The sequence below is a fragment of the Panulirus ornatus genome, chromosome 11, assembly GCF_036320965.1.
Source record: "Panulirus ornatus isolate Po-2019 chromosome 11, ASM3632096v1, whole genome shotgun sequence".
Classification (NCBI taxonomy): domain Eukaryota; kingdom Metazoa; phylum Arthropoda; class Malacostraca; order Decapoda; family Palinuridae; genus Panulirus; species Panulirus ornatus.
Window position 1 is genome coordinate 2,178,352 of NC_092234.1, and position 66,213 is coordinate 2,244,564.

A 66,213-nucleotide genomic window follows, 5' to 3' on the forward strand; every position below is an offset into this window, starting at 1 on the left:
TCTCTCTCTCTCTCTCACACACACATCTAACATACCTACCTACAAAACTCTCTCATTCATCATGGTAAAAAAAGAAAAACGCTATCGTGAGGACGGGTGGGTTAGCCCCAGGAGCACGACGGCACGATCCGTGAAGACGACGCCGGTACGACCCTTAATGACGACTGTATGGCGATCCTTGGTATGATGGTCTGGGTCTTCAACTAACCCCTTGAGTCATGTCAAAGGTCATGTTCGTACTATGTCGTTCAGGGTTCATACCATGGTTCACACACATGACGGGTTCATACCATGGTTCACACACATGACGGGTTCATACCATGGTTCACACACATGACGGGTTCATACCATGGTTCACACACATGACGGGTTCATACCATGGTTCACACACATGACGGGTTCATACCATGGTTCACACACAAGACGGGATCGTACCATGGTTCACACACATGACGGGTTCATACCATGGTTCACACACATGACGGGTTCATACCATGGTTCACACACATGACGGGTTCATACCATGGTTCACACACATGACGGGTTCATACCATGGTTCACACACAAGACGGGATCGTACCATGGTTCACACACATGACGGGTTCATACCATGGTTCACACACATGACGGGTTCATACCATGGTTCACACACATGACGGGTTCATACCATGGTTCACACACATGACGGGGTCGTACCATGGTTTACACACACACACACAACATCATTTCGCTGTGGGTGAACTTTGTAGGAGACACACACACAACATCCAGATGAAGGGCAGGTCCACAAGGGCAGAGTGTGGTCGTCACGTTGATAAGGCTGGCAGCTGGAGGGGCGAGGCAACATCCTCTCTACCAATGGTTCCAAGAAAGTGTTGCAAGAGGATCCTCCACATGGCGCTCTTACTCATTCTATTCATTCGAAAACAAATACGAACACCTTCTTCCGTCAGTGATGACATCGGTCTATCAGATAACAACATAAAGGTAGGATAGCTTCACGTGCACAGAACTTTCCTGCGTTACATGAGCGGCGGTGGAGCAGGTGGAAGGAGGGCAAGTTAGCGGGGTGCCACAGGACACCGGCTGAGACGAACAGCTCAGGAGAAATGTGTTGGTTCACACAACCACAGCGGTCTGGGAGGTGAGCATGGCTGCTGCACCCACACCACCAGGGGTCGTCTTCATCATCCACATACAAGTAACATGTTCTAAAATGATTTCAGCACAATAATCAACGAGAAACTCAATAAAAAAGCAATTATGGAAAAACGAAAACAAATATCCAGTAACTATCATTTTCTGGCTGTGAGTACAATTAACAAGGTAAATAATATATATATAATATGAAGACACTGGTAATACTACAATCTGACTCCACGGTGAAGTGTAAGATGTTGCAAGTCTTCATTAGCGACCATTGTTGTCACTGTGATACACAGTGTGTCCCAACGTCAACAAAAACACGTGTGCCACATGTGCTAGCAAGTACCATGTCCTCACACCAGGACTGTCAACACCATGAGACACGTCAACATGACACACACACACACTACTCTCCTACATACATACATACATACATACCCAGCCAACATCACCGGCTTTTACTGAGGCGATCCACTACAATACTTCACGTCAACTGTACTTGACTCATGTTTATATTGTTCATTTTCCAACACACTAGCCAGGTATGGCAGGTGTACCCAGAGTGTATGTAGTACATGAACGGCTTGTGGCGCCTGACACGGCACCCGTTCGCACCTCAACACTACAAATACAGATTTACCAAGCAGTCATGTCCCCTGTGCTGAGACGCCCTCCCACACAACCTCCCACCAACCACATACACTACAACACTCATCCAACAAAGGTAAAATACACAGAATCATAAATACATTTTTCTTGTGTATGCATCCATCATGCAGTAGTTCATTTATAGATTTTTCGTTGATTTTCCCTTGAACAAAGTTGCCTTGCAAACAATTCGTGTGAAATGCTCGGCCGTCCCAGGGGTTCCGAGGTTGTCCAGGCAGGTAGGTCGACCTGCTGACCTAACCCTTAAGGCTCAGGTCACAGGTCAGACCACTATACCTATAGGTCATACCGTCTGGCCCATACTGTCGTATGAGAACAGTGAAGGTGGTGAACAGTACGCGGCTGACATGACCGACATCAAAACATAACATTACCATAATGATACACATCGAGTCACACTGTAAATTATTACAGTCTCCCTCAAATATATCTTTTTAACTAGTAACAGGTAATTAAAAAGTATGGAATCAAATAATAAAAACGTCGAGTAACATGGTAAAAATACTTAACATCATCAATTATTATTTACCCATTTATTTGCCAACATAAATTGTCAGACAGGTTCATTATTTATGGATTGATAACTTCACACCTCCAGTCCTGCGAGCATCACAATCAAACATTATTCCTGCAGCGCTGCACCGTCGCTTGTAATCACTGCTCTCGTACAATCACCAGATCCTAGCACTGATGTGACACACAGTCAAGGGTGATGTTCACATCACAAAATCCAGTTGACCAGCGTCCGTCCCGCTGTGCTACACAAATCAGAACACTTTCCACACGGCAGTACTTCACGCCATGACGACTGGAGACCGTGCTGTGCCCCACACACTAACCCTACCTCTAGTTAAGCCGCGCTGGGGAGAATCATAAGACGAGGATGTGTACCGTGCGTTGCCGCCTGAGGCAACACCATCATGTACAGTACCACCAACCGGAGAGAGAGAGAGAGAGAGAGAGAGAGAGAGAGAGAGAGAGAGAGAGAGAGAGAGAGAGAGGGGGGGGGGGGCAGGCTCGCTGTGCTGCCATACCTACAGTGTGTGAGGCACGAGGGGCGAGGAGCCGTCGGGTGGAGCACTCGACGGGGTGATGGTTGGGAGATGAGGCACGCCATCACCCCACTCCCCACCCTCCTACTCCCAACTCCTGAGGAAGAGGAGGACGTCCCTGGCTGTGTCAGGTGGTCTCCTCCAGGCGGCACCCAGCACCTGCTCAGTCCCCGCCTGTGAACGATGCTGGGGACGAACACGTCACAATCTACTCAGTCGCGACGGTCGATCATCAGGAAGTGGTTGGTGCACGAGGCATATACGTGGACGAGACTAAGGCTACAGGATTACCATGTCCTGAGATACGACTGCCTGGAAAAAAGGATGATCTCACGCTTTGAGCACGACTAGACGACCCTTCAGTATGATACAGTGACCTCTGACCTGCCTATCAAGAGTTAGGTTAGGCGAGGCCATCATACCTAGGGGCAGTATGGTATGGTCATGCTCAAGGGTCGTCACGCCCGCCCGGTACGAATCAACCCACTGTGCTCATAGGAATACATTCAGAATATTCAAACTACGTGATTCACTGTGGTGGTGGTGATGGAGAGGGCGCTGCCAGGGAGACACAGGACAGGGGCTGGGAGGTAGACAACGAGGGTGACACTCCCTGGTAGTCACCCTGGCCAGGATGTGACATTTAACACTACCACCAGATAACCTCTGGTCCTCTAGCCTCAACGCCCACTTACCATGACTTACCAACTCCTCACACTACAGTGGCCACGCCCTACCCGCTGCACCCACCATGTATCATCATATCACATCACCTCTCACACTCTTATCTACAATTACGACCACAGGAAAAATTTGGTAAACAAATATTGCCTCCCTGTTATCCTGGAGGATCCTTACGTACACCCCTGCACAGACCACCCCACCTTCAGCCTTGAGCGGGGGGGGGGGGTGTTAAGTCATGATCTGTCCCTTGCTGAGGTTTACCCAAGTCTTGTATTCATCGGTAATGACGTGTGTGACTGTCGGCGCGACACAGGAGTGGCCACGCCTTGCAACAGCCTCCAACACCAGACACCAACCATCAACATGCACATATTATGTATCATAATGCTAGACGAGTGTATAAAGGAATATGAAACGTCAGATGATTAATAATATTGAAATAATACACCGGTTGAACAGAAACACAGCTGAAGAACGGAGTGTTGTAAGATGAAACTCGCGAGGAAGTGTTAGAGTCCCTGTGTACAGACACAGAGCCACTCCCTCCCATCATTTATCTGACACCGGCCCCCTTAACATAACACACACTGTCAACACTTGAGAGACAGAGAACACGAATAATACAGAAAGGAATAAGTTAACTGGTGGAAATGGTTCACGGGAACTTTTTCAACAAAATGAGTAACGAGTGAGCCACCAACGATAAGGACCTGACAGCCCGAGGAAAGTATGACTCACATTACATGACTGAAGATGACATCACCAACGTACAAACATTAGCAAAACCTTAACAGACCTGCGAGGTCACTGCATGCAGCCAGCAGGACCTGCGAGGTCACTGCATGTAGCCAGCAGGACCTGCGAGGTCACTGCATGCAGTCAGCAGGACCTGTGAGGTCACTGCATGCAGTCAGCAGGACCTGTGAGGTCACTGCATGCAGCCAGCAGGACCTGTGAGGTCACTGCATGCAGCCAGCAGGACCTGTGAGGTCACTGCATGCAGCCAGCAGGACCTGCGAGGTCACTGCATGTAGCCAGCAGGACCTGCGAGGTCACTGCATGCAGCCAGCAGGACCTGTGAGGTCACTGCATGCAGCCACCAGGACCTGCGAGGTCACTGCATGCAGCCAGCAGGACCTGTGAGGTCACTGCATGTAGCCAGCAGGACCTGCGAGGTCACTGCATGCAGCCAGCAGGACCTGCGAGGTCACTGCATGTAGCCAGCAGGACCTGTGAGGTCACTGCATGCAGCCAGCAGGACCTGCGAGGTCACTGCATGCAGCCAGAAAGACGTTGTAATTTCCAGACGTCATAATGTTTTTTTGTTTGTTTTCTTTTCTACAGCTAGGTCATCACAATATCCTTCTGGCCAGGGTCACATTATCCCAGGTCCCCTGTTGCATGCCCAAAGTACCATCGTCCCAGGATGGGACCCCTAGCACGTGCCCAGAACACCAGTGTCCCAGGCTGGGATAATTAGGACATTACGAGAGGCAGGAGGAAAGGTGAAGTGCTTGGAGCCACCTTCATTAGCACACCAACTCCAGGCTGGCTGGCTGGCCCGGCCTCCGCCTGCCCCTCTGGCCACACACTGATGATGATGCTAATAATGATGGTGACAACGGTGGTGGTGGTGGCGGCGGGGCGTGTGGTGGTGGTGGCGGCGGGGCGTGTGGTGGTGGCGGGGCGTGTGGTGGTGGTGGTGGCGGGGCGTGTGGTGGTGGTGGTGGAGAGTTGACGACTACTGCTGCAGCTGTGGTGAGGAGGGCGACTATGGTACAATGATGATTAATATAATACTATTGATCATGGCATCCAGAGATGCTGGTGGTGGTGTGCAGAACACAGCACAGTAAGAACCCCAGCTACAGCAATAACAACTGTAGCCTAGTTAGAGAGAGGCTCCAGGTACACACACACACACACACACACACACACACACACACACACACACACACACACACACACTATGCATGTGACTATACAACATGAACTGTTGACTACATTACGAGTGCACTTAACAAATGGGTATGTGGTCAGTAAGGTTCAGTAGGGTAAGGCAGGGTCAGCGATAATCCATCAACCCCTGCTCTCTGTAAGGTATTCCTCCCTCTCTCTCCATCAGAAAGGTCAAACCTTATGCAGATCTGACCTTAACATACTGTGCGTGACCTTGCCATGCTATGTACCAAATGTCGTAGGTCGTCATGGGGTTTGCAAGGGGTTAAAGGTCAAAAGTTTAGGGGTTTAATCAGTTACATCCAAGCATGAACTTAACAGAGCAAGAGGTTTGAGGTCAAAGGTCAAGGTCACAGTTAATCAGTTACAAGAGGGCATGGGGTTAAAGGTCAAGGGGTTAATTACTGACACCAGGGTAATTAAATAATTAGCTACGAGGACACGGGGTTTAAGGTCAAAGGTCAAGGTCACAGAGATAATTACGTAAGGGAGAGAACATTTGGGTTGACATTTGGATGGAATGAGTTATTATCATGGTCGAGATACGCTGGTCTGTGCGTCCTGCCACACATTGCCACACTAGGAAAAACTTTAAAACACGACGGCACGACCCTTCCAACACGACGGTACGACCCTTCCAACATGACGGTACCACCCTTCCAACACGACGGTACGACCCTTCCATCACGACGGTACGAAGCTTGGGTATAATGGTATGACCTTTCACCTGACCCTCAAGGCTCAGGTCAAAGGTCACGCTATGTACCCAAGAAAAAGCTACGTCGTGGGTCACAAGGGTGGTAACAGCACCGCGGCTACAAGTACGACTGCGTCGTTGTTCACGTCGTTGTTAACAGCGGGTTACGCGGCCCACCTCCACCCCGGCCGCTGCACGTGATAATCCTGCACTCCAGTGTGCACACCATGCACATCCCTGACCAGGAGACCTACCTGCCGTTGCTGTATTATCTCAGGTGAAGAAGTACGTAGTGTGGTCTGGTAGCGTGGCGCCCAACACACTAACTCCTGCACAACCATCTAACAGAAAATAAATATCTAAATACTAGGACGCATTACTAGTGTCTGCGGCCGGGCATCCCACAGTCGCCCTCACCACACATCGTGGCACGTTCAGCCAGGAAGGTGCTGTGTTCGCGGTACAGGACATACGTCTCCTTGGACGGTCACCGAACAACCAACTTGCACGGCAGAAAGTTTCCTGAGCTCAAGACCTTAATGATATGTAACTCATTAACAACACCTAATTAAATTCATTGTTCCTAGAGCCTAATTCATTATCGGTGAAAATAAGACCACCTCATTTAAAATGAAGTCCTTAGGGTGATCATATATATATATATATATATATATATATATATATATATATATATATATATATATATATATATATATATATATATATATATGGGTGAGCCTACAATATATAGGGATAAGGCAATATGGAGGAAGAGCAGTGACTGCAGATGGCGAGGCTGATGGATGGTGTGTGGGGCCGACCCAAAATAACTGCAAGAATGATTATTGGCGACACTGGCACCTGGGTACGTTTTAAAGTGTGAGGCGACACTGTGCCTCACATTAATTACTCAGGTCGGTCATCCAGAGGCAACAGCCGGGTGAAGAGGGCCAGGCAAGTGGGTGTTATGACGCCATTATGACGTATACGTCATGCAACCGTAAAGATCTTGCCTCCAACGCGACCACATGAACGCACACGCCACACCTGGGACGGACGCGTCATGCCTGCCCTTTGACCTCCGTACGTGGCTGGATGTGACCGAGACGTTGTGGCGATAACATACGTGACCTGACGGTGTGAAGATATGGTCACTGACAACTCTTGACCACCACGACCACAAGATCCTTACATGCGATGGTCTGGCATCTGACGTACGTTGCGTCCACCTGACGTCTCGTACCTTAGTCATAACAATAATGATAATAATAATAATAATAATAATAATAATAATAATAATAATAATAATAATAAATCTAGTATTTCCATTATTATCATTATCATTAGTATCACTAGTTTTAATAGCATTCTTATTCTTATCATCATCATTATTATTACCCTTATTAAACATCACCATTATGGCAATGACTATCATCATCATTATCATTCCACACATCCAGTCCTCACACACAGCCTTATCGTAGCAGATGACACAGGATACGAAAGGTTACTGAACATCCGGTATGTGTCCTGTGGTCATGTGACACCACACATGAACAATGTGTTCTTGTCGTGTGACACCACAAATGGCACAATGAACGATGTGTTCTGTGGTCATGTGACACCAAACAAGGCACACTGAATACTGCTTTTCTTCATTTTATTTCAAGTAGTAAGAGACATGACAAAAAGAAAACGTAGCGCAAGTGTGTATCTCTGATGTTAGTAATAACATCAGACTGGCATAATTCATCCAACAGTCACGAATAATTTGAACAGTTGTTATACGCAATCTGGACAAACGATCGCTTTGAACAATAACCTGAACTTTGCTCAGTCAAAAACACTTCAGGTAAGTGCAAACACTTTGGCCAACCATAAACATCTGATACAGTTAGAAACACACTTACAAACAGTACAGACAATCACAAACACTTTAAATAGATAAAACTTTTTACTCAGCAATCACAAACACGAAATATTTACAAACATACTGAAGTCAGAAACACCGAACACTTTCAACACAGACCTGACTACCTCAGACATTTACATACCCCACTACTTTAGGAATCTCCTGAGGCAGTGCAGAGGTCGACACATGGGCAAGGTTTCCCACAGTTCTCCGCCATTATTGCAGCGTTATCAGTGAACTTTTCCAGTGGTATCCGCACACAGATCTTCAGAAACACTGGAGCGAAATGATCAAGACACCACTGTGCCCGGGTTACACCCCTAGAGCCGGTCACAGCAGTGAGATCTGGGAAAACTTATCCTAAGGTAGTAACCATTTGTCGACCAGCCTCAATGGGAAGGATGAACAGCTGGGTTGGCTGTGAGCCAGCCGCTGCCCTGTCCAGGCAGGACTCGAACCAGGCACATATACAAGGCATATGTGTCTGTCTGCGAACTTCTACATGTACTTGTTTAACAGTGAAAACGTGTGTAAACCTCTTGAAGTATCCGTTTTGTGAATAAATTCAAGCCTCTCTCTCTCTCTCTCTCTCTCTCTCTCTCTCTCTCTCTCTCTCTCTCTCTCTCTCTCTGTGAGTGTGTGCTCGAGGTCTCGTACACAACGTGTTCTGTGCTCCAGCCCAGACGGCTTCCGCACAAGTCGTTTATTATTTATCTTTATGAAGCGTTTTCTTTTCCTGCCTGGAACCAGAAGCAGGTGCTGGTGTAACGCATGAACCCCATCCAGTACTCTGCTTTCCCAAACATGCCTGGAAAACCTCCACATGAACAATAAAACAGATTTTACCAACTTTATATTCTGCCGCGTTCCAATAATGTTCTCCGGTTCACACCAATAAAACCATGCAGGCAAACACTTACTCTTTTAAAAAGTGTGGAAAACGTAATACCTTGTAATCAGAAGGGATATGATGGCATATTACCAGGGAATACATCTAATGCAATTACTGATACTTCCAAAAAAAATTCCACTTTCCACCAGCCTAGTGATCTGGCCCTCCGCTCCGTCACAAACGGTATATACCCGCTGACACTATGTACCTAACATACATATAAAGATAACCACATGGACGCACGTATACACGATCAGCTTCCATAAACAAACAGGCATATATATATATATATATATATATAGAGAGAGAGAGAGAGAGAGAGAGAGAGAGAGAGAGAGAGAGAGAGAGAGAGAGAGAGAGAGAGAGAGAGAGAGAGAGAGAGAGCGAGCTGGTCGGGGTGTGGGGAGGGTTCCAGCACCCATGTCTGGATACTTAACTTCCATAATACTTACACTGAGGTCTTGAACGCCAGTATTGCCAACCTTCAACTTTACTTACACTAAAATCTTCAACGCCAACACTACATATCCAAGCCTACAACACTAAACACAGAGGAGAATCCATTATATGCTCAGCCCCATACAAGTGACTACTACACAAACCATACAATATATGCCTCAGATACTAGTACAGTAAAGCAGTGTACAAGGGACAGGCTAGACCTACAGCTACTAGTACAATAGAGTAGTGTACAAGGGTCAGGCCAGCCACAGACAGTATCGGGTCTTCCATCGTGCAAGACTTGCCGCTGGAAGATGCTTCAGCTATTCAAACCCAACTTTACTTAGGCCTTGACAAAAACCCGGGGAGAAGGGGGCGCCCTACCGTAAACCTGGCCTTCCACACAGACAGTCTGGCCTGAGTATTGATGGTGGCAACACAAGGCATTATTTACTCCTGGGCCAGGACCAGGCAACACCAGGGATGGAGGGGGCTTAAGTCAGACGCTAGCACCAGGGGAAGCTAGGCTGGCTGGGGAAAGGGTCTGAGCCACAGACAGGGAAGGTTTCTCTGGGACAACACGATGTGACTGGTGTAGCGGCAACAACCCAGACACATATACACTAAATAATGAATGATGAATACTGTGGGAAGTGAAAGAATCAAATGGGCAGCATCGAAAAGACACAATGAAAGCTTAACGATTCATTCTGACCAACAGAAACTGGATACGTTTAGCACCAGTTGTTATGACAATGTATGGAGTGGAAACCCCAGTAACGTAACCAAGATGAAAGCGACGAGGGAGGAAGATAATCACGTCGCGATAAGTATTAAGATAACACACCAGGAAAATCATCGTTACTGATGACGTGTGCAGCCGTCCGCGAGGTACACCTCCACCACAATTCAGGTCAGGTCAAAGCTCGTCGTATATTGCACAGTAAAGCACGGAAGTCTCTGTACCACAGAGTTGTCTGGAACACTGATGCACCGCGTTCATGTAAGTGTTGGAACCATGGTTACTTGACCAGGTCTCTGGGTGAAACACCTGCCACTGTTGGTCTACCTAATTACCTCGCAGTACACCGTGTTACTTCAAGTAGTACCCTACAAGTTACAACTCTCAGCCCCACGCTTTGTGAAGACGTGCACAACTACAACACACAACACCTTACACAAGGTAACAACTACCACACACAACACCTGACTGATGGTAACAATTGCTACACACAACACATTACAAATGGTAAGTTAACGTGACAACGTTACTCTCTCTGCTAAGGTCGTCCACGTATGGATGACAAATATTATAAATCATATTTATGTCATTAATTCCTGGGTTTTGCTCAAGACCAAACAAACACCTTCACTAAAATGGCACCGTCGACAAAACAATGACGTAAGTTTTAGCATTATCTACAAAAAATAAAGAAAAATATGTAAATGAAGGAGTAATATATCCTGTTGGTTCAAGAATGTTCTGGAGAATGGCAGCAGACACCACCCTGTCCGGCGGTGAGCACACACACACACACACACACACACACACACACACACACCATACCTGGTGATAATAACTAACAGCTTCTTGAACACAACGGTACATGACTTGAGCACGACCTTACGTAAGACCAGAACATCACACCCCAGAGTCGTACCGTCGTGCTCAGGATCCGATCGTCTTGTACCATCGTATTCAGTGAGGTGAGAGACGCCTCGTGTATTCTTCGTCGACTCTCAAGCTGGCTGAGCAGTTCCAGCTGTCTCATCACTTACAGCTGTCTTAATATCATATGGTAACACCCACCGACAGTTACCATACCGTCATGTGATAACACCTACAACCGACCTACCATCATATATCACCAGAGGTTTTTCCATGTGATAATATTTAAATCCCTCCCATGATTACATCTAGAACCCCCCCCCCAAATATGTGGCGACACCTCTAACTATTTCCCCATCATCATACAGTAACACCGACAGGTGTCTTCCCATCATCTAATAACAAATCATATCATCATACCACTGATAAAAGCAGTTGCCTCCCCATCACGAAGCAACACATACTTCACAGGTGCTATCCTATCAAGGGGTAACACCTACAGCTGTCTTCCCATCATGGGATAACAGCTCCAAGTGTGTTCCCATCATGGGATAACAGCTCCAAGTGTCTTCCCATCATGGGATAACAGCTCCAAGTGTGTTCCCATCATGGGATAACAGTTCCAAGTGTTCCCATCATGGGATAACAGCTCCAAGTGTGTTCCCATCATGGAATAACAGCTCCAAGTGTGTTCCCATCATGGGATAACAGCTCCAAGTGTGTTCCCATCATGGGATAACAGCTCCAAGTGTGTTCCCATCATGGGATAACAGCTCCAAGTGTTCCCATCATGGAATAACAGCTCCAAGTGTTCCCATCATGGGATAACAGCTCCAAGTGTTCCCATCATGGGATAACAGCTCCAAGTGTGTTCCCATCATGGGATAACAGCTCCAAGTGTGTTCCCATCATGGGATAACAGCTCCAAGTGTGTTCCCATCATGGGATAACAGCTCCAAGTGTGTTCCCATCATGGGATAACAGCTCCAAGTGTTCCCATCATGGAATAACAGCTCCAAGTGTGTTCCCATCATGGAATAACAGCTCCAAGTGTTCCCATCATGGGATAACAGCTCCAAGTGTGTTCCCATCATGGGATAACAGCTCCAAGTGTGTTCCCATCATGGGATAACAGCTCCAAGTGTGTTCCCATCATGGGATAACAGCTCCAAGTGTTCCCATCATGGGATAACAGCTCCAAGTGTGTTCCCATCATGGAATAACAGCTCCAAGTGTTCCCATCATGGAATAACAGCTCCAAGTGTGTTCCCATCATGGGATAACAGCTCCAAGTGTGTTCCCATCATGGGATAACAGCTCCAAGTGTTCCCATCATGGGATAACAGCTCCAAGTGTTCCCATCATGGAATAACAGCTCCAAGTGTGTTCCCATCATGGGATAACAGCTCCAAGTGTGTTCCCATCATGGGATAACAGCTCTAGGTTTTGCCTGGTGGTATCCCAGACATGAGTGGCATGTCATCACTCTGGTTCATTTCCTGGTGGGGTAATCTTGCTCTCGCCGTCTCTCACACTAAACGCCTAACATCACTGTGAATGTTACGTCACTGGACTACCATACAGTCCACGACTCAACAAGTATTTCCATGCTCACTCCGCACATATGGATGAGACGCAACGAATGACCACTATAACTATGCAGTAGTTATATTACCTTATAACTATGCAGTAGTTATATTACCTTATAACTATGCAGTAGTTATATTATCTTATAATCATTAGCTTTTCTGTTTCATTGTCGAGGTTTCCATCGTTACTATTCTTTATTACTATATAATTCATTAATATCATTCTTACGTTTTACTGATTCACTACGACGCTCAGATTACGACCCTTAGTGTGATAATCTGGTCTTTTAACCTAAATGTAAAGCTAAGAGCCGGGTCAACATACGTAACTGTCGGGCGGAAAGGCAGGCCCGTCGTGCTCAAGGGTCGTCCCGTCGTGTACCATGGGGCAGGGTTGGGTGTGTGGGTTAGGTGGGATAGAAATGGGGCGCTTGTGAGGGGCGGGAGGGAAGGCAATGAGCTAGCGAGGGCTTGTGGTGTTGTGGTGCTCCCTCCACCACCACCTGGACGACATTAACACTCTCCACCACAATCCACTCCTCCCTCGCTATTCCCCGCCCCTCACTAAACATGTACCTACAAGTATATATATATATATATATATATATATATATATATATATATATATATATATATATATATATATATATATACACACACACACAAGAAAACCTCCAGACACAATATCCGGCATACATTCTTGCCTGTGGCCGTCGCACCCGCAAGCCTCGCCTCTACTGTTACCTCAACTCCTCCTCCACATACGGACATTGTACCGCCAAACCTTAACACAAGACTACCCGCCTCAGCACGACGGTTAGATATGATGGCTGTTCTATCATTACACGAGGGTGGTAGCGACTTGCTCACCGGCCCCTTCACACGTGCTCAAGCATCGTAGCAACGTGCTAAAGGATCGTACTGACGTGCTTAAAGGGCATACCGTTCGGCTTAAGGATCATAAAGTCATGCTCAAATGTCGAGAAGTCGTGCTTACGGATCACAACATCATGCTGGAGGGTATGTAGTGTAGTATCGTCGAGCTCATAGGTTAAACACGTATTCTTTCTTAATACATAACTTACATCATTAATAAATGATGTAGCTGTTTCAATGTACACAACAATGGCCTATTCATAAAGTTTCAAAGCACAATTATCCAGCACTGTCCACTGTTCTAAACCCAGGCCACCGAGGAACCACCAAACCCACGAGACATTTCTTACCACAAACTACCACGCCTCCACTAACTTTACCACCGAGACACGCCGGCGAAAACAGCAAAAATGAAAAAAGAGAAGATAAAGGAATATTTTCCTTTTCTTTTTAAAGCTGTAAGCTCCTGCCATGGACGAAAGTCCTCTTTATGGGCAAACCCTAATGAAATATGATAAATGGCTAAACAGACAAGAGTAATAGAGGATAGAGTAGATAATCCTATATACAGTGAAAGTAACTGGAGTACCCAAGCGTCACAATAAACATAACATAGAATAACCCGAATTGGAAAATTGAACTGTTCACCAAACTAATATGCGGCTTCATATAATTTCCCTCATCTTCCGACGTGCACCGACACACACACAAGCATGAAATTTACGTAAAAACAAGCATAAAGAAATGAAGAGTTCTTTACACAAAGAAAATATATGCAGACAAGAGCAATAACACAATCTGTACATCTATCGTTGGATGCATATCCGGCTGCAATGCACAAGACTCCGCCAAGAAATTCCAACAGCGGGCACCTTACCATACTAGACATTTCCAAGATCGTTTTTATCATACAGTGCCTCCATAAATTATCATTCACTAACTAAACAGTGTAAATGTCAATTCAATTTATCATTCAGTGTATCTTGCAGGTGCTTTCCTATATCATCATTTAACTAAACAGTGTTAATGTCAATTCCATTTATCATTCAGTATATCTTGCAGGTGCTTTCCTATATCATCATTCTGTAAATAAATCATTATTGTCTACTTAAAATACCATTCCTCAAGTCTACTGTGATTGTGCCTCCCTATTGCTTTTTTTAAATGTATTATAAAGATGTTCTACTAATCTATTATTCACAGAACGTACTACTTGTTCAAAGTACAATGAAAACTTTTCACTAAGTACACTGTATCAAGGGTAAAACACTCATGGAAGTGGACATGTCAAATGACGTGTTTCTAGCATGAGACGATGCACTTGAGGTAATAATTATGATTAATGATTCAGTAATGCGATCAGGATTAACATGATCGCTGGCACAATTCAAATCTTCCCATCTGAATGCAAGCAGTCTTTAAAGTTTATAAGATCGATTTTTTTGTTTATTTGTACCATATAACTAAACCATATCAAACTACCTTACAACTGTAGCTTTAAAATCAAACTGTTTAGGTGCTGAGAACTATGTGAATTAACATCTATGCCAATACTGTATGACAAATGTCAACCACATTGGCACACCCTAAGGAAAAGGTTACCATATAAAATATAAGAATCATACGGGCATAAAATCAAAGATACTGTAAAATGGTATTATATAAAGCGCACCAATGAAGAATGAGTTTGCAAACATTGTTGGTGGAGTCGTAACCTTTATTCTATGATTGATCACTAAAGACGTAAAGGGAAGGCCGGAAATCTACATTGCGAATGGCCATAAAAGTCTCCCAACCTCCATCCACAGGTTCACCATGACCCAACCACCTCCCCCGAATCCTCCGCTCAGTGCAAGCCAGTGACCGACTCTTCCTATGCTCCTCATCCAGCTGCAGGCCTTATCCTCCCTACTCGCATACAACTCATAGTATTTACTTGGCTTTGACGGTTCCCTGGGGGCGGTTGGTGATGCCAGAGGAAGAGGAGGAGGGAGAGCGGTTGTGATTCAGAGCGCCCGGCATAACAGAAGATGCCTCTCAACCCTCCCCTCATCGCACCACACCCTCCCTCCCCAGGCCACAGACAACACGGAACCCTTCACACCAACAAAATCTGACAACTTTCGTAGCATGAAATAACTCAGATCTTCATAAGCGATATCTGAATATTTTTTAATAAATTATGCTTTTCTCCGAAAAAAGGGTTTGGAATCGGAAATAATGTGGAGCTTATGGGCAGGTTCCTAAAATGACAAAAATAATGTCTGCGGTCAATAATTATAATGAATAAAGTGTAATCTTACATGTATTGAGCAACACACTTGGCGATATGTGGTCTGAGAATTGATATTTTGTGAATAATGAAACATTCCTGGTATATTTGTTTTTAAAAGCATTGATATACATTCTTGGCTGGAGAATAACTAACATATATCACTATAACTAAAACTATCATCATCCAATATTCCGGCTCATGAAATCTCAGGCATAGCGACTGGAGCCATTATAAACGGATTTTTGAAGGCAATACAGACAGAGCCAACACAGAAAAACTTGACGCGGGACGATGTGAAGCGTGTGAGAGGTTCTCATGACTGTGAGGAGCGAGGTGTGGCCTTGACCCTCAGCCAAGCGGGGTCTTCTTCTCACTAGTGCTGCTGCTGCTGCTGGCTGGGTTGCCCACACCCTCCTTCTAAGTCTGCATGCTCTACCTTACCTTCTCACGAGTCTCCTACTATTAACGCCATCAAGTTACTTTCAAACATCACCAATGGTGACTCTATCAACAACAATGATTTCAAGTGTCAGCAAACATCATGCATGACAATATAAAACACTATAGCTCTTCACTAATATCAATTTCACTATAAATATATCTTATCAAAGCCAACTATATCACGAACAAATATTACTTCATTAAGATCTTGATTACGCCAATAATATCCTAATAATTTCAGATATAAAAAAATAACATTTGCCTCGTCCTGATAATCACTGTATTAACAGTAGTTTAGTTAAAGCGAGTCTACTTTACTTTAAAATAACCTAAAAAAGTACTTGACCAACACCGAGTTCGTTGTGTCACTGAACAAACTTCATCAAAACTCGCCTGTAACACTACTTAACACTGACGCCTTCACAAACAATAACTTCACCGACAACAACAACTTTAATGTCGAACTTCATGGCCATCGCCTGATCTAGAGTGTAGGTGGTAAGGCAACACATGAGTGGTCTCCACGTGATATTAGAAGCCAGAACTGATCTATCTGAAACTGAATCCGTTTTAACTTCTAACATTTACATATCTTAAATATCGTTGTGGAAAGGATCACTGGAATGTACCTAAGAAGCATCAATCAATAATAATCAAAAGTAAAGTAAAGAGTTTTGATGAAGACACCAACCATGGCATGAGCAGCAGGCAGAACATCGAAGGAAAGTGGAGTGGTAGCGGAGGCAGAGAGATCGCTGTTATTGCAAAAGTTTCTAAAGTCCTAAAAGGTGCTTTAGAATGTATTGGAAAGACCAAACATGATTTTGGAAATGTCTCAAGAAAAACTGTAAAAAAAAAAAAATCCTATGTAGAATCTGGAGAGAATGTGCAAATTCCACGGGAATTATACCAACACAAATATTATGCTCTTCAAGTGAAACCTGAAAATGACCTCTACTGTATTAACATATATGAACTATTGTATTCTAGCGATTAAGTAATAAGAGTAATCATATATATACTGTGTTCACTTGCAATACATCGCGTGTTACCACACTTCACCTACACGAGGTTACTTAGCTAGTGAAAAGTCACTATGGCGAGGCTGCATCACTGGGCATACATTTTCCTCAAGGAACTTCTCACTCCCAAAGAGTCCACCTTTTCCCTGCTACTGGAAGTGGCGCAGTAACTGCACGAGCTCCTGGAAAGAGGTCCCTCTTACAAAGGGGTACTAGGACAATTACGAACAAAGATATGTCATAGAAGATATAAACTTATGCTTAGCAGAAAAGGAATAGCATTATCTTCCACCATGTAGTCATACGACAACGGAAGAAATCTACGGTGTAGTATAACGTAACAGGAAACAAATCACCAGACTGTTTTGACATGCTAAAATCACGTTAGATAATTTACCGATCTGAACTCACTCACGTAACTCTTTAATCCAGCAACATTGGGACCTGGTCATTACCGGACAAAAGAAAAATCCGAAAAACAGAAATTGACCCCTAAATCATTCACATTTAACGATCCGATCTCATGGTACTCATATGATCTCATGGTACTCATACAAAGTCTTTACAGAAGTATCCTTAACTATTCCTTTTTTCCGTAACTCCAACTTTTCAAGCATAGATAATGATTTATGCTTCCGCTAATTAGGATTAGCACCATCTTCTGCACCTCTTGGTCTCTTGGATGACACCCTGAAGAGCTAAAATACAGCTGAACATAACCGATCAACAGGACTGTTAATTAGCTGGGCTACATTGTAAACAGATGTTTGGCTCTTAGCGCTGCTAACAGCATCACCATAGAGGCAGCTCTACAAACAAGTATGCAATGGCGGCAGATTAAAAACGTGTAGGACCACGTCGCGCCGGATTAGAGAAGTACAACCTGTACTGATACAGACACTATAATCTTTACACTATTCACTGATATGTTTAGGATACAGACACTATAATTCTTGCACCGTTCACGAAAATTTCAAGTTCTGATTCATGCAAAGTCACAGCAAAAAGAATATTCAATCCTTTAAGACTATCATATTCATTACATGTATCACAGTTTTAACATTAAATCATAACGGAATTAAACCAAAATGGAGCTGTAGATGAATGTACTTGCATTCTTAAAGCCTAATTACTCCACATTAGTTATATTGTACAAAAAAAAAAGGTAAATATGACTATTGGTACATACAACTTTAATCCTTCCCAAATCTTTCGCAATATATAGATTTTGCCACACCTTTCAGTATTCATAGCACTCATAAAGAAGCATATGTGCAAGGAAGGTGTTTAAAACCACGTACATGGGAGCGATAAGCTTCACCGGAAGTATTTCTCTCCACAACAAGCAACTCTCAGTTTAAAACTCATCTCTACTCCTCTGCAGCGACTTACCTTCTATGATATTTATTATAGATATGCATCCGTATGCCTCACAGTTCGGTGATTAACACAGAAGTACATACCTATTTCCTACGCATCTAATAATAAATGGGTATGTTTGAAAGAATTGTGGTTCCAACAATGTTGTATGGTTGCGAGGCGTGGGCTATGAAGTTGTGGGGAGGAGGGTGGATGTGTTGGAAATGAGATGTTTGAGGACAATATGTGGTGTGAGGTGGTTTGATCGAATAAGTAATGAGAGGGTAAGAGAGATGTGTGGTAATAAAAAGAGTGTGGTTAAGAGAGCAGAAGAGGGTGTTTTGAAATGGTTTTGGTCACATGGAGAGAATGAGTGAGGAAAGATCGACAAAGAGGATATATGTGTCAGAAGTGGAAGAGACGGGGACGAGGAGAAGTGGGAGACCAAATTGGAGGTGGAAAGATGGAGCCTGAACATGCAGGAAGGTGAAAGGGGGTGCAAGGAATAGAGTGAACTGGAACGATGTGGTATACCGGGGTCGACGTGCTGTCGATGGATTGAACCAGTGAAGCGTCTAGGGTAGACCAGTCGAGTGACGAGTATGGTACTTGTAGTACTGTATTCACTTACATAAGGTATCAACCAGAGATAAACTTTTGAATGATTTCAATGCTAATGCGGTAAATACACATTTTCATTATGTATGTAACAATAGTGCTTACATCAAGAATCAGAAATCACCTGAAAAACTGGTGTGCTGATTACAAGATACTGTACATAAACCCAGCTGTACAACAGTACTTTGAAAAATCTGATTAACATCATTTCTAAAAATATGGACGAAAAAATATGAGTTGATGCACACTGTACAATACTATGCACCCTGCCTGAAATGATAATGAATACAGACACACATGAGAAAGCAATATTTCCGTCTCCTCTAAGGAGGGGGTTTAAAAGGTACACAGTTCACGGTAAATAATCGCACAAAGGTTGAAAATGAATCCTCTAGAACCAATAATTTCTTCCTTGCAGTTTTTCATTTTCGTCTCCTTACTCGTCGTCTCTCTAAGCTTTGTGGAATCATAATGAAATATTGCTTAACATTTCTCTGCCCCTTGGGGTAAAATATCATCCTAAAATAAGGATTACATTTCACGTCCACTACTACTCTACGATTAGATTTCATTATTCTTCTGGTATGACAGGGCAAACCAATTCTTTAATATGATTATCAAACAAAAATAACAATGAAATAATGCACTGTATAATAATCTAGTCATTATAAAGCTTCATGCACAGATAAACAAAATCATCCTTGGTAATAACAAATACTTAAAAGCAAAAAAAGAAAAGAATTCAAAAACCAGACTTTATGCACATGAATAAAACCTGAACTGTATTTATCACCTTGAAATAATTTACCTCAAAATGAAAAATCAGACTTCTAATGCAGCTTACATTTCCTGAACTCGCAGCAATCAGAAAAAATAAGTAAAAAAAAAAAAAAGGCTAAAAGGAAGCAATTTCAGAGATATACAATATAAAATATAAACTCAGTAAAATAATCTAATTAAGTGAATATCAAAACATAAGAAATCACAGTAATTCAATATAAAAAGGATAAAACGGTTGAAGAATGAAGTAAAAAAAAAAAATGCAGATCAACAAAGACAGAATAACGAAACAAGGAATAACATACTGTTACGAACTTGCGTGTTCGTTGTGTCTGTTATAGAAAGTTGTATGTTATAGGTAAGCCACGTGGTGATCGGGGAGGGGGTCTCAAGAGATTCCTCGGCCGCTCCCACGCCGCCTGGGATCTCATACACCCACGCCAAATAGTCAATTAACTGTGTATGTCGCATCGGCCTGTTAATCATTCCTCAGGTAACGTTGTCAAGTGACCCGGAGTCAGCCACGAGGTCATGCCCGGGAGAGATGGGCACCCTCTTATCCTCGTTGCGTCGTTACAGGGCGTAACAATCAGTCTTTTGACCAATCAAGAGTAATTGTGGTCATTCCTCCCTATCGTAAGCCAAAAGCGGCAGGCCAGGGCGAAGCTGGCCGCTCCGGGCTGGCTGACCCTCCAAATTAAAGGCCCTGACGACTGAACAGAACGGGCCGCCAACGGGGAAAGGCTTGTGTCGAACCAAGAAGTCGGACAATCTTAAAAAAAAAAAAAAAAAGCTTGGCCGTGATTCCTTCAGCCATCACGTGTCCAGCAGGTAATGTAGGTTTTCCTTGTCTCAAAATCCGTTGCCACTGCTGCCCTAGATTGTGAGATGTTAGACTGTGTCGTGTCGGGTCTGAGTGTAACAATGTATTATAACTTGTCACAGAATTGCCCAACGAATAAGTGTACCTTGTATCATGGGTCTATAGTCAAATTGTTATAAAGGAAAGAGATCTGATTTGAAATCTTACATGGAATGTGATATGTTCAATGTTGTGTCAACGAAAACATTTGTACCCGATTAATGTGCTTTTGTCATGTATTTTTTATTTCTCGTACTATATGTGATTTAACCCTGGTGTTTACTTACATCCCATAACGGTGTTAAGATAGCGTTATCCAGTGTGCGTAACCAATTAAAATTGGCGACCTTGCCAGGATCGTAACAATATGGGTCAAAGATTTATTATTATTATTATTATACTTTGTCGCTGTCTCCCGCGTTTGCGAGGTAGCGCAAGGAAACAGACGAAAGAAATGGCCCAACCCCCCCCCCCCATACACATGTATATACATACGTCCACACACGCAAATATACATACCTACACAGCTTTCCATGGTTTACCCCAGACGCTTCACATGCCTTGCTTCAATCCACTGACAGCACGTCAACCCCGGTATACCACATCGCTCCAATTCACTCTATTCCTTGCCCTCCTTTCACCCTCCTGCATGTTCAGGCCCCGATCACACAAAATCTTTTTCACTCCATCTTTCCACCTCCAATTTGGTCTCCCTCTTCTTCTTGTTCCCTCCACCTCCGACACATATATCCTCTTGGTCAATCTTTCCTCACTCATCCTCTCCATGTGCCCAAACCACTTCAAAACACCCTCTTCTGCTCTCTCAACCACGCTCTTTTTATTTCCACACATCTCTCTTACCCTTACGTTACTCACTCGATCAAACCACCTCACACCACACATTGTCCTCAAACATCTCATTTCCAGCACATCCATCCTCCTGCGCACAACTCTATCCATAGCCCACGCCACGTCAAAGATATATAAAAAAAAAAAAAATGAGTGTTTACTTCTATTTGACAACAAAGAACACTACAAAGACAGATTGCTGCAGAAAGCAAAACACTAAGATATGGAAATGTGTGGAAAAGACAAAATATCATACTGATGTTCGAAACACTGTATATTTAACCACCAACGCCATGGATAATGTTTGTATGCAACAAACCATTATCATAAAACATTAAGCAAAACTAAGATTTAAAGGCAGCATCTGGATACTGTCACTGCCAGAAAGCCATTACAGCAGTACCATTACTGCTACCGCCAGAAAATCAAAGGCCAGAGACTGACCTCTGAATATTTATGCCAAGAAATTTGGTGTTCACAAACATAAGTACACAGATAAAAATTTGATTCGTTTACAAATGTTTTTCACAAAATTCATAGAAAATGAGATTTCAACTTATTCAGTTCAAGTTCTGAAATTCAATTTTCAATTTCATTTTGTAATCTAATACGGTTTAGACCTACTAATATTCGTTTATAAAAGCTCCTCTTAATGTCCAGTAATCACAGTAAAATTACATAATTACAAGGGAAAACACCTTATTAAAATGGACCTCTGACTTGAACACTAACCTTATGCTGATTCTCAGATCAATTGAAAAGGGAACCAATTCTTTTTCACTCAGTAGTAAATATGTATGTATGCCCCAGACTACAGTCAGCTCTTAGAAGGGAAATGATATATTTGAAAAATTATACGATTTCAAGCTGATTAGCTTATAACAGATAGTTTTCATGGGATTTTCACATGTCTAGACATCATTTTAGCACTCACATGTCCAGTTATATGTGTTGACATAAAACATTTCAAAATTATCCATTTTCTTTTCAGGGATGTCAATTACGGTGAAAAACAAATCAAACAAGCCATGCCTCCGCCATTAGCTTGACGATACTTAGTAAATCACTGTATCATAAAATTATGCCTGATGGCAACTCTAAGGAGGGCCTTTGTATGTATGTTCCTCCCAGGACAGTTATACGTTGATCATACATACGTTGTTCAAACATAAAAAAAGACAATAGCTCACACTGGCATTGGAAGCTCATCTACCTCCTTAACTTGATTTTGGACTAATTAGGCTATAAAAGGGGCTCCTCAAACTAATCAGGGTCTCTGAAGCCTCAGCCTTAAGGCCTGCATACCCTCCACAACCTGGTTGATTACCCAAACTCTGTAGGTACTTGTCTAGTTATCCAACTCAGCTTAGATTCTGCCTGAGCTGTGGACACAGAAGACATCTTAAGTCAATGCCACGTTCTAATACTTTCAGACTTTGGGGCACAATTTTGGGACCCGAAAGTTTACACTAGTTTCTTATTGTGGTTATGTCATTTTCTGCTTTCAATCATAACATTTAACCAAATATGCACTAGGATTAAGCCTCATTTTTGTCATGCCAAGAGGGGACGACTTTTTTAAACCATATCCACCGCAATTTTCCATGTGAATTACTATACAGCTATCAAATCTGTGTTATATGAACACTGGTTAGGAATTCAGTCACTACCACTATATATACTAGTGACCTTTGACTGAGTCAGCATAAGATATGATGGGTGAGGTTTAATAATCAGTCTTATCTCTCATCTTAAGATTTACAATAATACTGTCTACAATCTTCTTTGAACAGACAACAGTTGTGCTGTTACGGCCACCGAAGGTCATCAAAAATAGAAAAACTAATCTTTATCTATATGATCAATCAAATATTCATAAACTAATAAAAGATGCCAGAAGTTGTTATATTTCCAGGACTTTAACATAAAGAATATGACTAACATATACTACGTGAAAGATACGATACTCTCTAAGCCAAGAGAGAACTTTCTTCATTGCAATATTGCAATAATTCCTTGATTTCCTCATATCAGGTATTGCATTAACATAATGCAAAGACCCAAAACCTGTCTTATATGATGGCCAGAGGTCTTTACCAAACACTAACACCAAGATCAATGTTAAAAACTTCTCATTTATGGGGAAGCACTCTGGCTCCTCTTAAATAATAGTAATTATCTGTGCTTTAATCATTTCTTTTCAATAAGAGATTCATCTTTTTGCAAGACACTGTATGAAGACACTCCTGACTGCCTACCAACAACTGGTCCAAATTTCCAAGAAATATAATAATATCATTTCACTGACAGTAATTTATTATATAATTTAAATCTAGCATAGAATACCCATGACAGTACTATTACTATAATCTATGTAAATTATAATAGCATTTAGTAAGGATTTGTAAATGGTCTACCACCTTTAATATCTGTGTATGCTTATCCATGACTTTAAAACCAGACTGACGATAGTTTCCAAAAATCAATAATCAAATACCTGTCAACATTAAATCATTTCTTTATAAATAAGTTGGGTTTTAGTGTACCAACGTACATAGTACACAACTAACTATTTTCCTTAGGTCAGTACCTAACTAAAAATATAAGACAAAACTGAAGTCATACATATCTTATGAACACTCACCATATCTATAGAAGATGCATATAAACAAAGGAGAAAGGGAATCCACTATAAAATCATCCTGAACCTCTGCACACAGCTTTCTCAGGCCACTGGTAAACAACTACACATAACGCTGGCTGGCCAGCGAGCCTACAGCTGGGTTGCTCCTTCCTGACTCGTTCTCTATTTACCCGCTAACTTCAAAATTTCAACCAATCATTTTTTTTTTTCTGGAAAAGATGAGAGAAGTCTACACTCTTATAAGTTATTAATCCTCCCCTACGAATAGATTGAACCACCTAAAAGTGTATCCTCACATCACAATGTTCTTAGTTACATAAAGTGTTATTGTTGTCACCTGGCAATTAATTGATCTTCAAATCCTTTCTAACGAGTGATTTGTTGAACAACAGCTTAGACAGAAGTACAGTTCTCTGTGCCAAATTACAATTGGGTATATTTGATAGAAAAATTGTTGAAATGGTTGTTGCAAGTTAATATTAACCTACACTGTGCAAAACTCGAGGTGGTGGATGAAATCAAATATGTGTGGGTCAAGTTCAGCAAAGATGATGGTGGGGAAAGCTGAAACTGAGATAAGAATCATGCAGCTTTAATGGTTCAGGTGACTTAGAAATAAAATAAGCGGAGGGTGTGCAAGAAGCATGTATCGAAGGAATACCATATGTAGGTCAGGATAAGCCAAAGATAAGGAGACTAGGAATGGTTAACTCGTGCAGTAACTGTAATTAGAAGACGTCATTAGAAAATCACACAAACAAAAGTTTTAGGATGGTAAGGCCACTTAGAACGGCAGAGGAGATGGAAAAACAGTAAGAGAATTGATTGGGACTGGGAATATTTTTGATGTTTTAGGAAAAACTGGGTATCGTTTGCAAGACACTAAGAGTCCATTTGTGTGATGGAGATGGTCTCACATGAAGAATCAGCAGTGTTCAAAGTGAAAATCTAAGAAACACATATATATGAACGTTTTTAACTAAACATACGGGACATGAGCTGAGGATATGTCTGAGTCACTCATTGAAGAGGCTGTCTATACTTGATCTATCATAGGAAATTAAGGATGGAGCATTAATGATGATAGAATAGTACAGTTTGCTAACCATTACTGACCTTCAGTTCCGGATAATTCATTTTTTTTTTCACAATTTCCAGTTATTCCACGGATTTTCTTTTTCATTGTTTAAAAAAGTTACGGCTTTTTCCGTTTCTCTGTTTTGCCACAGACACCAGCTGGCTGAATTATTTTCTTTTTTTACATCTTCGGTTGTCATAGAATGGGATATCCCTATGACTGATTTTCGAAAATGTTTTTTGGGTCAAAAACTTGATTTCTCATTGCTGTTTGTTCCACTTGATTCCCTTAAGATTCAATTTGTATGATTAATTTGGGGAACAACAATTAACAAGTTGCCACAAGAGAGTTCTTTATCAAGATAAATATCATGTGTGTTGTGTGTGTGTGTGTGTGTGTTTATACGACAGATCTCTTAAATACAGCATCTCTTCCAGCGTTCGATTCTCTTATGGCTGTCTTTAATATAAGGTTTCATATATCAGTCTCGTTTTTACAAGCATTATCGTTAGTGACAACTTAGATTAGGGGTATGTTTGCTATGAAAAAGCAATGCATATCTATAACCAAGTATATCTAACTACATTTCCCAGAGAATTTACAATAAATGAGGAAGAGAATCGGATGGAGTCTAAACGTCTACCAATCAGCGTGTGACGTATCTTTGTATACACGTACGTTGCTGTGGAGGATCACACAGGGCGAGGTACCTATACCTGGGACACTGCACACAGGGCGAGGTACCTGTTACCTGGGAGACTGCACACAGGGCGAGGTACCTGTTACCTGGGAGACTGCACACAGGGCAAGGTACCTGTTACTTGGGAGACTGCACACAGGGCGAGGTACCTGTACCTGGGACACTGCACACAGGGCGAGGTACCTGTTACGTGGGAGACTGCACCGTTTCTTATTTGGTAAGTCATCAACTTAGTTTTATGTGTGTACGGCAAATATTGTCTCCATTGAGAACAGTATATTACTCTTATCTCTACCAATCATGGTAATAGTTATATTCTAGAAATGTTGAAATGGTAAAAGTAGCTAAATTTAAATATGGCTTATTAAATGAAATTCTTCTTTAGGGTTATCGTACAGATAATTTACAGATTAAAAAGAAACGCATGTTGATGGAGAGGACGAATCGTGGATAAGAAATAGTAAAGGATGATGGAGTAAGATAATGGTAGGACGCAGGATGAGGTTGTAAAAAAGAAATCCGGAATAAATCACCGTTATATTTTTTACCAGAATTGTATGTTTGACAGCTTTAAAACTCGGATTTTATAACACCAAGAGGACACAAGGGCATGAAGGGTTTAGTACAGAACTCTGAAGATCTTGGACTAGTAGGGAATTTTGGAATTATGGAAAATAATTTTGGACACCATATACACTCTGTCATTAATCATGCTTCAAAACTTGAAGAGTTGTGATTGGATAATCCCTTACTTTCTTTCGTTCATATTTGACGAGTGTAATTTTGGTAACATGTTTGTTACTCTCGTATGGTACTTTAGAAACGGTTCATGTTGACCAAATTTGAGGTGCATATATTGGTTTGGTCGTGATGTTGGATATAAACAGCTTTGGAATATTTCCATACCTTTAGATGCTATTCTTTGTTAACAGACAGTTTGTCTCCAATACTGTCTTTATAGTGTATGACCCTTACTCTAAAACTGTTTCTATCTTTCTAACAAACTTATTTCCTAGTTTCTTATCATGGCCTCCAGCTACTCTGATATTACATCTCTCAAAGAACTGGTCACTGTTGTTGGTAGTCAACTTGATTTAAAATCACAAATTTTGTAATCATTTTACGTCTTTTCCTTGTTTCGTCTACATAGGACAGATTTCACAATTTTCTTAATGTGAAGCTCTGACGACGTTAGGCAGGGCATACACCCATATGCCTCTTTCCCTCGTAGGTTTTTATAGCTAATTTTATGCTAAGTAATGCCTCTTTCCCTCGTAGGTTTTTATAGCTAATTTTATGCTAAGTAATTATTTGTAATTTCTTTTTTGTCTGTATGGAGAGTTCTACAGTTTCAGGGCCCCAAATCCAGAACTTCATTTACTTATTGAAGATATTATGATGTTACACAGGGATAGTACTTATTTCTAACCACAGGAAAATTTATTGAATACAGAATCTTATGTTTTGTTGAGTATTATGTGCAAGTTGGAAAAAGCATGTGTTTGTGGACTGAATATCATTAATCCATGTGTGTCAGAGGCACAAGGAAAGGTCTGCAACTGAGGCCTATCATTTGCCAGGTCATTACAGTTTCAAGATGGTAAACCAGAGTTACCCCAGTTTTGACTATGTAGAAGCAAGGTATCTTTGTCTTTTTTAAAACTGCAAAATTTATTGTTCATTATTACCATGTATAGATCATTTGGTAACACCAATGGAACTTTTCATTACTAAATTTTACATTTATTTCCCTGCAGATTTCAACCATGAGAATAGATGTGAGTTTTGTGTTAGTTCTAGCAGCATGTTCCGTTCTCTGTGAAGGCGATGAAGAGAAGAAGAAGGAGAAAGTAAAGAAGTTACAAATTGGGGTGAAAAAGCGAGTTGATAACTGCACCCTAAAAAGCAGAAGGGGTGACTTGTTACACATGCACTATACTGTAAGTATATTTAATATTATCATTCAAATTCAGTATATTGATCAGAATCTGAAATCATTTTGTAATTTCAATATCAGTAAATCATTGCATGTTACTGTACTGTAACTATGCCTAAGTTTCCCTTCATAGTTTAGCTTATGCAGAATCGTATCTAAAAGACACGAGTATAGCGCAACTTGCATTTGTGTGTGCTTTGTCTCATCTTGAATGTGTTTCCCTCTCTACATCCTTTGACTGTCCAACACTACCCCAACATTTATTCCAACTCTTTACCTGACTTGTTTTTCTACTATTTCTCAAGTCTTCATACATAAATGCATGTATTTCCTAGATACCTTCTTGCCCTAGCTTTTCTTGATTACACTTATCATCTCCCTATTCTTCACTTTGAGAAGACTTTGTTGGGTAATTATTTATCTGTCAGTATCTTGGAAAATAACGAGAAGCCACAATACACAATAAATTTCCAACAAATACATTTTTAAAAATATTAAATTTTTTAGTACAAAACTGGTAGCTTTTCAGGTGATGCTACACTGTGGATTTTGTTTCTGTATTACAGTATTTTTAAGTATCATATAAATGCAGATACAAATATGTATGATAATGATTTTAGGTGGATTGAATGTTATTTTCATTACATATGTATTTCTAGTGTGCTTATGTGGATTGTAATATAATCCATTAAGCCTACAAGCAGTTTTTATTTTCCAGGGTAAACTAGAAGATGGTACAGAATTTGACAGCAGCTATCCACGAGGCCAACCTCTAACATTTACTTTAGGTTCTGGACAAGTGATAAAAGGATGGGACCAAGGTTTGATTGGGTAAGATTAAGGTCATGAAAAAATTACAGATTAAACAAATAAAACATTAAACAATTTGAGTTGCATTTTGTTTTAGGCTCTTGAGACTGATATTGTCATTAGAAGACTTTCACAGCGGGTTGTGAAAGAAATGGTGACTGAGTTTGGTAAAGTGTGTGAAAGAAGAAAGTTAAGAGTAAATGTGAATAAGAGCAAGGTTATTAGGTACAGTAGGGTTGAGGGTCAAGTCAATTGGGAGGTAAGGTTGAATGGAGAAAAACTGGAGGAAGTAAAGTGTTTTAGATATCTGGGAGTGGATCTGGCAGCGGATGGAACCGCGGAAGTGGATCATAGGGTGGGGGAGGGGGCGAAAATCCTGGGAGCCTTGAAGAATGTGTGGAAGTCGAGAACATTATCTCGGAAAGCAAAAATGGGTATGTTTGAAGGAATAGTGGTTCCAACAATGTTGTATGGTTGCGAGGCGTGGGCTATGGATAGAGTTGTGTGCAGGAGGATGGATGTGCTGGAAATGAGATGTTTGAGGACAGTGTGTGGCGTGAGGTGGTTTGATCAAGCAAGTAACGTAAGGGTAAGAGAGATGTGTGGAAATAAAAAGAGCGTGGTTGAGAGAGCAGAAGAGGGTGTTTTGAAATGGTTTGGGCACATGGAGAGAATGAGTGAGGAAAGATTGACCAAGAGGATCTATGTGTCAGAGGTGGAGGGAACGAGAAGTGGGAGACCAAATTGGAGGTGGAAGGATGGAGTGAAAAAGATTTTGTGTGATCAGGGCCTGAACATGCAGGAGGGTGAAAGGAGGGCAAGGAATAGAGTGAATTGGATCGATGTGGTATACCGGGGTTGACATGCTATCAGTGGATTGAATCAGGGCATGTTAAGCGTCTGGGGTAAACCATGGAAAGCTGTGTAGGTATGTATATTTGCATGTGTGGATGTATGTATATACATGTGTATGGGGGTGGGTTGGGCCATTTCTTTCGTCTGTTTCCTTGCGCTACCTCGCAAACGCGGGAGACCGGCAAAAAAAAAAAAAGAAAAAAAAATTATTGATATTAATTATGCTTGTACAAAGGTGAATATTAAATTGCTTATTTGTTTTTATACCCTCATATGGTGGCCATGTGTAAAGTTTTCTTACAAAACAGTGACCACCATCTGTGGATGTTTTAACTTTTCATGCCACTGTTTAAATATCCTGCAGACTTAATGTACCATTAGTAACCTTTAGAAATCCCTTTCACTCTGACATATATGGGAAAATATTCTTTCTTCAGTATCCCTGCAGTTCTCACTATAGGTGCATGCTATTGACTTGCAGGTTGTGTATACAGTAACTTTGAAGAAGATACGTAGGTTGTTGGATGACCCAAGTGATAAGGAACACTTGTATGTATCAGTTGGTGAGGAAAGTGAAAATATAAGTGGCTTAAAGAGTGATTTTAGTAGGGGTATGTATGGAGGAAAGGGGTTATTGTGGAACCTCTTCACCCTTGCCCTTTGCTTGAAATTGCAATATAAGCACACTAAATTTTCTCTTTGTAATTCTGAGATGATGGAAGGCTTTGGTAATGGATGATAGTAAAAGAAATAGATTGTTTTTAAGCCAATTTCATCTTTAAAGTATCACTTGGAGCACTGTTTAGTGTAGCATTTAGCATATGCAGTGTGATGTGTCTATGTATATCCTTGTTACTCTTGATCATTGCTGTTTATGTGGAATTGTTATTGTAGGAGTTGAGTGTGATACAAATAATTAGGACCTTTAAGTCCTTATTTTGAAATAATGAAGGATTGGTCTACATGTGTCAGCCACTTCTGTCACTTGTTTTTGATGTATAAGTTAGTGTTTCCTTATACAATATTCTCGTGTTATTTTCCACAATTGCTGCGCCTGAGTCTGAAAAAGAGTGGTGAGTGACACCAAGTTCAAGAGAAAGAAACACCTCTGTCTTTCCCACTACCTGTCATAGACTCTCACTTTCATTTTTAGTGTGGATAAATATTTTGAAGTATGTCAAGGATGTGAACGAATGTTCTTGGTGCTATCTCTGACGCGGAAAATATCACCAGTTCAGGTGGATATGCCGTTGAAAACTATAGTTTGATATTAACAAGTGTGTCTCGTTCATCTTTACAGAAAAAAAATTCTTTAGTACAGTATATTAACAGAGTAGTATGTTTAATATGCACTATCATTTTATTATAGTACTGGGTTTTAAGATACAAATGAAATAATTAACTATTACTCGTGTTGCTTAACAAGTGTTATTCCCCAAGAGTGTTAAATATCACAAAATATTTGTTTATATCCAATCTTATCCCTGGGGATAGGGGAGAAAGAATACTTCCCACGTATTCCCTGCGTGTCGTAGAAGGCGACAAAAAGGAAAGAGAGCGGGGACTGGAGATCCTCCCCTCTCTCTTTTTTTTTTTTTTTTTTTTTTTAATTTTCCAAGAGAAGGAACAGAGAAGGGGGCCAGGTGAGGATATTTCCTCTAAGGCCCAATCCTCTGTTCTTAGCGCTACCTCGCTAATGCGGGAAATGGCGAATAGTATGAAAAAAAAAACTCCAATCTCTCTTTAACTCTTATTCTGTCTTGTTCTCCATGCTAACATGGATAATTCAGCTTGCTTATGGCACTATCATTCAGTGAATTCTAAGAATATTCCCATTATCCTATAATGATCTCTATCCAGATAAACATTTATGTATTCAGGTTTTGTTCATAATTTTGTGATGTCTTTTGTGCTTTGGCTATACTTTTTAGGATTAGAACTGGTCTCAAAGATATTCGCTATCATTGAAATTAAAAATATTCTTTTTTCAGCATGTGTGAAGGAGAAAAGAGGAAGTTAGTTATCCCATCTGATTTGGGATATGGAGCATCCGGAGCACCTCCCAAAATCCCAGCCCACGCAACGCTTGTATTTGAAGTGGAACTTGTGAAGATTGAGCGAAAGGAGGAACTTTGAAATATGTAAACATTGAATTCATATTTGATTTCTTTGTAATTGAACCATATCTGTGTTTTAGATTTTTCTTTCTGAAAAATGCCTGTAAAGTAATTGAATGTTCCTGTCTGTACCCATTGTTCTTTGTATTAGTGTGTCAATATTGCTCATGTGAAACCTTAACATGCTTGTGTACATTAGAGTATTGTACCAGTCTTTTAATATACATTTTTCATTACAGTTTTGTGTATATTTCATGATAGAATATTATTACATTCGTAACACTTTATCATTACTTCACTTCTGAGAAACTTCCTGATAATGGTAACCAAAGAATTTTTTGTGCTGGATGGCTGGGAAATTTGAATTATGTATTTGTGCTAACTACATAAAGAAACCTTATAGGGGCTGCTGTTACAACTGATGGAAATTGAATTTGCATTCTTCATTTCAAGGTATGCATGATGAAGCAAAATAAATACACTAAAATGGTTTTAACACATGGAAGAATGAAAACCGTTCTACGAACATCATCATGGTTCATACATACCTTTACACAAGCAACTTCTTGGCAAATTTAAGAACATTTCATAAACCATATTATGATGTGGTTTTGTGAAAATTATTTGTACTATATCAGAGTGGTAAATGAACATTTAATGCATATAACAATTGTCAGACTTTAGGGCAATTCACTTAAAAATATACTTGATTACACATGTTATGGACTGGATAAGTTGTACCAACCATAAAAATGGTTAAAGCTCAACACATGATAAAAACAAAAATCACAATAATGGGATAGCATAGTCCTCCCAATCCTAATTTCGGCAGCCAAAACATGGAATGATACAAGTTACAAATGTCAAGAATCCAGGCTAATAAATAAGCTGTTTTAGAGAAGCATGTGTTATGATGACATGAAGGAAGAAATTGGGGAGTGTGAGCAATTTAGTATGAAAGGGAATGAAACATAATACTTTGAGGTGGTTTGGGCATGCAGCAAGAATGGTAGACAGGAAGATTACAAGGACAGCGTTTAACAGTACAAATAAATGGGTTGGTGAGGAAGACCACCTGTGACAAAAGGAAATAGAGTGGAAGAGTAATTTTGGAAGAATGTGTGGAATAGTGTATGTGAGATAAGGGATAAATGGAGATTTTGCAGAGGCCACCCCTTGAATTCCTGGAGGGAACAGGTGTCAGATATATATATATATATATGCTTTGCTTTATTGCTGTCTCCTGCATTAGCGAGGTAGCACAAGGAAACAGACAAAAGAATGGCCCAACTCACCCACATACACATGTATATACATACACATCCACACACGCAAATATACATACCTATACATCTCAACGTATACATATATATAAACACACACCCATACATATATACACAAGTACATAATTCATAGTCTGCCTTTATATATTTCTTTTTCATAATATCCACCATCTCCCGCATTAGCGAGGTAGTGTTAAGAACAGAGGACTGAGCCTTTGAAAAGTCCTCACTTGGCCCCCTTCTCTGTTCCTTCTTTTGGAAAATCAAAAATGAGAGGGAAGGATTTCCAGTCCCCCGCTCTCTCCCCTTAGTTGCCTTCTACGACATGCAGGGAATATGTGGGAAGTATTCTTTCTCCCCTATTCCAGGGATAAAATATATCCCTGGGGATAGGGGAGAAAGAATACTTCCCACATATTTCCTGCGTGTCATAGAAGGCGACTATAGGGGAGGGATTGGGAGGCTGGAAATCCTTCCCTCTTGTTTTTTAATTTTCCAAAAGAGGAACAGAAAAGGGGGCCAAGTGAGGATTTCCCTCAGAGGCTCAGTCTCCTGTTCTTAACGCTACCTTGCTAATGCAGGAAATGGCGAATAGTACGAAAAATAGTATGAAGCGTCTGGGGTAAACCATGGAAAGTTCTGTGGGGCCTGAATGTGGAAAGGGAGCTGTGGTTTCGGTGCATTATTACATGACAGCTAGAGACTGAGTGTGAACGAATGTGGCCTTTGTTGTCTTTTCCTAGTGCTACCTCGCGCACATGCAGGGGGGAGGGAGTTGTTATTTCATGTGTGGCTGGGTGGCAATGGGTATGAATAAAGGCAGACAGTATGAGTTATGTACATGTGTATATATGTATATGTCTGTGTGTGTATATATATGTATACATTGAGATGTAAAGGTATGTATATTTGCGTGGGTGGACGTGTGTGTATATATACATGTGTATGTGGGTGGGTTGGGCCATTCTTTCGTCTGTTTCCTTGCACTACCTCACTAATGCTGGAGACAGTGACAAAGCAAAATAAAATAAATAAATATATATATTTATTTATTTATATATATAAATTACATTCAGAATGGCCCATGGACATATTTTTTACCAACAGTATGTTTTGAAGCAGTCAGGGAAACCACAAAAGTGTTGGGGCTGGTTGTGGACAGGATGCAAGTGAATGAGGCTATTTCTTTATCTGTTCCTCTAGCATATCATTGCATGAATTTTTTTTTAATTGGTGTGGAACCAAAATGCAATATTAACAAGTCATTATTTTCAGTACTGAATGCATGTACAAATAATGGAATTCTGAAACATTCCCATTATTTAACACGTGATTAAGTTTGGCAAAACTTATTTTGGGTTAATTTTTGCCTTATTGATATGCTGTGCTGGAAATAATGAACATAGCCAGATTGTATATCACTGCTACTTGATATGACAAAATTTTAAATATTTAACACTTTCGCTTTAATGAAAAATCTTTATATAGAAGAAAATTCTTGACAGCTTTGTTCCCATGACAATAGAAATTGGATATTAGCAATAAAATTTATAGTTTACAAAGTTACACTGTAGAATTTAAAAATTTAGATGGGCAAGATCTTTACCCCTTAATACTTTGATTGCCAGAAGCTTGAATCCCTTTAAACACTTTTTCAGATTCATTAGTATCCATTTTTCTATCAATTAGGAAATATTTCTTTTGGATAGATGAAATTTTATATTTTTCAGACAAAATAATTCAATGCCTGAAAAGTATTTTAATGTTCCTTATCAAATGGTTATTTATTTATTTACTTATAGGAAAAGATATATCTCCTTTACAAAACGCATTTGTTTATTAGAAGCATAAAATTTACAACTACATATAGAATCACACAGACAAGTTAAATAAACATATAGCTACATCATTTTCTCATACATTCCTCCTATCCTCTTCATGAAAAACATGAACTCTTCCATAACTGGAAAATGATACTAATTATCATTGTATGAAAGTTATGGTCGCAAGTGCATATCACATCACACACTATAAAAACATGGCAGTGAATGGTAAAAGGGAGGCTCATCCTCCTATGTGATGTATGAAATGGTAGGTAAATTATCAAAATATAAGACCTTTTCTATTTACAATTTATGACTAATGTTTCCAGTAAAATGTTACTAACTTTGGTGAGGGGTAAAGTTTGCCTGTATAAGTGGCTTCATAAATATACAAAACAATTCTTTTAATTTTAGAATAATTTAGGTTTCTGCATTCTTTTGAATCTATCCTAGTAAAACCAACAATTTGTACAGTTATTTCATTCTGCATTTTGTCATATTTCTCCAGGTGCAGCTAAATTAAGTTAACTTTCCTCATACTGTACTAACCTCATAGTTGTACAGTGCCTGATTTAACAATCTTTAATGAATAAATCCTGGCTTTCATGAACCAGATTTATGGCATAAATAGAAGTCTAACATCCTTTACACCATCTCCCACAGCTGTGGGGTGGCACCTTTGAGGTGAGAAGGGTTAGCTTAGTCTAGAGTCTTGATATGCCAGAGTTAAGAGACTCTTAGCACACCATAGTGAATGACAAACTGCCAACCCTGCCTGGCCCAGGGCTTGAACCTGGGTCTCGTGGGTTGCGAATCCAGTGTTACCCCCGTACCATGACGCCCTATCAACCCTGAAAAAAAGTTATTGTAAGATCCTAGCTAATTGGAATCTTTATTTAACATGTTTTAAAGCAGTAAAAGTTACAATTGTTTTACATGCCACAATTATGAAAAACTAAAATATCTTCCAAAAAGACTATGCATGAGCAACCAGTAACACCACAGTTCATCTGACACTGCAAAAGGTCAAATATTTCTTCATATTACTTTGATTCATCATTTCGTTGAATCTGGTGACTGAAAAAATTTAAAAAGTTTAACTATAATGCAATGCTAGTTACAAAAGTCATCAAATTTATCTGATCCTTTCACTTTAAAACATAAAGTACATCATGAAACATACACACCTCAGAATGATCAAATCCAGAATAATATATATCAAAACTTCTCTGCCTAATTTTCTGGGTGGATGATCATAACATCAAGATTTTACTTTAGTCAGGTAATAGACACGTCATTCCGCTGTATAACAATAACCAAGATCTAAAGCCGAATATAAACCATAAACCTTTCTGAGTTGTTAAACATAATGCTTCCTAATAACAAAAATGTAAAATATATTTTCATAATTTGAAGAAATACAATGTCCATTATTTGATGTGTACCACAAATATCTCATGAAAAAATTCATCCACATTTCCCTACCCGTAAGTGCAGTAAATTTAAATCTGAAGAGAAAAATTTCCCAGGGGAAAGTTACTTAAATTATGGACTGTGCGCTGGTGAGAAAATCTGATGATATTAGAAACACTGCTTACAGAGATTCATTAAAAACTGTACATGTTTACACCATCATCCTGGGAGGAGAACTGAAAAAACCTCATCCTATATAAATATTTCCTTTTGGAACATAGTATATACTGTGCTTGAAGTATAATCAAAGCACACATCAAAAATATTAAAGATGAATAGTAGCCTCCATATATGCCTTTGGTGAATCATGATATTTGCCTACAAATAAAAAGCAACCTAACTATTCTACATAAGCCCCTTAAGACCACAGTATCAAACTGTGCTTACCTTCTTGTGTCCCTGTGTACAGAGTACTCAACATATCAGCAATTACTGAAAGGAACAATGACTGACTTTTTTATGATCTATCAACAAAAGTGACATTTAAGTCCTACTATCATGCAACTTGCCAAAACAGTGACTCAAGTTAATACTGAAAATGGTAAAGAAACAGATATACCAAAAGTTAAGTTATTAATGTTGAATATAGTATGATACATGTTACTTGCCAGATAAACTTTAGTACTGAATGCAATAAGAAATGTGACTCACCAGAGCATCAACCTTAGTATGCCTTATTACCAAAATAGCAATAGATATGAATGTATGGCCCCTGGGGAATTTAAGGAATGATAGGATAAACCCAACTCTTAACTTAGGCTGAGCAATCATGTGTTCACTTCATGTAAACATACAACATTCACAAGTAAATGCACACATCTGACAAAGCTGGTCACAGTGTCAACAATGTTTTGAGACCACCTACCTTGTCATCAGTTCACTAATTAAATTAAAATATAATTTTCCCTCAAGATTCTACTTTGGTTTCATTCTGTCCCACCTGTGTTCCTGTCTTATCATCTTTTGTTAGTGAAGTTTCCTTTTTGTCATCACCAGCTCCATTGTTAGCGGTAGCCTCATCTGTCTTTGTCTTTTTCTTTGGTTTGAAAGATCTCTCATCTCTACGACCATCACCTTCATCTTCTGAATCGGAATACTCATTATCAGGAGCAATTCTCTTGTCAGAAGCACGAATTGAGATCCGCTCATCAGGACTCGTCTTATCCTCATCTTCACTCTCTTCTGCTACACCATCTTCAGGGATAGCTGGAAATAGACACTCTTTATGAACATCATAATATTAACCTATCAATCTTATCAAAAAGCATATATTAATACTCAACATCTGCAATCACAATACTAAAAGGGTTTCTCCATTTATATGATACACAATTAGACCTCTATCAATGAAGTGGATACATTCCATGACTGAACATTCTCAAAATTCCTTACCAGACAAATATACCACAGGAGGTATTGGGATGCATTCTAGGACTTAAGAGATTAAGGTTACAATAAGAAAACATCATTAAATATAAACAAAAAATAAGGTTTGTGCTGCCTGATTACATGAAATATGCAAATATTGAATCTACACTGAAATACCCCAAATAACTTAAGAGAATACAATGATAGTAAACATTTACTTGTGCCCAAGCTATCTATCTATATCTCTGACATCAATTCCCTTCAGGAACTCCCTCATAGGGGTGACCATGGCAAAAGTCTCCATAACTGGCCACTAGCAGGGGGGAACACTTGTGCAGTGTTTTCAGAGGTTTGTACTTCATGTTCCTACGAAGTACTTAGGTCTAATGTTTTTAACTAATGTTCCAAACTACTACCTATACCTGATGTTCCAACCTACTGCCCCTGTCTAATGTTCCTACCTACTATACTAAATATTGCTCCTACCATTTTGCCAAAAGGCAGTCCCAGCACCAGTAAATTGTGCTCACCACACAGGGGAATCGAGAATTATGAAGATTGAGTTGTGCAAGTAGTGAAGTCAAGAGTTAATATGAGACAAGGAGATATATGTTTGTGAACGGAATGCCAACAATCCATGTGCGGGTGAGGCAGAGAGAAGACAGATACCTCAGTAAGGAGTGTCACTTGTCAGCTACTTATGTGCTGGCTCACTATTCAGCTGTAACTATCCCTCCTAATACCCAGTTGGGTAGTACCAATAATATACCTCCCTGGTTGGTGGCTGCCTCCCAAACTAGAAGCAAATGCTCCCACCACTATCCTCTTTATCATCTGTGGATTTATGCTTCAATCTTAGCCCAGCTGGGCCACTAGCACTTGATGGTTGCTTTGATGACATAATAGTGGTAATTAAAAATATTCCATCACTCCAAAACACACAAAAGACAAACACTAGGAAGTCTGTGTAACAGTGAACAGCTGATGCATAATTGTTAAGAAGCTGGCAACTATGCCACTGACTGGTTTATAAACAGAGACTCACAAAGCTCCTCGCTGTTGATATAAATAAACCCCTCTCAGATGTGTTCAAAGTGTGCGTGAAAAGATGTTTCTTAAATATACCTTTCTTCTTGGTGTGTGTTCGTGTATTATTATTTACTTTGCTTTGTCGCTGTCTCCCGCGTTAGCGAGACCGCAAGGAAACAGACGAAAGAATGGCCCAACCCATCCACATACACATGTATATACATACACGTCCACACACGCAAAAATACATACCTATACATCTCAATGTATACATATATATACACACACAGACATATACATATATACACATGTACATAATTCATACTGTCTGCCTTTATTCATTCCCATCGCCACACATGGAATAACAACCCCCTTCCCCCTCATGTGCGCGAGGTAGCACTAGGAAAAGACAACAAAGGCCCCATTCATTCACACTCAGTCTCTAGCTGTCATGTAATAATGCACCGAAACCACAGCTCCCTTTCCACATCCAGGCCCCACAAAACTTTCCATGGTTTACCCCAGACGCTTCACATGCCCTGGTTCAATCCATTGACAGCACGTCGACCCCAGTATACCACATCATTCCAATTCACTCTATTCCTTGCACGCCTTTCACCCTCCTGCATGTTCAGGCCCCGATCACTGAAAATCTTTTTCACTCCATCTTTCCACCTCCAATTTGGTCTCCCACTTCTCCGTGTTCCCTCTACCTCTGACACATATATCCTCTTGGTCAATCTTTCCTCACTCATTCTCTCCATGTGACCAAAACATTTCAAAACACCCTCTTCTGCTCTTTCAACCACACTCTTTTTTATTACCACACATCTCTCTTACCCTTACATTACTTACTCAATCAAACCACCTCACACCACATATTGTCCTTAAACATCTCCTTTCTAGCACATCCACCCTCCTCCGCACAACTCTATCCATAGCCCACACCTCGCAACCATACAACATTGTTGGAACCACTATTCCTTCAAACATAACCATTTTTGCTTTCCGAGATAATGTTCTCGACTTCCACACATTCTTCAACGCTCCCAGAATTTTCGCCCCCTTCCCCACTCTATGATTCACTTCCGCTTCCATGGTTCCATCTGCTGCCAAATCCACTTCCAGATATCTAAAACACTTCACTTCCTCCAGTTTTTCTCCATTCAAACTTACCTCCCAATTCACTTGACCCTCAACCCTACTGTACCTATACATATATTATTATAATTGATAAATGCCCATACATGCACATATACAAATCAAAATACACACATATGCAAACATGTACATATTCATACTTGCTTGCCATTATCCATTCCTAGTGCTACCCCGCCCCACATGAAACAGCATCACCATCCCCTGCTTCAGCGAGGTAGCGCCAGGAAAACAGACAAAAAAGGCCACATTCATTCACCCTCAGTCTCTAGCTGTCACGTGTAATGCACCAATACCACAGCTCCCTATCTACATCCAGGCCCCACAGACCTTTCCATGGTTTACCCGAGACATTTCACATGCCATGGTTCAGTCCACAGACAGCATGTCGACCCATGGATACCACATCATTCCAATTCACTCTATTCCTTGCACGCCTCTCACCCTCCTGTATGTTCAAGCCCTGATCGCTCAATATCTTTTTCACTCCATTCTTCCACCTCCAATTTGGGATCCTGCTTCTCCTTGTTCCCTCCACCTCTGACACATATATCCTCTTTGTCAATTTTTTCTCAATCATTCTCTTCCTATGTCCAAACCATTTCAACACACCCTCTTCTGCTCTCTCAACCACACTCTTTTCATTTCCACACATCTCACTTACTCTTTCATTACTTACTCCATTAAACCACCTCACACCACATAGTGTCCTCAAACATTTTATTTCCAACTCATCCACCCACCTCTAGACAACTGTAATTACAACCCATGTCTCGCAACTATATAACATTGTTGGAATTACTATTCCTTCAAACACCCATTTTTGCTCTCTTGAGATAATAATGGTCTCTCCCTCCACACATTCTTCATCACTCCCAGAACCTTCGCCCCCTCCCCCACCCTTTGACTCGCTTCTGTTTTCATGGTTTCATTCTCTGCCAAGTCCACACTCCCAGATATCTAAAACACTTCACTTTCTCCAATATTTCTTCATTCAAGCCTATATCCCAATAACTTGTCCCTCAACCCTACTGAACCTAATAATCTGTGTTATAAAGGTAATGCCTGGAAGAAAAGGCATCAGTAACTCACATCCATACTCTAGCAGTCATGCATAATGCACTGAGATATATATCAGAACTAAAATGTTACATTTGCGAAAAAACAGAGAAATCATATTTCAAAATATTGTTGGGGACGTATTGCAATGACAAAACAAAAATATATAAGCACCCAGATAGAAAGATGGACAGACTCTTTAATGTTAACCCCACCGAGTTCAAATGTTCAAGATCCAAGTAAATACAAAATCTTTCAAAAGTAAACTTGAAGGATGGCTTCAGAAAATACTGGATCAGGCCAAGATAAAAACTATGGAAAAGTGCAGCTGCAAAGGACAACAACATTGTAAGTAAAGCAAGATATGTAGTATGCACTATACAGTAGCCTCACCTCAGGTAAAATCATAGGTACTTATACACAGGTAGGTACGGTGCTGAGCTTACATTATAAACTCTAATTTTTGTAATATGAACATAATCAGTAAAAAAACAATCCCCTTTACATAAATTTCTCGCCGCCTGTCTTCATTACAAGATCAGTAATCACTAAACCTGTAAGAAGAGGTTAGTGTGTGTAGTTAATGACATATCAAAGATTAAAAAAAAAAAGCAAAAAACAAAACTAAAAATAATTTACCTATACTCTGAACACCAGGAGCATGTGGAAGCATCCTAAGATTTTCAAATAACCTTGTTTTAATTTTGTCTAAATACTCGGGGGTGTTTTGATTAGCCATATTGGAAGGGCTTATATGAAGCTTAAAATCTGGCCCAAAATATTCAAAGTAGTCATTGTACGGTAGCTCATTAGCGATATCTGTACTAAGTGCAACAGCAGTTTCATATGTCCAACATCTTGCAACATTGCGTATTGTGTAGCCACCACCACCAAGGAGTAAAAGGGGTAGATTATACTTCTTCACAAACTCCACACATTTTGCATGTCCTGTCAAAAAGAAAAGCAGATGCTGTTAATAATAATATCCATAATACACACACACACATATATATATATATATATATATATATATATTTTTTTTTTCATACTATTCGCCATTTCCCGCATTAGCGGTATATATATATATATATATATATATATATATATATATATATATATATATATATATATATATATATATATATATAATGAATATCTCATTCAAAATGGCTAGTGTAATAATTATGAAAGTCTTAAAACAAAAGAAGGAGTGTGGAATTAATCTATTACCTTTAAGTGTGAGGTTGAAGCAACCAAGCCTGTCTCCAGACAAGGAATCTGCACCACACTGGAGAACAATAGCTGATGGCTGGTATGTTTCCATAACCTAGAAGAGATATTGATTAAAGATAGTGGTGCATCTACTTAACATTTGAATAACTTCCACTGACAGGTGCAAGATACTCTTCGTATTATCAGTAAAATGAATACATAAATACAGTTAACAGGTGAACATTTACTGAGCCTTTGACAAAAAACTTTTAGAGTTTGGACTATCCGCACTCACCCAGGTCTATTTGGACTTAAGAAAATTTATGGATAAAAAGATAATTTCAATACAAACATTCGTGATAGATTCCAGCCTGACAACCAATTTGAGATCATCAACAAGTAATAATCTAATTCATCCCCAAAAGACTGTATACTCGCCTCTCTCTCCAAAACACTTGCATTTACCTCCCTAACCACCCCATCCATAAACTAATCAAACAACCATGCAGCAGACCGAACTTCACTAGGAACCAATCACTCTCCTCTCTTCCTACTCATACACATGCCTTGCATCCTTGATAAAAACTTCTCATTGCTTCTAGGAGCTTACCTACCACATCATGTACTCTTAAGACCTTTCACAAAGCATCTCTATCAACCCTATTATATGCCTTCTCCAGATACTTTTTCTAAGTATTTCTCACATACATTCTTCAAAGCAAAAACCTAATAAACACATCCTCTACCAGCTGATGCAGGGGGTGGCAATGCTGTTTCCTTTGGGGCTGGGTGGTGCCGGAAACAGATGAAGGCATGCAAATATGAATGTGTACATGTGTATATATGTATGTGGCTGTGAATGTGCACATATATATATGTGTATATGTTGAAATGCATTTGCACATGTATGAGCGTGTATCTATACATGTGCGTATATGGGTGGATGGGTGTTTCTTCGTCTGTTACCTGGCACTACCTTGCTGGCATGGGAAGGAGTGGTCAAGTATAATAAAAAAAATATATCTCTAGTATCTGTCTTTCTAGACTAAATAGTTCCAGTTCTTTTAATATTTAATGGTAGTGCATATAATACAGATCAGTGATTTTACTTGTCTCATGTTTCTGTACTCTCTCCCTTGTTTCCTGGCAGCTGTACAACAAAGTAGCATGCAACTGCTGGAGCACCACTAATGATAGGATGAGTTAGGATGCAGCTTCAACAATGAGCACCACAACAGAATAACAAGAAAAAACTATACAGTGGAGAATATGGAGAACCTGGAAAGCCAAAGAGAGGAAGTATGGCAAGCATAGCCTTGAGCCACACTCTATCATATGATTTAAAGATATCATGGGCCACCACAAAAAATTCACCAATGTAGATGTAGATCTTTCTTTCAAACTATTCGCCATTTCCCGCATTAGCGAGGTAGCATTTAGAACAGAGAACTGGGCCTTTGAGGGAATATCCTCACCTGGCCCCCTTCTCTGTTCCTTCTTTTGAAAAATTAAAGAAAAGAAAAATAATGAGAGGGGAGGATTTCCAGCCCCCCGCTCCCTCCCCTGTAGATAAAAGTGCAAATTTCTGCTCTCTCTTCCATGGGCCCAATCACCTAATTTTTTTTATTGGGGATCTTATCCTTTTCGAACATTTAATGAATCCAAATAACCCCAAAATGCTTAAACATTTGCACACCTGAAGTTTCATTCTCACTCATGTCTTCTTTACATATGTGCTGTACTACTAGCCAAAGATCCAGCTCTGTTTTTTCCCGTTAAAGCAGGAGATAGCAAACAGGTATAAAAACATTATTTGTGACAATTGTTCATATACAAAAGGGCTCCTGAGCAGTGGAAGACCTCTGTAGATGTAGAAGGCAACTAGAGGGTGGGAGTGGGTGGCTGGAAATCATCCCTTTCTGTATTACTTTCCAAAAGAAGGAACAGAGCATGGAACCATGTGAGAATTTTCCCCACTGAAGCACTGTTACCTGTTCTTGATGCTACTTTGCTCACACAGGGAACTGGCAAACATGTAAGAAAATTATTTATATCTATTATTCTATTTTCATTATACTTAATCACTGTTTCCCACATCAGCGAGGTAGTGCCAGGAAACAGACCAGGAATGGCCCATCCACTCATATACACATTTTTTCCCCTACATATTCGTCATTTCCCGCATCAGTGAGGTAGCATTAAGAACACAGGACTGAGCCTCAGAGGGAATATCCTCACGGTCCCCTTCTCTGTTCCTTCTTTTGGAGAATAAAAAATTGGAGGGGAGGATTTCCAGCCCCCTGCTCCATATATGTACATACATGCATGGTTATCAGGTTTAGCAAGGTTGAGGTAAAGGTTGTTGGGTGTCAGTTTGCATGGAGAATAACTGGAGGATATGAAGTCTTTTACATATCTGGGAAAGGACCTGGCAGCAAATGGAACCATGGAAGTGGAAGTGTCATAAGGATGGTGTGAGAGTGAAGGTCCTGAGAGCACCGAGGAACATGTGGAGACGGAAGTCACTATTAGGGAAGGGTGAAGTGGGTGTATGTGAAGGTATAGTAGTCCCAACAATATTATACTGACGCAAGACACAGGGTATAGATGACGCTGTGCAGAAGAGGATGGATTTGTTGAAAATGAAATGAAATATTTTGGGATAGTTTGTGGCGAGGTGATTTGATCAAATAAGTAATCAAAGGGTGGGAGAGGGGTAGGGTAGTAAGACAAATGTGATTCAGAGAGCTGAAGAGGGTATGCTTAGGTGGTTTGGACATATGAAGAGAGTGAGTGAGGAGGGGTTGACAGAGAAGACATATGGGTTGTAACTGGAGGGAACAAGAACAAGTAGACCAATCTGGAGACTGAAGGATTGAGGGAAAATAACTCACCTTAGTCAGAATGGGAACAAATATGCTTTCATAACTTTCATCATCAATGCCATCTCTCAGGGGAAAGTTTACTGCATAATATTTGCCTTTTCCAGCACCTATATCCTGTAATACACAAAAACAGTCAATGCTGAAATTAATTGGTAGCATTGATGATCTTGACAGAAAAAAAATTATCAAGTATCATTTACTTTGAATTCTCGTCTCTGTTCCTTAAATGACTTACAGACTAAACTTCGGATAATGGCCATACTATCTACTCTTATGTTCCAAACATCTTTCATCCTACAAATAACACAATCAACAAATACTAAATGACTTTTCTTCTGAACTTACTCTAAGATCTCCAGTTCCAGGGAAATATTCTCCATACTTGTGGAAAGAAACAGTCATAACTCGATCAGTGGTGTAGAATGCCTCTTCAACTCCATCCCCATGGTGAATGTCAATATCAATATAAAGGACTCGCTGGTGGTACTTGAGCAGCTCCAATATAGCTAACACAATATCATTGACATAACAGAACCCTGAAGCTTCACTCTGAAGAAGTAATAAATGACAATAAGTAAATCATTGGTACCTGTAATGCTTTTCACACAAAACATATTTCTATATTCATTAGCACATTAATTTCTACACATCCCTTCCCATAACGTTAGTTCTAACATGAGATTTCCATATCTATTATAAAAAACAACAAAATAACATGAAGTTCAAAGATATATCCATCAAAATCCATTACTCTGAAGAAATAAACTTCATAGAAACATCAATCAAAGTTGTAAAGTACAATGATTTCAATTCTCTGGAATAGAACATTTACTCATTTTATTCTCTCACCAACTTCTTAATATCATGAGCTAAAATAAAGTTCCAACAGTAATATGGTACCTTTTTAGCATGATGAAGACCACCTGCCCAGTTGACAGCGATATCACAGGCTTGTTTATTTAGCTTCACTGCTCCAGCAATAGATCCACCAGATGAAAGTTGGCAAAATTCATACAAGCCATCAAAAACTGGACAATCCTCTCCAACATTGACTGCGGAAAGACCCGAGAACATTAAAGCATTCTCAAGTAAAGAAAACTATATCTAAAACTCTGATATACCTACATGTAAATTAAAAGTTTCATTTCAAATTACCCATATGAAATACAAGAAATGCCACACATGTATCAATGCATTAAAAAATGCACTGTTTGTTTATTCATAAATTCAAAAGCAAGCACAAACAAGGCCCAACCTACATGTGAACTTTTGTCTGAGAGTGAAGTATAATAAATACAAGTATACTAAATATAAATAATATGTCACACATGACAGCTATAGACTATAATAAATACAAGTATAATAAACATAAATATCACACATGACACCTAAAGACTGAGTGTGAACAATGTGGCCTTTTTTGTCTATTTTCCTGGTGCTATCTCACTGAAGTAGGGGGGTAGTGATGCTGTTTGCTATGAGACTGGGTGGCGCCGGGAATAGATGATGGCAAGCAAGTATGAATATGTACGTGTGTATGTATATATGTACGTGTATGTATATATGCACATGTTGATATGTATTCGTTCTATTTATCTATAACACTTTGTCGCTGTCTCCCGCGTTAGCAAGGTAGTGCAAGGAAACACAAAAGAATGGCCCAACCCACCCACATACACATGTATATACATAAACGTCCACACACGCACATATATATATATATACCTATTCATTTCAATGTATACATATATATATATATATGCATACACAGACATATACATATATACACATACACATAATTCATACTTGCTGCCTTTATTCACTCCCGTCCCCACCCCGCCACACATGAAATGACAACCCCTTCGCCCCGCATGCGCACGAGGTAGCGCTAGGAAAAGACAACAAAAGCCATTCAAAAGCCACACTCAATCTTTAGCTGTCATGTATAATGCCCCGAAACCACAGCTCCCTTTCCACATCCAAGCCCCACAAAACTTTCCATGGTTTACCCCAGATGCTTCACATGCCCTGGTTCAATCCACTGATGGCATGTCGACCCTAGTATACCACATCGTTCCAATTCAATCTATTCCTTGCATGCCTTTCACCCTCCTGCATGTTCAGGCCCCAATCGCTCAAAATCTTTTTCACTCCATCCTTCCACCTCCAATTTGGTCTCCCACTTCTCCTCGTTCCCTCCACCTCTGACATACATATATATCCTCCTTGTCAATCTTTCCTCACTCATTCTCTTCATGTGACCAAACCATTTCACTACACTCTCTTCTGCTCTCTCAACCACACTCTATTTATTACCACACATCTCTCTTACATCTTTCACACCACATATGTATATGTATGTATGTATATGTGCATATATGGGCATTTATGTATATATGTGTATATGAGTGGATGGGCCATTCTTCATCTATTTCCTGATGCTACCTCGCTGACATGGGGGACAGCAAATAAGTATAACAAAAAAAAATTTATTTATTATACATAATAACTGTTTCCTGCATCAGCGAGGTAGCGCCAGGGGATAGGGGATTAAGAATACTTCCCACGTATTCCCTGCGTGTCGTAGAAGGCGACTAAAAGGGGAGGGAGCGGGGGGCTGGAAATCCTCCCCTCTCGTTTTTTTTTTTTAATTTTCCAAAAGAAGGAACAGAGGGGGCCAGGTGAGGATATTCCGAAAAAGGCCCAGTCCTCTGTTCTTAACGCTACCTCGCTAACGCGGGAAATGGCGAATAGTTTGAAAAAAAAAAAAAATATATATATGAGTTTGGTAAAGTGTGTGAAAGAAGAAAGTTAAGAGTAAATGTGAATAAGAGCAAGGTTATTAGGTACAGTAGGGTTGAGGGTCAAGTCAATTGGGAGGTGAGTTTGAATGGAGAAAAACTGGAGGAAGTGAAGTGTTTTAGATATCTGGGAGTGGATCTGGCAGTAGATGGAACCATGGAAGCGGAAAAGGATCATAGGGTGGGGGAGGGGGCGAAAATTCTCGGAGCCTTGAAGAATGTGTGGAAGTCGAGAACATTATCTCGGAAAGCAAAAAAAGGTATGTTTGAAGGAACAGTGGTTCCAACAATGTTGTATGGTTGCGAGACGTGGGCTATGGATAGAGTTGTGCGCAGGAGGATGGATGTGCTGGAAATGAGATGTTTGAGGACAATATGTGGTGTGAGGTGGTTTGATCGAGTAAGTAACGTAAGGGTAAGAGAGATGTGTGGAAATAAAAAGAGCGTGGTTGAGAGAGCAGAAGAGGGTGTTTTGAAATGGTTCGGGAACATGGAGAGAATGAGTGAGGAAAGATTGACCAAGAGAATATATGTGTCGGAGGTGGAGGGAACGAGGAGAAGAGGGAGACCAAATTGGAGGTGGAAAGATGGAGTGAAAAAGATTTTGTGTGATCGGGGCCTGAACATGCAGGAGGGTGAAAGGAGGGCAAGGAATAGAGTGAATTGGAGCGATGTGGTATACCGGGGTTGACGTGCTGTCAGTGGATTGAATCAAGGCATGTGAAGCATCTGGGGTAAACCATGGAAAGCTGTGTAGGTATGTATATTTGCGTGTGTGGATGTATGTATATACATGCGTATGGGGGTGGGTTGGGCCATTTCTTTCGTCTATTTCCTTGCGCTACCTCGCAAACGCGGGAGACAGCGACAAAGTATAATAAATAAATATAAAAATATATATATATATATATATATATATATATATATATATTTTTTCATACTATTCGCCATTTCCCGCGATAGCAAGGTAGCGTTAAGAACAGAAGACTGGGCCTTTGAGGGAATATCCTCACCTGGCCCTCTTCTCTGTTCCTTCTTTTGGAAAATTAAAAAAAAAAACGAGAGGGGAGGATTTCCAGCCCCCCGCTCCCTTCCCTTTTAGTCGCCTTCTACGACACGCAGGGAATACGTGGGAAGTATTCTTTCTCCCCTATCCCCAGGGGATATATATATATATATATATATATATATATATATATATATATATATATATATATATATAGGGATAGGGGAGAAAGAATACTTCCCACGTATTCCCTGCGTGTCGTAGAAGGCGACTAAAAGGGAAGGGAGCGGGGAGCTGGAAATCCTCCCCTCTCGTTTTTTTTTTTTTTTTTTTTTAATTTTCCAAAAGAAGGAACAGAGAAGGGGGCCAGGTGAGGGTATTCCCTCAAAGGCCCAGTCCTCTGTTCTTAACGCTACCTCGCTATCGCGGGAAATGGCGAATAGTATAAAAAAAAAATATATATATATATATATATATATATATATATATATATATATATATATATATATATATATATATATATCAGGAATATGACGATATAAATAAAAGCATGTTTATATTCAAAGTAAGCACTGAAAAATGTAGACTACACATTGTGAGATCGGATCATGTGATGACAATAGACAGCTGGGACGTAACATCCATTTTGAACTACTTCCATGCATAAAAATTTGCCAGTCTCATTATATCAGATTAAACAGTGCATATGAAATGGCTGGATGAGTGAAATAATCATGACTTAGATAATGTTCTACTGGGGCACCAGTCTGATAAACCAACCACGAAGAGTGCAAATTTGCATCATGCCTAACATTCCATTGGATGATCCTGAAAATCAAGAAAGCTCATATTCACATTTATCAGTTCAATGAACACTGTTACTTACACTTTTGCATTTGTTTGTTGTATTCATTCATGTTGTCTGGTCGAATTGATCGTATAAATCTAATGTAGTCATCACTGTGGAACTTGGTCATTTCATCCTGTGTTGCTTTGTGTGGTCTCTGAAGAAAAGTATATATTCTCTGGTAAATTTTTGCTTTTTAAAGCCAGTGAGTGAACATGTGCATATCTTGTTTCTTTAACTAGCAAATAAAAACATATGACAGTATTTGAAGGAAGCAAAATCCTGAACATTCAATATCCCATATACCTCAGTTCCACCTTTCGTATGAATTCATTCACTGCTAACCACGCCATTCTAATATTATCTTAAGAGGCACACAAATACAGATTAAGCAAGCTTTTTGCTAAGAACAATAGTTCTTTTTACTCACATAAATTTCCATCTTCCTATAAAGGCCATAGTTGAGGAGTAGATTGTGTGTCATACGAATCCTATGTGGTTTCATAGGGTGACCCTGACCATAATAATAATTACCAATGTCACCTGGAAAGTAACAACAACTTAAATATGGTATTTAGTATTTGTAAAAAAAAAAAAAAAAAAAAAAAAATATAAAGAAAGTGATATTACCAAATATCCCACTTTACTTCTCAGATGAGTTGTGACTGCCAATAAAACTTACTGATAAATCTGAAGTTTCACTAAAAAGAGCTAAAGAGAATGAATACTGTGACAGCCATCTTTAAAAAGTAATACTAACAAACTAGTTGTACATATAATAATGCAAATAATTTCTGCAAGCTCAAAAAATGTGGATGGATACCTACGAGAGCATGTGAATGAATGAATGAAAGAAATCTTTCATGTTATCGAACTTTCTTAGCCAGAGAGCCAAAAATCTATTTTTTCTTGTTTAATTTCTTACACTAAATTGTATAAAAACTTGTGCAGCTACATACATTATTTATTACACATTAAAGGATACATATCAAATAACCTTCATCATCACTACTCCTAAGTATGCAACTTTGCTGTTTATGCCCAGATGGTACCTGGTGACATGCAGTCAACTGGGTAAGCAGCTTTTGCAGCTTTCTAAAATAATGGTTGGTAAAAACCTTATGAAATACACATACCTTGTACAACTCAAATATATCCAAAATTGCCAATCTAAGAGTGTTTATATGATAGCATGTAGACATAAATACTTCTCCAGGGATCTTCCAGACTCTTTTTAGACTTGGCCATTGGTACAATAGTTAAATATACATAAAAGGAAAAGAAATTATTTCAATTCGGTCTCCTGAAGCTTTATAGTCTGGAGAAACCACTACTAGAACCATTTTGTCAGAGCTCAGCAAGAACCAGGGGGTCAGTTCTATGATCTTTTTGGGATTTTGACACACGCCTTTCATTTGTTAAGACCAGTTTTGTTTGGGCTCCAGATTTCTCATCTATCCTTATCCTGGAAAGTTCCAGGCCATCTCCACCTGAACTCTTTTAGCATATCTTTTCAGGTATAACAGGCAATGTCTATAATGAAACCAACCAAAGAACTGATATCATCCTGTAATACATGATACACAGCAGTTAATCACAATCAACAATGAAGTTTTAACAAGACCTCTGTAGAAATCATCAACAGTACAGGGAAAATGCTTTCGACTGGCATACTTGCTTACCTTGAGGACCTCTTGATTAAAACAAAACAGATTCAGTATAGGAAAGTGTCATTTGGTCAATCAAACTTTTTCCTAAAACAGGTGGCTCTGAAAAGTAGAAATCTTTGCCAGTTCCCAATCAAAAATTTTCTTGGCTCAAATGTAGGCTGCGTACTAAACCCCTTTACTAAAAAGGTTCTGAGCACAAGCTGTCTGATGACAGGCTCAAGGCAAAGTCTTCAGTTACTTCAAGCAGGAAGCCACTGCAGAATTCTGTAGTATTGACAACTCTTCACCAAAACCGTTGCTCCTATTAGGCCATCCGAAAAGTACTGAACACAGGTGTATTCCAACAAGCTAAACCATCTAGAAAAATGGACCACAGGAACCCTAAAGACTAAAGGCCTATTGCAAATGACTGGAAGAACCACCACTCTGAAGCTTCACAAGTCTCCTGAAGGGTCTTTCTCTTTAGGTCCTCCTTCATTGCTGGAAAGAATAGTAAACCAAAAAGGTCAACCTTTGCAATGTCATTGTATGACCTTGCAAAAAGGACCTTTCTCAACAAATATTCCAAATGATGAAAAATACTACTCTGAACAGTGGATTCTACAAAAGGCATGTAGCACCAACAAAATTTCTTATCTCCCTCCTGGAAACACGACACAACCAGCTATTAAAAGCCAAAGGTTGGTGCTCCTGGTGAGACCATGGATCAAATCTCCAGCATAGCTCAATGCCTCCTCTCTAATAAGAAAACTTCTGGCTTGCTGATAATCACAAATGTGGTCTTCCTTCATCGACAGATTGGAATAAAAACCCTTAATACATCTCTCCAAGAGTGGGCTAAATGCACAATCAACCATTTAGCAATGAGCTAGCTGGTTTCTTATCATCAACAGCACAAATAGTAAGCTACTCAAAAACTGGCTTTGCTATTATCTTTGCAAGGGAGCTAGCAAAGATACCAAGGGTTGAGTTGTCTGTTTATTGCTAGAAAAGAATTGATGGTTTCCTGGATGTCCCAGTTTCAAAGTGGTTTAATTGGGCAAGGGATCTGCTTTTGATGGACAGCACCATCACTATACTGTGGTTAGTGATCCAAGGTATGAGTCATATTCTCCCTCATGTGAAGATGTTTTAATTTTGTCTCTTTGCAACTCAGGAGGCAAAATTTTCCTAGCCTTTTGCCTTCAAAATGTCTACAGTGGCTGGACAGAACCCATCAAGGTCTAAGACCATCTTCTAACATAATATTGGAAGCAGCTGCCTCTCAGGTGGATCCTGTCAAGAGGAATTAACCCTTGGGCAGACCCCTTCTGCACAGCCAACACTCTACTGTCAACCTGGTGTTGGTAGAGATCGATGCCACAGCCTTGAATTGTCATCTTTGGACTCTGACACCCACCCCCACCTTTGCAATCACTATCACAGTGAAAGTGTTTTCTCAAACAAACTCATCCTTGAGGCTTAGCATCTCTAGTTATCCCAAAGGGGATAAAACAGACGATGCAAGATGCTGCTCCAGCTCTTAGTCTCTTTACAATATTTCTCATCATCTCTTAAAAAGAGTATCATCATCTATGATGACCCCATCACAAGAGTAGGGGGTTTTGGAGCCCTCACGTTTAGTTTTCATTTCCCTTCAAATGATTTGAAAACAATCTAGAAAATGCATATCAGCCAATCTTCATAATATTTGCCTTTCTATTCAAAGACATTTCCAGTCAGCTCGGCAATCTTTAAGACTTTCTTTAAACATCCAGAGAATATGTTTTACTAAAGCTGTACATAAGTTGTTTTGCTTAAGGTCTTTCATTATGAGACAAGCAGCACTATCATCTTTTCAGATTGTTTTACAGGAGCCTCTGTCAGTTGCATATGATGTTCGTATGCCTGGTTGTATTTGGAGCACATTTCAAAGATACATAGTATTCTTACTTAAGTAAATACGACATAATATCAGTGTTAAAAGTGTGTGCATCCTTGATCCAAACTTGCTGATTCACTGCTGTGTATGCCTTTAATGTGCTGGGTCACTACAGAATAATACACTAGTAAAATCTTTATTCAGTTTCATGTCCTTGTATCTTAATCTTTAAGTCAACTTACATAATGGAATATTTGTTGCATTATTTCATTTGTTAATTTTTGGTGGTCATATCACTGACAAATCAATATCTAAGCAAAATAAATAAAACTTACCATTTGTAGTGGGTCCATGGGGTTTTGTTTGGTTCCAGTACAATTAAGTGACTTTAGTCACTAAATTTAAGTTTGGTTAGGGCACTGCGAAAATTGTTAAAGGTTGGAGGCCTTGTGTATAGACAAAGGTTAGCCTCAGTGAATATGGACTAAGATGCTGTGCATATGGACAAGGGTTATGCAATACAAACATGGTTGAAGTTTATGTGCTGTGCTTATGGACTAGGGATATGCTCTGTGAGTATGGTTAATGGTTAGATGCTGTGTGTATATGGACAAGGGATAAGCTCTGCAAATGTGGTCACAGGTTAGGCGCTATGGATGTGGATGAGGGTTATGCTCTGTGAATATGGTTATAAGTTAGATGCTGTGTATATGGACAAGGGGTTAAGCACTGAGCAAATGGACACTGGCAGTCCAGTGGGTGAAGCTCTCAATGTATGAGATTAACCCAATGTATGAGGTTAACATTGCTTGAGTTAGGTTGCAATTTCTTTTGAGAAAGTTGGCTTAGGTAATCTCGTTAACAAGTTGAAAATAAAAATAATGTATGTTTATCACATTTTCCTATACTTCAAAACAATAACACCGTTGTTGTTTTTAAAGTGTTGGCTAGGATACACAACTACCAAATCTGAAGGTAATTTAGCTCTCACCAATTATGATCTTTATTTCTTGCCAGAAATACAGTGGACAGAAATTCTTTTCCTATGTCCTTACAAACACAAAATCTTACCATTGCCTCCGCAATTAGTCCAGTTTATGCCAACATTTTGCCAGTTCTCATGACCCTCAAACATTTCAATACATTTAAGCAATTAATATGTTAGATCTTCCTACTCTGGAACCACATCTCCTAAGCTGTAAATTCCAACATGATTTGTTTGTTTTCCATCTTTGAGTGCAGATGAGGATTCTCTGATATATCCACCTATTCCTTGGCTTTTTTCTATAATCAAGCTGGCCAAATCACTGAAGCATGATTATGAATTACTCTATCATATTATCTTACTGAAGCATGATTATATGTTGGCTTTCATTTTCTATACCTGTTCTGACATTACCATATATCTCTTATCAATAAAGCACTATTTGTTCTACTTAGCACCAGTCAGTAAAAATAATAATTAACGTATTCGAATCATTCTTCCATAACAAAGCCTAACAATCAAACCTAACCTAACAACGTCTATACTTGGACGTCTGTGGAAGAAAATCGCATTTTAAGGAACACTAACTACTTATTAAGTACTTCATCTGGTAACAGGTTCTCATGAGCAAGAGCAATTCTAAGGATTGTTGTCTTTCTTTAGTGGTCTGAACAGTCGTTCACTGTGAAATGTTAATTATCTGATTCCTTTAATCCAAAGTACGTTTCACAAAGCATATAAGTCTAAACGAGGAAATTTCATTCTATTTCATTTCTATACAACCAATAATATACTTTATATCAAAAATATCTTTCTTATGGGTTTATATGTATGTCCAATTTGATGTAAGCTATGGTAAATATGCGTTTAAGGCAAGATGTATTCCGGGAAAGAAGAAGCCAGAACCTCTGGCTAACCAGTCTATCTATCGTGCTCTGGGGGTTATAGCAGCACGTTTATGCAGGTCAAAGACAGACAGACACAATCACATTACCAAAAGTTCCCGATTAAAAATAATATATATATATCTCAAAATAAACAAAATATTCGGTCAACTATATCTGACTAAGGATAGGTCTCGGTCACTAGTATTATGTACTCGTTATAAGGTAAGAGAGGCATGTTTCTCACAGAAGTGAGAGGAAGAAGCGTGGTGTAGTAAGTGAACTTCATTCAAACACGTACACCACACTACGGTACACACTCAATACCCATCCCTCCCTTACTCTTAAACTTTTCTAACACCACTTTCAGTATATACTACCGCAGTATCTAGGCTGCAATTTCTTTTACCACGCAGAACGACAAAATAATACTCATATAACTATCCTTCCAAACCATACTATCAGATACATTAATTAAATAAGACGCGAGTAATTACTATAGTTTCCGATTGTTTGGTTCCGATATACGCGCTCATATGGTATTGCACAGAAAACATAAAAAATACATTACTTCAAAAATATTCTACAACGCACATATCTTCTAAATATACTTACTGTCATAATAATAGCAGACCTTCTTCCTGTTATGAGGAGCTGTCGACATTTTACTCAATTAAATACAGAGAAGCAAATTTCCACCTCTAGATCTTGGAGCTAGCGTGCTGAGCATGCTGGGTAAGCTCGCACGCTAGCTTCTGCGGGATGTACAACAGCTGTCGAGATATGAAAATGAGTTTATCCAACTTTTGTACCGTACTTTCAGGGCACTCTCTTTTAGATAGAGTAGATATCAAACTACTCTATAATGTAATTGAAAATTGACATCTGTTACTCTGAAATTAAAGACTTAGTTACTCATGTTCATGCTACAATAGGTATGTACGTTTTAATAAAATGTTTACCATCACTCTGAATACATACAGTGCAACTGGAAATTCATATGATACAATTTCCATAGTACAGATTCTCTAAGTCTTATATACGGAAATAACATTATATGAAGTATAGAACAGTTCAGTGAATTTTTTTATGAAAAAAGCTAAGGCATAAGACAGGGGAAAGTATAGATACACACAAAGATATACATTTGCAGGCATATACATGCACTTCACAATCAACTTCACAACAAACTTACACACACACACACACACACAATATATATATATATATATATATATATATATATATATATATATATATATATATATATATATATATATATATCTATCATACTTGATCAAAGTTTCCCGCGTCTGGAAACAGACGAAGACCCATCCAATCATATATACATACATGAACACACACGTACGTATAGTCATATAGATATATACATACACATATATACACATGTACATATTCATATTCGTCTTTATCCATTCCGGAGACACCCCGCCCCACAGGAAACAGCATCGCCACCCCCTGCGTCAGGGAGGTAGCGCCAGGGAACAGACGAAAAAAGGTCACATCCGCTCACACTCAGTTTATAGCTGTCATGTGTAAAGCATCGAAACCACAGCTCTCTATCCACATCCAGGCTCCACAGACCTTTCCATGGTTTACCCAAGACGTTCCACATGCCCTGGTTCAATCCACCAACAGTATAGCACATCGTTGCAATTCACTCTATTCCATGCACGCATTTCACCCTCCTGCATGTTCAGGCCCCGATAACTCAAAATCTTTTTCACTCCATCCTTATACCTCCATTATGGTCTCCCGCTTCTCCTTGTCTCCTCCACCTCTGACACATATATCCTCTTTGTTAACCCTTCCTCACTCATTCTCTCCATATGTCCAAAGCATTTCAATACACCTCATCTGCTCTCTCAGCCACACTCTTTTTATTACCGCACATCTCTCTTACCCTTTCATTACTTACTCGATCAAACCACCTCACACCACATATCCTCAGACATTTCATTTCCAACACATCCACCCTCCTCCATACAACCCTATCTATAGCCCATGCCTCGCAACCATATATATATATATATATATATATATATATATATATATATATATATATATATATATATATATATATATATATATCCCTGGGGATAGGGGAGAAAGAATACTTCCCACGTATTCCCTGCGTGTCGTAGAAGGCGACTAAAAGGGGAGGGAGCGGGGGGCTGGAAATCCTCCCCTCTCGTTTTTTTTTTTTTTTTTTTTTTTTTTTTCCAAAAGAAGGAACAGAGAATTGGGCCAGGTGAGGGTATTCCCTCAAAGGCCTAGTCCTCTGTTCTTAACGCTACCTCGCTAATGCGGGAAATGGCGAATAGTTTGAAAGAAAGAAAAGAAAATATATATATATATATATATATATATATATATATACAAAATATGAGTTGATTGTGAGGGAGACATTTCATTTCGGAGATAAGAGTAAAGTTTGATCATAAAAGGGTTCTACTTTACCTGACAAAACTCTGTTCTTCCTCTACTATGTCCTTGTCTTCCTCAACCATCCCGTCTTCCCCTACCATCCTCTGTCTTTCTATACCACCCTATGTCTTCTACTATCCCCTGTCTCCCCATATCGCCCATTGTCTTTCCCTACACCCCTGTCTTCCTCTATCATCACCTGACTACCCTTACCATTTTCTCTTTTCCCCTCACCATCCCTGTTCTTCCCTGGCTTCCACTAATGCTCACCGTTTTCCTCTACCATCTGTCTTTCCCTACCACCTACTGTCTTCCCCTCCCATCATGTCTACCACTACCTACCCTTGTCTTTCTCTACCGCCTCCTATACTATTTAATATTCACCTCAACAAAAAATATGATCGAATTCTGTAAAGAGAAATGGGTATTAATCACGTGTTAAATGCGGTCATACTTCTGGAGGTGAGATATGAACCAGTTACACAACATGTCCTCGCTGGATGGCTAAGCTGAGACGCTAAAACAGAAAACTGGCTGCTCTCTCATCCTTATATGATTTGATTGGCCTGGCAGGAGTCGGGAGCCAGGGTCACTAACAAAGAGAAGAGCATTCCTACCCAAGACCCCAGTGTTCCCCAAAAATTCAAACAAAAAAAGCACTGTACTTCCAGGTCCCTATATTTCAATGTATCTTTCTATTTCAGAGCTGAATAACATATTGTCGAGGTGAACGCAATCTGGTCAGCTTCAAAGGTTCCAAAACCTAATTTCTTTCTAAATCTTTTTCGGAAATTCTTCACTCATATATATATATATATATATATATATATATATATATATATATATATATATATATATATATATATATATATATATATATTCCTATGAGTACACGGGGAAAATGAAACACGATAAGTTCCCAAGTGCACTTTCGTGTAATAATCACATCATCAGGGGAGACGCAAGAGAGAAATATAACAGTCAGTTGATATCCATCGAAGAGACGTAGCTAGGACGCCATTTGGTAAACATGTGATTGTCCAACACACGCTTCTCCTTGTTCCCTTCGCCCCTGACACATATATCTTCTTTGTCATTCTTTCTTCACTCATTCTTTCCTCATGTCCAAACCATTTCAGCACAACCTCTTCTGCTCTCTCAACCACACCCTTTTTATTTCCACACATCTCTCTCACCCTTTTGTTAATTACTAGATCAAACTACCTCACATCACATACGGTCCTCAAATATTTCATTTCCAACACATCCACCCTCCTCCGTACAACCCAATCTACAGCCTGTGCTTCGCAACCATATAATATTGTTGGAACCACTATTCCTACAAACATACCCATTTTTGCTCTCCGTGATAACGTTCTCACTTTCCACACATTCTTTATCTCTCCCAGAACCTTCGCCCCCTCCCCCACCCTATGACTCACTTCCAATTTCATGGTTCCATTCGTTGCGAAGTCCACTTCCAGATATCTAAAACACTTCACTTCCTCCAATTTTTCTCCATGAAAACTTACATCCCAATTAACTTGTCCCTCAACCCTACTGAACCCAATAACCCTAATCTTATACACATTTACCCTCAATGTTCTCCTTTATCGTAACGGTCAAACCTAGGCTGGCTAGTTTCCACACAAACTATGGGAAACAGCAAAAAGGTGTGTATACCACGAGTCTAAGGCCTAGACTGCTATGACAAATACAGCCAACTTACAAAAGCAACAGCCTAAATAATAAATGTGGAACAGACATAAGGCAGAAAGGACAGAGCGGACCAGAAGAAATGGTTGAAGAGAGGCTGTAGCGTTAGAGGTAATCAGGCTGAAGCCTCTTGACTTCAATCTGCCTAAGAGAGAGGTAGAAGACAAGCGAGCACTCCTCCACACAAGGGGGAATGAGGCTACTGGACATAAAAGAATTGCTCGTAGACAAATAATCACAGCTCCAACGCAACATTCGAAACGTATGGGAAGCAGATTTTGTGACATTCATCTTGAGGGGTTTAATGATGCATAGGTAGATACCACAGTCAAGTCTATGGACAAAATATCCGAGTATCACAAACAATATATTCTACGGATATATAACCCATCTACCATGTTCTCCACAAACAAAAGTCTCCGGACGTGCATCATAGATTTCAACAACAAAACCTACAATCTCTAAACCAGGTATTCCAGCTATAAACTCCCTAGACTTAACATCCCAAGTATGTCAGCTATAAACTCTCCAGACTTACTATCCCAACTAACCCAAGCAAATGAAATCACTGGACTGGGATGACCCGAGATGATAGTGTTAAAATCATGTGGGAGAAGCGTCATGACAGCTGCAGCCAGGCCTACCAACCCGTCTTTCCCCAGATGATGGTAACACTACACTCGGCCGACGCTCCCTGATCACCCACCACATCAAGCGGATGATGTACCAGCGAGATCGAGCGTTCAACAGTCGCAACGACGACTTCTACAAACAACTTCGTAACACAGAAACGTGAAATACGAGCCACGAAGCAAGTCTATTACCCAAACAAGATGCAGCATTCAAAGCAGGCTGACATCGGATATTGGTATGATATAAAAAAGCAACTAATTGGCTGTCGTAAGCGAAGGTTCTCCGCTTCTCCATGTGTAGGCAAAGAGGAGGCAGCACACCAAATCAACAACCACTTTTCTGGTATTTGCCAACGATTACCACTACCGGACATCAACTCCCTCCCGGCATACCTAACAACCCCATCTCCCCTAAACTCAGTAGAAGAATACCACGTACCCAAGAGCCTTCCGCACCTTAATAGCAAACGCTCAACCACACCCATAAATCTTGCTGTGAACTGTACAAGAAATTCTTCCATGAATTATATACACCGCTAAGCCACTCAATTTAAATACTTTACAGCTTGGAAGACATCATGTGTCACTCCACTACCCAAATCCTCCAATACAGAGTCAGTTAATAGCTCACCACCGGTTGCAATCACTCCAAACTCCCGTGTAATTTGTAAAAGTTGTGTCTGACTGGGTTTCTGCTGACACTGCGAATTTAGCAGACCCTGAGCAGTACGGAAATATGAAATCTCCCTCAACCACTCGCTCCCCGTCAGAATCCTCGGTGGCACTCACCTTCGTAGACTTCACTAAGGCTTTTGACTTCGTGAACCATAACATCATCATGGAAAAAAAAGCCGTCGATCTGGGATTACGTGGTGTCTCGTTCCTTGGCTGGCGGACTTCCTGACAGGGTGATACCAACCCGTCCGCTTTAGGTGAGTCACATCAGCAACACTCCCCCAAACATGCGGTGTACCACAGGGCACTTAGATGGGGCTGCTCTGCTTTCTCGTCTTTATCAATGACGTCCTGAGAGATACAAACCATCGCTGAAAGCAAGTAAATGACTTCATCTTTGACATCAACAATAACTCTCCTGACTTTACTGGCCATCATCACACATCATCAACCTTCAAGACTTGTTTACCTCTAACGACGTCACCATCAACCACACCAAGACTGTGATGATGCACATCAACCTGGGTGCTGACATCACTGACATCCTTCGTGTTGTTACGGACTTCAAACTTCTTGGTGTTACAATAAACGTCGATTGAGACCGGAAAAGTCATATCATCATCATCAAGTCTTTCTCATACCGTCTGTACCTTCCATTATCATCAAGTCTTTCTCATACCGTCTGTACCTTCCATTATCATCAGGTCTTCCTCATACCGTCTGTACCTTCTTCGTCGGCTGGAATCACTGAGTCCCACCGATTTGAGTCCAGGAATATTTATGCCAACTTCATGCTACCAAAGTCCAATGCGCCTCCTCCTCACTATAAAGATACACAGAGGAACCAGTGAGAGAGCAGCAAGAGGGCATGCAGAACTATCCTGAGTCCTACTTCAGTGCCTCACAGGAGGCCCTCATTTCACTGAAACAGTTTAACAATTACGACTGGCAGCTCATACGGTAGTTTCACGCTAAACTGCCGAGATATCCACGTCACAGAGACTTAAAAGGTCTACGAACTCACCAGCAACATTCCATTACCTAAAAGGTCCACCAACTTGTCAACCCACAATTCATAAACAGTGCATGACTGTGTCTTGGTCAACCAATATTTCTACCAGCAAGGTTTTACTGGTACGATTATTTGAATTACAGTCTTCGTGAAGTACAGCAGTTTTAGTTGATAAATAATATGGTGGAAGCCATCAGAAGCTACAGGACTGAACAAATAGCCTAACACACAAAAGCGAAAAGTTTGAAGTAAAGGCCACATCAGGTTACTGTGATCCTAGTAACTCACACACACACACTCCAATATATATATATATATATATATATATATATATATATATATATATATATATATATATATATATATATATATATATATATATATATATATATATATATATATATATATATATATATATATATATATATATATGAAGTATGAAGTCTGTTGGGGATGAGAGAGCTTGGGAAGTGAGTCAGTTGTTGTTCGCTGATGATACAGCGCTGGTGGCTGATTCATGTGAGAAACTGCAGAAGCTGGTGACTGAGTTTGGAAAAGTGTGTGGAAGAAGAAAGTTAAGAGTAAATGTGAATAAGAGCAAGGTTATTAGGTACAGTAGGGTTGAGGGTCAAGTCAGTTGGGAGGTGAGTTTGAATGGAGAAAAACTGGAGGAAGTGAAGTGTTTTAGATATCTGGGAGTGGATCTGGCAGCGGATGGAACCATGGAAGCGGAGGTGGATCATAGGGTGGGGGAGGGGGTGAAAATCCTGGGGGCCTTGAAGAATGTGTGGAAGTCGAGAACATTATCTCGGAAAGCAAAAATGGGTATGTTTGAAGGAATAGTGGTTCCAACAATGTTGTATGGTTGCGAGGCGTGGGCTATGGATAGAGTTGTGCGCAGGAGGATGGATGTGCTGGAAATGAGATGTTTGAGGACAATGTGTGGTGTGAGGTGATTTGATCGAGTGAGCAACATAAGGGTAAGAGAGATGTGTGGAAATAAAAAGAGCGTGGTTGAGAGAGCAGAAGAGGGTGTTTTGAAGTGGTTTGGGCATATGGAGAGGATGAGTGAGGAAAGATTGACCAAGAGGATATATGTGTCGGAGGTGGAGGGAACAAGGAGAAGAGGGAGACCAAATTGGAGGTGGAAAGATGGAGTGAAAAAGATTTTGTGTGATCGGGGCCTGAACATGCAGGAGGGTGAAAGGAGGGCAAGGAATAGAGTGAATTGGAGCGATGTGGTATACCAGGGTTGACGTGCTGTCAGTGGATTGAATCAAGACATGTGAAGCGTCTGGGGTAAACCATGGAAAGCTGTGTAGGTATGTATATTTGCGTGTGTGGGCGTATGTATATACATGTGCATGGGGGGGGTTGGGCCATTTCTTTCGTCTGTTTCCTTGCGCTACCTCGCAAACGCGGGAGACAGCGACAAAGTATAATATATAATAATATATATATATATCAAGGCCCCACAAACCTTTCTATGGTTTACGCCACATGTTTCACATTGACAGAACGTCGATCCCGGTATACCATTGTTCCAATTCTCTATTCGTTGCACGCCTCTCACCCTACTGCATGTTCAGGCCCCAATCTCTCAAAATCTTTTTCACTCCATCCTTCCACCTCCAATTTGGTCTCCCAATTCTCTTGTTTCCTCCACCTCTGACACATACATCCTCTTGGTCAAACTTTCCTCACTCATTCTTTCCATGTGACCAAAACCATTTCAACAATCCTCTTCTGCTCTCTCAACCACACTCTTTTTATTTCCACACATCTCTCTTACCCTTTCATTAGTTCATCAAACCACCTCACACCACATATAGTCCTCAAACATCTCATTTCCAACACATCCACCCTCCTCCGTACAACCCTACCTATAACCCATGCCTCGCAACCATATAATATTGTTGGAGCCACTATTCCTTCAAACATACCCATTTTTGCTCTCCTCTTCATCGATCCGATCCCAGAACCTTCGCCCCTTCCCCGACCCTAAGACTCACTTCCGCTTCCATTGTTCTACATTCGCTGCTCAAGTCCACTCCCATATATATATATATATATATATATATATATATATATATATATATATATATATATATATATATATATATATATATATATACATATATATATATATATATATATATATATATATATATATATATATATATATATATATATTTTTTTTTTTTTTTTTTTTTTTTATACTTTGTCGCTGTCTCCCGCGTTTGCGAGGTAGCGCAAGGAAACAGACGAAAGAAATGGCCCAACCCCCCCCCCCATACACATGTACATACACACGTCCACACACGCAAATATACATACCTACACAGCTTTCCATGGTTTACCCCGACGCTTCACATGCCTTGCTTCAATCCACTGACAGCACGTCAACCCCTGTATACCACATGACTCCAATTCACTCTATTTCTTGCCCTCCTTTCACCCTCCTGCATGTTCAGGCCCCGATCACACAAAATCTTTTTCACTCCATCTTTCCACCTCCAATTTGGTCTCCCTCTTCTCCTCGTTCCCTCCACCTCCGACACATATATCCTCTTGGTCAATCTCTCCTCACTCATTCTCTCCATGTGCCCAAACCATTTCAAAACACCCTCTTCTGCTCTCTCAACCACGCTCTTTTTATTTCCACACATCTCTCTTACCCTTACGTTACTTACTCGATCAAACCACCTCACACCACACATTGTCCTCAAACATCTCATTTCCAGCACATCCATCCTCCTGCGCACATCTCTATCCATAGCCCACGCCTCGCAACCATACAACATTGTTGGAACCACTATTCCCTCAAACATACCCATTTTTGCTTTCCGAGATAGTGTTCTCGACTTCCACACATTTTTCAAGGCTCCCAAAATTTTCGCCCCCTCCCCCACCCTATGATCCACTTCCGCTTCCATGGTTCCATCCGCTGACAGATCCACTCCCAGATATCTAAAACACTTCACTTCCTCCAGTTTTTCTCCATTCAAACTCACCTCCCAATTGACTTGACCCTCACCCCTACTGTACCTAATAACCTTGCTCTTATTCACATTTACTCTCAACTTTCTTCTTCCACACACTTTACCAAACTCAGTCACCAGCTTCTGCAGTTTCTCACATGAATCAGCCACCAGCGCTGTATATATATATATATATATATATATATATATATATATATATATATATATATATATAATAGCAGTTTCCCTCGTAGCAGAGTAGCGCCCACAACAGACGAAGAATGGCCCCACTTGCTCACATCCAATCCAGCTATCTAAGAGTTTCTCATCCACAGCCAAGTTCCAAAGATCTCTCCTTGACCTCATCTGATCTCATATCACATGCCCAGGCTCAGCCCAGGAACAGCAAGGCGCTCCCTGTATACCACATTACTACAATTCGCCGTTTCATGCACGCCTCACACCCTCCTGCATGTTCAAACCCCGAACCCTGAAAGCATGCCTCACTCCACAGAGACAGAGGTGTTCCCGAACTCCGCCTGCAAGTGAGACGTCACCTACGGTGATGATACATGATCCTCAAGAGACAGTAAAGGGAGAAAAAATAAAATTACAGCGAGATGGATTTGTTTGGGAGCAAGAAAGTCATACTATCCTGCTTTTGTGATGTAAGGGTAAATAATGACCTTAAGAGAATACATGTGTGGTACTGAGACACATCGTTCAAGACCTTCTTGCCCCAGAGAGCGAATTTCCACTGTTTCTTTGTACTATGGCCTCAAAACTAAAATATCTATTAAGACACGTACTGCGTTACATAATAACCCCCTATGGATAAAGATGAAATTGTCTACGTATTCCCAGCTTGTCGAAGAGGGCGACTTGGAGGGGCAGGAGTGGGTCTGGATATCCTCCCCTCCTGTTTTACTTCCAAAAGAAAGGGCGGAGGAAGGAGTCAAGTGAGGATGTTTTTCCTCTAATGATCAGTCACCTGTTCTTGACGCTACCTCGCTCGCGCGGGAAGTGGCGAACATAATAATAATAATAATAATTATAATAATAATAATAATAATAATATTAATAATAATAAAAATGTTACAGCAGTTTTATCTTTAAGAGGAGTCCATTCGGTAACATATTATTGTCTCTGGTAGTTCCCTATCGAACAACCGCTGGAAACTTTCATCTCTGTCTTAAGGACGAACACATTGGTTTTGTTGTTTCTTATTCTTCTTTACTTTCCAACATCTTGACCCCAGCCTTTGACTTGGCCCTTAAACATCAAAGGCCAACTGTCCCATGGTAGTAATAAAAGTGACTTTAACCAGACCCCTAAGGTTAGGTCAAGTCAAAAGACAGGGCGTGTTGAAATGTGTCATCTGCCTCTTACGGGTCAAGTGAAAGTCCAGTGGTAGTGAAGATGTGTTTGCTGAGAGTGATGAAGTCATGATGACGTGTGCGTCCGTCCGTCGAGTCTCACTGTGGTGCGTGTGTGAAGCGATCATGCGTCTGGCGGCTTCTTCCATAGTCAAG

The 66,213-nt window shown here is 40.1% G+C and overlaps 3 protein-coding genes across 20 annotated transcripts in view; 1 reads left to right on the top strand and 2 right to left on the bottom strand.

Annotated features, from left to right (window-relative positions):
* LOC139751182 (tyrosine-protein kinase Src64B-like) overlaps positions 1-24,498 on the bottom strand; it is a 230,376-nt gene extending 205,878 nt beyond the window's left edge. For 8 of the 17 annotated variants that reach the window (XM_071666336.1, XM_071666325.1, XM_071666324.1 and 5 more), the window contains exon 1: positions 24,377-24,492. The gene's annotated coding sequence lies outside the window, so the exon portion shown is untranslated. Of the gene's footprint in view, positions 1-24,376 lie in introns of all 17 variants that reach the window. The other 9 variants (XM_071666331.1, XM_071666327.1, XM_071666313.1 and 6 more) reach the window with 5 other exon arrangements.
* Positions 24,499-26,108: 1,610 nt separating this feature from the next.
* On the top strand, positions 26,109-32,110 carry LOC139751186 (peptidyl-prolyl cis-trans isomerase FKBP2-like). Its single transcript, XM_071666339.1, has 4 exons — positions 26,109-26,371; positions 27,912-28,094; positions 28,809-28,921; positions 31,747-32,110. The coding sequence occupies exons 2-4, from the start codon at positions 27,921-27,923 to the stop codon at positions 31,889-31,891; spliced, it is 432 nt and encodes a 143-aa protein (XP_071522440.1). The 5' UTR covers positions 26,109-26,371; positions 27,912-27,920; the 3' UTR covers positions 31,892-32,110.
* A 2,863-nt stretch (positions 32,111-34,973) lies between these two features.
* On the bottom strand, positions 34,974-55,970 carry HDAC1 (histone deacetylase 1). 2 transcript variants are annotated; one of them, XM_071666338.1, is made up of 10 exons: positions 55,832-55,970; positions 50,247-50,359; positions 49,856-49,973; positions 46,063-46,214; positions 45,508-45,711; positions 45,172-45,276; positions 42,296-42,392; positions 41,705-42,013; positions 37,392-37,657; positions 34,974-35,829 (listed from the first exon to the last, which is right to left on the bottom strand). In XM_071666338.1, exons 1-10 carry the CDS (start codon positions 55,878-55,880, stop codon positions 35,824-35,826), a joined length of 1,419 nt encoding a protein of 472 aa, XP_071522439.1. In that variant the 5' UTR covers positions 55,881-55,970; the 3' UTR covers positions 34,974-35,823. The 2 variants fall into 2 exon arrangements, with proteins under 2 accessions (XP_071522439.1, XP_071522438.1); XM_071666337.1 differs by lacking the exon at positions 34,974-35,829 and having other exon boundaries at positions 37,216-37,657.
* Between the last annotated feature and the right edge of the window lie 10,243 nt (positions 55,971-66,213).

Coding starts and splice junctions, on each gene's coding strand:
- LOC139751186 (XM_071666339.1), top strand. CDS start 27,921: ATGAGAATAGATGTGAGTTTTGTGTTAGTTCTAGCAGCATGTTCCGTT. Junction 28,095..28,808: donor TGTTACACATGCACTATACT/GTAAGTATATTT, acceptor TTTATTTTCCAG/GGTAAACTAGAAGATGGTAC. Junction 28,922..31,746: donor TGGGACCAAGGTTTGATTGG/GTAAGATTAAGG, acceptor TTCTTTTTTCAG/CATGTGTGAAGGAGAAAAGA.
- HDAC1 (XM_071666337.1), bottom strand. CDS start 55,880: ATGTCGACAGCTCCTCATAACAGGAAGAAGGTCTGCTATTATTATGAC. Junction 46,215..49,855: donor CAACAAACAAATGCAAAAGT/GTAAGTAACAGT, acceptor GTCTTTCCGCAG/TCAATGTTGGAGAGGATTGT. Junction 45,277..45,507: donor CTGGAACTGGAGATCTTAGA/GTAAGTTCAGAA, acceptor TGTGTATTACAG/GATATAGGTGCTGGAAAAGG.